Source organism: Amphiura filiformis, unplaced genomic scaffold (assembly GCF_039555335.1).
Source record: "Amphiura filiformis unplaced genomic scaffold, Afil_fr2py scaffold_22, whole genome shotgun sequence".
Classification (NCBI taxonomy): Eukaryota; Metazoa; Echinodermata; class Ophiuroidea; order Amphilepidida; family Amphiuridae; genus Amphiura; species Amphiura filiformis.
In genome coordinates this window covers 1,665,591-1,737,679 of record NW_027305486.1, presented here as the reverse complement: position 1 = coordinate 1,737,679, position 72,089 = coordinate 1,665,591, and the positions used below count along the sequence as shown (strand labels likewise).

Below are 72,089 nucleotides of genomic sequence, written 5' to 3'. Positions count from 1 at the left end.
ATTAATATTCATATTGTGACATTATGAATATTCATATATGCAAATTAGTCACGCCCACTTCATGAATATTCATATATGCTAATTAGCCACGCCCATCATGAATATTCATATCGTGACGTCACATCCGGATCAAAGGTCACGTGACGTCACATCCGGGTCAAAGGTCACGTGACGTCACTTCCGGGTCAAATGTCACGTGACGTCACTTCTGGGTCAAAGGTCACGTGACGTCACTTCCGGGTCAAAGGTCACGTGACGTCACTTCCGAGTCACTTCCTGCACCCCCTCCCCGAGGGGGACGTCTTATACTACTTATGTAATCAGGTAAATATTCTGACCATGTTAGTTAGTTGTGTTTTTCCAGTTGTATAATTTGTGTCTCAAATAAGAATTGATAATGTACCTGCTTATAGCGAGTAAGATGGCAATACTTGTTTAAAGTATAGAAGTGACACTTGCCATACTTGTTAAAGACTTGTAAAGTTAGTCTTAATTATAATAATAATTATTATTATTATATCCCAGCAAACACAGGCATGTTTTTTAAAACGTTATAAGCGTATTATAAACACGTTTGAGTAAAAGTATTATAAACACGTTTGAGCAAAATCTTTAAATACCATTTAAATATCGGGTTGTCATGAAAACATCTTTAAAACCTTTTATATGAAAAACACTTTAAAAATAAACACATTTAAAAATATAGATATTTTAAATTGATACGTTTTGTTGTTGTTGTTTTTTTGCTGGCTGAGTAACTGGTAAATTGTTGGTGTACTGTGTAACAAAGTATACATATGTAGAATGGCAAACACTTGAGAAATTAATATGTGGTGTCAAATGTTAATATGTATACTTTTAAATACTTAAGACCAAACATTTAGCAGTTATGAGGCTCAAAAGTTTTCACAATTCCAGGGTTAATACATAATGTACTTTCATGTACTATGACTTTTTTATTGAACACCTGTGATAAACAGCTGTATAAGTTCGAGTTCAAGTGAATGCGTTCAACTTGATAAGTAACCCATTTTTTACTTCTAAAAAATCGACTATGGTATTGTCTAATGATACAGTGGAATTGTTGTCAACATTGACCTTTTCGGTATAATCTCATAAGCCTTTGTGGTATAGCGCGGGCTCCCATTGAACACGTGTTTAGTCGCGGCACCCATTAGGTTCCGTTTACAATGCCTACAATGCCTTAGCTATAGCTATAGTTAGGTGAAAAAGTTCAATTTGGTAACCACTCTCTGGCTAGTAAGGTTTGACGATTGATTCGACTTCTATGGACCATTTAGAAAAAAATTGCCACCATGTCCCTCGCGAAAATCCCGGCATTTTTCGCTAGAGGCCAAAATCCAAAATGGCCGCCGCCACCATTTTGAAAATTTAAGTTTTGAACCAGAGCACCTATAATCATGCACAAAGACACTTTTTCGGATATGTCGAGTACAAGGTTTCCGATCCTGACATTAGTTTGACATTACGGCATCATTTTCACCAGAAATCCAAGATGGTGGCCGGCACCATCTTGAAAAATTTAGTTTTGAACAAGAGGACCTAAAATCGTGTACAAAGACACTTTTTGGATAAGTCGACCACAAGGATTTCAAATTTGACATTACTTTGACATTACGAACTCATATTTACCCAGAATTCCAAGATGGTGGCCGCCGGCGCCATCTTGAAAAAAATAAGTTTAGAACCAGATTACCTAAAATCGTGTACAAAGACTCTTTTTCCGGTAAGTCGACCCCAAGAAATCCAAATCTGACATTAATTTGACGTTATAACATATTTTTTGCCCAGAAATCCAAGATGACCCCCATTTGGTAGAGCGTAAATGTGATTTTTGAATGAGAGCAGAAGCATAAGTGTGTCATTTCCGCCTTATCTGGGGTTCATGTCTCTTATATGGGGTTTAAACTGCCTTATCTTGGGTTTACCTTATCTAGGGATAAGGCGCCTTATCTGTGGTTTAGACGGCCTTATCCTGGGTTTACGTTCCTTACCTGTGGCTAAGATGCCTTAACCTTAGCATATCGCAGTCTAAACCCAGATAAGGCATCTAAACCCCAGATAATGTGCCGTAACCCCAGATAAGCGACGTAGACCCCCGATAAAGCAGTCCAAACCCCAAATAAGGCGCCTTAACCCTAAATAAGGAACATAAACCCCAGAAAAGGCATCTAAACCCCACATAAGGTACCTTAATTCTAGATAAGGGTTGTTAACCCCAGATAAGGGTCGTAAACCTCAGATAAGGCATCTAAACCCAAGATAAGGCGCCTTAACCCCAGATAAGAGACGTAAACTCAGATATGGCAGTCTAAACCCCAGATAAGGCGCCGTCTGGGGTTTACTTCTCTTACCTTAGGTTTATGTTCCTTATTTAAGTTTAAGGCGCCTTATTTGGGGTTGGGACTGGTTTATCTGAGGTGTACGTCCCTTATCTGGGGTTACGGCGTTTTCAGTGTTTTATATTTATAATTAAATATAATTATTATTATTGTTGTTGTTGTTGTTGTTGTTGTTGTTGTTGTTGTTGTTGTTGGTGGTGGTGGTGGTGGTGGTGGTGGGGCTATTATACTTATTATTATTATTATTAATTCGGGAGAAAAAAATCATTTAATTTTACCAAAAGAAATAATGTTCTAAACATTGCAAAGAGAGCAAACAGTTAATACCAGTATACACGTTTTGCCAAATGACGAATTTGGCTTTCTATACTCTGCAAATTGGGCTATAGGCTTTTTTTAATGTTGATAGAATGTTGGCGGGAGTTAGAGAGCAGAGAAAATATATTCTCCTGTCCTGAAGCAAATTGCGTGAAAATGCATGCGTCATTAAAACGTGTGGAAGCTCATTTAAAAACAGAGTTTTATCACTTAATTGAGTACAAAGGATGGATCTACGACTAGCTTAGGTCGTTTGGGCGCATGCACATGCGTTTCTTATGACGGATAAAAAATGTTAGGAGAGGGGGTTGTTTTTCGTAGTTCTAGGGTTAAAGCGGTTTTTAGTAGATAAACGGTCAAAAACTAAAGATAGAGAATTGGTATTTAATGCAAATCTAAATAAATGGTCAAAATGTTGAAAATGTGCACATTTTCAGAATTCACCATTTAAATTTAATAGGGCATTTCTCTTGATGTTAATGTCACAGAGCACTCAAACCTTGATTGTTTTACTCAAAACATTTTATATTTCAGGAAAATTATAACAAAATTTGATTTTATGAACATTCGGTAGCCTATCCTTTAAGGGAGCACACCACTATCAATGCGCCATTTGTGTAACCCTAATGAGTTCCGGTAAAATACAAACACTTTTTGAGGTATTTGGGCTGCCCTTTAGACTAATAATCAGAGGGAGTAGTGAATTATAGCTCAAATAAAGTGTAATGCCTATGCATGAATTTTAGTCGCCAAAAAAGTCGCATTTTTATAATTATCGAGAAAATAGGTCCGCGAAAATAAAAACTAGGCAGAAACAGGTTTGAAGTCTTGAGAGCATATCAAAAACAGTGAAGGCGCTGTTTAATGCCTCGTACCTGATAAGCGAGGTGGAACTTCAGGCTACCCATACATTGAAACATATGTAAACTTTCATCGATTTGCAATCGACTGGTTGTCATAAAATATCTCAAAAGGTGCCCAAAAGGCCTGAAAACGAGCAAAGAAGACCAGAATTTGTACACATATTTCAAGGGGAATTAAGCCTATGAGAATCTGAATATAGAACTTTCAACTGTAGATATTGTAAATACAAATTTACAATCCAAATATTATTGTAATAATGTCAATTTTAGTTATATGCAGCTATTCATGACAAGTCAATATCAAAGTACGGACACCATCAGCGTTGCAAGCATGCGTTGAACTTTTACAGATGTAGTACATTTTTTGCCAAAAAATGGCAACACTTACATGCGGAATGGCAACTCTGCTATTTTTTTTATGTTAATACATTATACAAACTACACTAACCTATTGTACACGATAATAGTACAATTTTATACGAGTATTCTATGTGAGAACCAGCTTTATTATGCACCTAAATCCATTTACAAAATTCAAAGTATGCAACATTTTCTGGCAACACCTCTTTTACCACATGCTTTTCCCCAAACTAATTTGTTCCATTTTCAATGTAACAATGTTCCATCAAGTCAACCCTAAAATGACAAATCAAATGAAGCGTTACCATACGGGTTATGAAGCCCAGAAGTTAGGCCTAAATGGGAATATTCAAAATGATCAAAAACACCCCTATTTAAAATAAATGGTATAGCCCAATTCTGAACCCATTCTAATTTGTTATGCAATGTATTTGCTACTAAGCCTTCCATCTATATTGGACAAATTCTAAGAAAATATTGAGAAATTTTATGTGTGAGGTAACTGTACCTCACACATAAAATTTCTCAATAAAAGGGTATTTTACTGCTCGAAAGTGTGATAATTGGTTAAAGATGCTAATAATGAAAAAAATGTCCGTTACTATGGCAACAAGATATAAATTGTCAAAATAAAACCACCAGTGTTTATATGAGACAAAGGCCTCTTACCACTCAACTTATAAGGAAAATCTATTTTTGGCCGTTGCTACCCAAAAGTCGAATTTCATGGACAAGGCCTCTTAAATTTTCAAAATGGTGGCGGCGGCCATTTTGGATTTTGGCCTCTAGCGAAAAATGCCGGGAATTTCGCGAGGGACATGGTGGCTATTTTTTTCTAAATGGTCCATAGAAGTCGAATCAATCGTCAAACCTTACTAGCCAGAGAGTGGTCACCAAATTGAACTTTTTCGCCTAACTACTAGTTACGATAATTCACTCAAGTGTATCTTTGCGAAGTGAAAGGTGTGTTAACAACATCTTAACATGAGCAATGGATGACGTAGGACCACAGTTTCAACTCAAATAAAGTTTATCATGATATATCAAAACGACAGTTTTGGCGTTTTCTCCGAGCTTGCCAATGCATCGCACACCACCCCACCCATACGATATACACCCCTCAACATATGACGCCATACACAGAGAATCACATATTGTTGGCACCGCAACACAACATGATTTTGATATATTTTTAGTTAATATTTAACCGGAAAATGGAAAGCATACGCGGCACATTTAATTGATTTAACAATTGATTATAGCAAACGACCCACTCTTCTGTCGATAATCCCGTCTGCAATATTTTATAGAGCATGCTGCATTTTTTAATTGTAGACATTACGTCGCGTCGTCGGTAGCACATCCACAACATTAACAACAACATCCATTTTAATCATAATGCGCATGATGGCAAAGTAGAATATATGCTGATATTGCCATGGCTCTGTCTATTGAACGTCATAAGATGACAAACGAGTAAATAGATGACTGTGTAATACTGAGATCCGTCTTCTCTCTGTGTTGAAAAACACTGTTAATACTACATCTTTGGCTCTTTGCTGCCTATATACTACGTACATACTCGTCAGGGTCGCAATTTGTATCTCTTACGTACATGATACTACATACTGTGCATGATTGATTACAATGCATCATTACTAGTGGTGGATTTTTAGATGCAGGGGTGTACATAATCGTCTACTCATTATCCAGAACGTGGAATATATACTACATTATACAAGTGTGAGTATAACCAGCACATGTAGATAATAATTAGATATACGTACATGCAAATAATTATTGGTAGGCATTTTATATTATTACATGGATATTATTGCTGGCGTCATTATTGTTGGTGGTGCTAGCACATGGTCCTATTTTGGTTTTAAAATATGACACTAAAATGCTGCCACAATGACGATTGAATGTAAACTGTATAGTTCGGCAAACTAGGAACATGTCAAAAAGCATACACGATTTTTATGATATAGATTTTTCATTGTCTTTAATTCACTGAGGGGATTAACAAAAGTGAATTGTCACTTATACATTCAAATATATTCCTCATTTTCTTACTTTTAAGTTTAAAACCAATTGTTGTGGTATGTTTCTAAAAGGGGCATTTCTTGATCCACTGCCTCATCCTCCAAACCTAATACAAAACAGTTTCTATTCTTATACCATCAAAAACCTATAATCAAGGAAAAAATATTTGGCACACGTTAGCAATATGGTGGAACTCTTAGTTGCCGCTCTGATAGTTCAGTGAAATTAGTATAACCATGTTTGATGAGAAGTACAAGCCTGGTCGAAAATGAGTTTTGCATTATGTTTCTAAAGACAGTCAGCCATCCGGACAACCGATTCTTTAGAAATGCTTAGTCGCGCTAAAAGGTCGATCGATACATGTTAAAATCAGCACAATTCAGAGATACACCTTTTTGCTATGAAATTAATTTTCTTGGTCAAATATAAAGCAATAATTTTTTTTCTTCAGTAATGTCAGTTAAAAACTTGGTGCTTGGATATACTTTTTTTTTAATCCTGGTGTTAAAATTAAGCATCAAATTTTGTCTTTTAGTGTGATATTTTTTATTTTTATAGGCCTTGAGTTCGCCCGCGAGTTTTTTACGGAATTCATGTTTTAGCGTCTCAAACTAATATAGTTTGCTAAAGAAAGATATTTCCCATCTCTGTAAGGCACATCGTGTGGGTCTATATGTTATAGTTTTGTCAGAATTTCCGTTTTTATTTTACCCTTTTTCCCTTCATGCTCCGAAAATGTCAAACTCAGTACTTTTATCTCGAGAGCAACCAGCAGAAATAGTCGATATTTCCTTTGTTGTTATCCAGGTCAATTTTCCATTGAAAGCAAATTGCCCGACCAGCGATTTGGTAGCCCAAATCCCCAAATGGGTGTTCTGGTTAAACATGATCAGTAGGAGCGCTATAGGCCTGGGAATTTCTTTGCTATGTTGAAGTTCTGGCAACACTGTAGCGATGCCGGTATTCCTATTAAACCCAGGGATATCGATCCACAATGCTAATATTAGCCTTAGATTTCACGCGTTGATTTTGAAAAATGTTCAGTCGACAGTAAAAGATGGTGATCAAAACGGAAATTCTGACAAAACTATGATATATCGCTCACGGTGATGTGCGTTAGAAAGTTGGGAAAATCCTTCATTAGCGAACTATCTTACTTTGAAAAGCTAAAAGGTTGATCCAAAAACGCCTATCAAAATCGAAAATCTTACACTAAATGACTAAATTTCACGCCTAAGTTCAACACTAGGATTTGAAAAAAATAAAGTATCAAGCACTACAATTTTTCCTGACATTTACTGAAAAAATGAAAATGCTTGCTTTTCATTTGCCCGAGAAAATTAATTTTACATTGAAAAGGTGTAACTCAAAATTTAGCTCATTTCAACACCAAATTCGATCGTTTGTATTGCCTCATTAAATGACTAAGTGAGCCTTGTATAACAAAATAATCGGTTGTCCAGGTTGCTGAGGGAAGAAGACATTTAGAGCTTTCAGAAACTGAAAACCTCATGTTGATAGGACTTTTCGTTGCGAAGTTACGTCAATTTATTAATTGCTGAAAACAATATAAAACAAAAGAATCTTAACACTTTCTTTGCCAATATCTCAAAATCGATATTAGCGACACCCGACTCATTTCCTTGATCGTGCCACATTTGTTGGGAGCTAATTTCGATTTACAAAATTCGTTGAGACTATCATGAATATTCATGACACTGACTTTGTTGGAAAAATCGGCAACCAGTCATGCATAATTGGAAAAACAAAGAGGCAATATCTGAATACCTCGGATCTGGCTGGGGTTGGATGCCAATATTTATAGTGAGCGTATGCATTGAATTTTGGAAGTCGTGAACGTATCGACAATGCATATAGTTGGGTTTTTTTTTAGCTCGGGGAGTTAACTGAGGAATCAGCATGACGTAAGATCAGGAATTAAAATTAATGTTGTGTATTCAAACTTTGATATTCGACAAGTTGCTTTTCTGCGTATTTATTATACGTATTCTAGTGTGATTTTTTAATCTAATATCTATAGAATGATTAAAGAGTTAAATTTCAACACTACACTATTTTTCGCTCACCTGGAACGTTTTCACTAGCTCGACTAACGTCTTCAGCAGATGGTGATGCTGTGATGATATCTTGTCTACGATCGGGATATCCTTCACTGATGACATCATATGATTGACAGAATGACGTCATAGGATATTACGATGTAGTATCCCCTGGGCATCAGCAGGTTGTCCCAAATAGTGTTTATTTCGATTCCTTTATCACGATTATGTCAATCATGTGATTTCTTTCCCTTTTCTTTCCTCTTTCTTTCTTTCTTTCTTTCTCTCTCTCTCTCTTTCTTTCTTTCTTTCTTTCTTTTTTCTGTCTTTCTTGCTTTCTTTGTTTCTTTCTTTCTATCTTTCTTTCTTTCTTTCTTTCTTTCTTTCTTTCTTTCTTTCTTTCTTTCTCTCTCTCTCTCTCTCTCTCTCTTTCTTTCTTTCTTTCTTTCTTTCTTTCTTTCTTTCTTTCTTTCTTCACGTAATTTTCCTTTCTTATTTCTCTTTCTTGTATTTGGTCTGTTTGTTTCCTTGTATACAGAGATTTTAGAACCAAATGGGTCAAGTCAAGAGTCGACGCAGTGGATTGTCGACATCTAAGGCGAATGCTGACGAGAAGTCGATTTATGACAGGACAGTGACCTCGACCAAAGATAACCCAGCGTGTATCATCGACATACTCGTAGATGATGTGCTACTTAAGATTTTTTCTTTCTTAACCGTGTTTGAGAAAGTTACAATATCCAGGTTTGTCATTTATTTTGTAAATTAATCACCTTCTGCGCCGAAGAACAGCAACAACACTTGCATTACATTATATCTTTAATTTTTGAGCTGTTTTTATGAACTTGGTGCTTGGCTTGCCAGTCGCTTTGTGCATTGAAGATGTTCTATGTTAGTTATTGTAACATTGTTTTCCCTGATTTCAAAGTTTAACGTAAAACATGGTGAAAGGCACATTGCACGCTGATATCATTCAGATGTAAAAGATTTCTGCCCAATATTTAACAGACGACTGGTCTTTTTAGAAACATTACAATCTTTGTATTTATTGTTTCCACTTTTGCCCGATTTTGCCGATAGGTAAGAATAAATATAATGAACTGACTTACTAACTTTTTTTTCCGTTTTTGTTTCGGCAGAACATGTAAACGGTGGCACAGTCTCATCAGAGAGCCACACTTGTGGCAAACTGTAGACTTTTGGAATGGTTACAACCTGCACTCACCACGGCAGAGTCAACAGGATGAAGCTAATTACACTAATAGGTTAGCAAACACAACCATGCGAATCCTTCAATCCTACACAGACGCCTCGCTGAGAGTGGTGTATCTCAGGGCTTCAAACTGGGCCATTATGCGATACTTGATCAATAAGTGCCCAAATCTAAAAACGCTTTCATTTCTTTCACCAGATCAACACACTCCTTATACTTGCAGTAAGGATATAATTAGATATTTTTCCAAGACCAGATATGCTTTTACCCTTACAACTTGAAAAGCTTCAGCTATCCTTCGTTGCTGACAGAAAATATGCATTTGTTCACCCTTCAGTCAAAGAATTTTGGAGAGTATCAATCAAACAATTCAGGAACACTGTCATACCAAGAATTCTACAATGTCAAAATTTACGCCACCTTACACTTTATAAGTGTGATGAAATATCACCAGAACACGTGGAAATATTGACGTCTGGATTACCAAAGCTTCAAGAAATATGTCTGCTTCATTTCATCAATGCAGCTCTAGAGGAGATCCTAAGAATAATTGTTAACAACCTTCCGGACCTGACAAGCCTTCATATTATAACGTCTCTATATATAAATCATACATTTGAGTACGGTATAAACAATATCTTACATGAATTAAGTAACCGAGGAAAATTTAAAGATCTTCACGTCACAGCTGCTTTATTTAACCCGGTATCTTTTGCTACTATGACCCAGGCATTACCTAACATGACAGAACTGGGCCTTTACGCTTGCAGCTGCGTAACTGATGGAATTATGGCAATAATAGTACGTGATCTATCAAATCTGAGAATTTTATTATTAAACGGGTCCGGACCGTACACTGACATAGGGTTAAAAGCGTTGCAGCACCATCCGTCTTTGCAATCATTGAACATTGTGAAGGAATGGAAAGAGAGACTGATACTGTCGACAGAAGCTATTTTTGAGACGCTTATGTCGTTACCAAAGCTCAAGGAAGCAAAACTTCTGAAGTGCAAAGACCAAGATATTATCTTCCAGCGATATTTGGATGAACTTCGCGCAATTAAGCCACATCTTAAAATCTGCATCCTGGAGGTGCCCTACGGCTGGGGGCAGGGTCCTGTGGCACTATGTATGTAGGGAAGGATATGAGAAAATGTATGTTTTTTGAGTAATCAATCACACGACTTGTCAGGAGTCTCTTTCTTGTGCTCTTTGCATGTATCGCGGTTACCATCACCACTTCTCCCGGAGGATGAACATTTCCTCCCTTCATTCTTAACTTCTTCTGCACTACTTATTACTGACTATTGCTACTATTAACATCCTCTGTGTCTCCTGCAATACGTCGTACCTTACCGAAGACTCGTTCTTCCTTCCTTTTCCATGGAATTTGTGCTCCCTGCACAACCGCTCTTGGAGGACACCTTTCTCCTCCCTTCACAACTAACAACATTTTCTAATTGTACATCAACTTCGTTGGTGTCCTTTGCACTCGTCTTATTATTTCCTTCGCTTTCTTTGACGTGTGTACCTCCTGCACAATCTCTCTTGGAGGACACCTTACTGTTTCCTTCATTAGTAACATCTACATCTACTTGGCTAGTGCCTTTTACACTTGTATTACATGAGGGTTTCTCTGACCTCATAAACAATGTTTTATCAGGGGAATTAACTTCTTTCCCTTTCTTATTGTAATTTCTTCTATCCTTACTTGCTGATTTATTCAACACTGCGCTCACTGCACATTGGGTTTTTGAGGGTGAACGTGCTCTCATGTAGGTCCACTTTAATTTTTTTCATTACAATGATTTATTTACTTTGCTCTTTTGCTATCTGACAGATATGATATGACTTGTCCCTGATCAAACATATCCAGTCTAGTCTTGTCCTGTCCTGCATTGTTCTGTGATGTTTTGTTCTCTCCTATCATCTCTCCCGATATCCCTCATTATGTAAAGGTGGGACAGCCTTAAGGTTATACGATGTATTGTTGGTCGAAGCAGCAGAAAAAAGTAGTTCACAGCATCTTGCGAATGGTAGTGAGCTTTAGCAAAAATTGCATTGCTCAATTCATAGCGAGCATGTAGAAGAATTCAAATATCACAGATACACTTTTGTAGGTCCTGTGGTTCTTGAGTTATGTTGTAAAGGGGCTGAAACAACAAGACTTTTGTAAAACGTTCATAACTCATTAACATAAATTAAGCAAGTTTTCAAGTTTTCAAAGTATATGATTTGTAGAATGAACTTTTGCAAAACACCAAAGTGTTATTTTTCAATGATATATTGATTCAGATAATAAAATCGATGTTTTTTGGCTGCTTCGACCAACAATACCTCGTATACCCTTAAAGCCTTTATGGTCTTATTTTATTCATGGCAACTGTCACTTGGTGGTTAGGTCATATTTTTTTATTCCATTTGCCTTCTCATAATATATATATGCGTATGATAGTTTTTGTGTTTCTATGCTATCACGTACTCTTTGTATTTATTTTTCACTTATATTCAACTCATTACCCCACGACCGAGAAGCTTAAGAAAGACCAAGACACAAAGATTTTGCATATCATGGATGGCAATCCAACAAGTTGCCTTTTATTTTGCGTTTAAATTTGTTTCAAATTTTTTACACCAATTACCTAGATCTCAGCCGACATAAATTTAACAAATTTATTCTCATAGAGCACATATAGAAGACATTTGGAGCGCGACAGCCGCCATCGTATTCCCCTTACCCCAGTGACGCTGACTGAAGCAAGTGTTACAATTTGTGCTATTGCAATCGACGAGGATCGGTTATTTGCACAGTGACATGGACTGTACAGATAGCTATTTCCAAATCAAATCAAAACCTATCCTAGGGTAGACCCATCCCCCTAGAATTTGGATTCCGAGTGGAACACTCTGAAACCGTTGATTACCAGAATTACCATGGCTGAGACCCCCACAAGGTATATATAGTACTGGTGCATACATTCAATATCTTCGAGGGTAACTGTTCCCTGGCTATCTCCGCAGGTGTGTACGTGACCTGGAAGTTACAATAGATAAAAGGTTTTATAGTGAATTACTTGTGTACATGTGCATATATATTGTTATAATTTACTAAAGGAATCTCAAAATCCCCATCTCCAGCAATTATGCATGTAGTCCTTGACGCAGAAACAATTTCTTTCCACACACACTACTTAACATTATATTCCTTAATCTTTTATCGATCTCCATTTTCTGAAACTAATCTAAATATATAAAAGGAACAATATTATATTGTGACCTTTCTCCTTCTTTTTGAAGATCTGACTGCCTTTCACTGGATTCCTTGTGATAAACACATTTGAAATTACATAGCTAGTTAAGCTTTAAAGAAACTAAAATTTGTAATATTTTACTTGTATTGCCAATATGTTGAGGCTTTCTGCAATCCAGTGTTTCTCTATTATTGTAATAACAACTTTATATAATATTTTATGATGCTGTCCTTCCTACTTTACTTTACTTGCAGATATTGTGAAGGATTTCCTCCTCATATGTGATGCAAAGCCTTGAATCACCTAAGGACAATTAAAAATTAACATACTACTGAAACATAATAGACAAGAATTTAATATTAACTGCTGTGGTGTAACCATAATGTAGACAAGTTTAATGCCTCAATGAACCATGAAAAAACATGTGAGGGAAATTACCCTCTGTTTGTGCGACATAGTAGAAAATTTGTCTCCATTATAACTACATTAGACATTTCATAATAATAACATTTCATAGGTAATATAAACTGCTGTGGTGTAAACATAATGTAGACAAGTTTTATGCCTGGATGAGCCATAGAAAAACCTGTGAGTGAAATTACCCTCTGCTTGTGCGACATAGTCGTAATTTTGTCTACATTATAACTACATTAGACATTTCATAATAAAAACACTTCATACGTATGGTAATATTAACTGCTGTGGTGTAACCTTAATGTAGACAAGTTTTATGCCTGGATGAGCCATGGAAAAACCTGAGGGAAATTACCCTCTGTTTGTGCGACATAATCTTAAATTTGTCTACATTTTAACTACATTATACATTTCATAATAATAACATTTCATACGTAATATAAACTGATGTGGTGTAACCATAATGTAGACTAGTTTTATGCCTGGATGAGCCATAGAAAACCTGTGATGGAAATTACCCTCTGCATGTGCGACATAGTCTTTGTCTACATTATATCTACAACGAAACATTTCATAATAATAACATTTTATATATACGGTAATATTAACTTCTGTGGTGTAAACATAATGAGACAAGTTTTATGCCTGGATGAGTCATGGTAAAACCAGTAAGGGAAATTACCCTTTGATTGTGCGGCATAGCCGTAAATTTGTCTGCATTATAACTACATTAGACATTTCATAATAAAAACACTTCATACGTATGGTAATATTAACTGCTGTGGTGTAACCTTAATGTAGACAAGTTTTATGCCTGGATGAGCCATGGAAAAACCTGAGGGAAATTACCCTCTGTTTGTGCGACATAATCTTAAATTTGTCTACATTTTAACTACATTATACATTTCATAATAATAACATTTCATACGTAATATAAACTGATGTGGTGTAACCATAATGTAGACTAGTTTTATGCCTGGATGAGCCATAGAAAACCTGTGAGGGAAATTACCCTCTGCATGTGCGACATAGTCTTTGTCTACATTATATCTACAACGAAACATTTCATAATAATAACATTTTATATATACGGTAATATTAACTTCTGTGGTGTAAACATAATGAGACAAGTTTTATGCCTGGATGAGTCATGGTAAAACCAGTAAGGGAAATTACCCTTTGATTGTGCGGCATAGCCGTAAATTTGTCTGCATTATAAATACATTAAACATTTCATAATACACTTCATTAATATCGGTTTGTTAGTGACATGATAGCTTCTCTATATTTCTCTTTACTTGAGAATGACATATCAATCTGAAATATATGCACACTACCCTTTCAATCACCCCATTCTGTTATTGGGAGTGGTGGGTGGGGAAATTTTTATACGATGCGAACTTGTTGGATAGTCATTCATCAATGATCAAAACAATCCATCGCGCACTCAGATTTTGCAAAATCCTCGAATCCCATTGGTTCCTTGGTCAGGCCAAAACCATAACAAGACACAATACATGGCTGGATATGACCCAAACCCGGAAGTGCAAGACCCCACTTCAAAAGGGAACGCCCACTTCTCGCCAGGGGTAAATTAGTTTTCCAGGCTTTTTTGCTGGCGCCCCCGAACTGCGGCCCCGACTGCGAGGCTGCGTTGAAATGTTTATTACGTTACCCTGGTCACCATTGTTTACAAGTTGTCGGATCGCATTTGCTTGTGATCGTGTTTGTCGTTCTGTTTGTAAGTTCGTAGACGTAGATGACGAATCTACATTCCTTAAATCATTCAAATATGTTCTACCTCTTCCTCTTGAGCCTCTTCCTCTTCCTCCTCTGCCTCTAGATCTATTACTGGAACTTCGACGTCCCATCCTTTTGACCTTGTTAAGTTGTGTATCAGATCAAAATTTTATAATTTGAGACTCTTTTTTCTCTGAATCGGATGATGACTCATAAATCGTACAACTGTCAGTACGGTAATTCGTCGGTACGTGTAGCGTATTTTTTCACGTATTTTAATTTTTACCGAGCTTCAAAGTCAGTTATATCATAAAAACTCGGCTAAGACTAGTAAGTTCAATATAAATACGTGATGTAACGTACCAAAATCCAAATTTAAAAGTTCCACCGCCAAACTGTATGGTATGTTGTATTGATTGTAGATGACTGATGAAATTTTTATACGATGCGAACTTGTTGGATAGTCATTCATCAATGATCAAAACAATCCATCGCGCACTCAGATTTTGCAAAATCCTCGAATCCCATTGGTTCTTTGGTCAGGCCAAAACCATAACAAGACACAATACATGGCTGGATATGACCCAAACCCGGAAGTGCAAGACCCCACTTCAAAAGGGAACGCCCACTTCTCGCCAGGGGTAAATTAGTTTTCCAGCTGTGCTAGTAAAACTTTAATTTGAGTGTACTTGTTTATAATTAATTTATTTTGCACTCTTTTATTTTTCACTATACTGATATACTAATATCATTTGGTATTAATGTTTGAATGTTTCCATGTTCCAGTGTATGATGCGTACGCCTCTTCCCTTGTCTGTATTAATCATAGTTTATTTAATATCCAACTCATATTGAGTGTACATGTTTAAAATGCAATCTTACAAAGTATATCGTGTTTTCATACATTGTACTGTATCTTATTCATGATTAATAATACTATTATATTGTTATCATGTGCAATATTACAAAGTGATTTATTATCTATAATAAATTACTGAGTTTGGCAAATTGGTAAGGCTAAAAACTTCTACGTTTTACATTATTTCGGAAAACGGATTTTTCGTTGTGTAGAGTAAGGTTGTCCGCACCCCAATAAAAATGCCAATTTTGTTTTTGTTTACGTTAATGGTGTCAAATAATGTTAATTAGTTAAAAAAGCACTGGCAGCGCACTGCGAGCTAAAACTTTTTACACCAACACAATACACTAATGTTGACATAACCTGAAATATGCCTTCTGTCCTGTCCTCGGTGTGAGGATATCATGCCTGTAGTCTCAACTATTACATCACACAGTAGAAGTATAAGCCTGTAGTCTCAACAATTGCATGACACAGTAGAAACTCAATTAACATCTATTGTTTATTCAACTAATTTGTCAACATTAGCATGTATTATGTGTTCAACAGTGTCTGTTTTTAGGGAACAGTAGAGTGTTTGTTTATTGAATTAGTTTGTAAGTGAAGGACAAAATTAATCAGACAAATTAATTAACAAATTTCACTGAGACTTCCCATAGGAACCGATCATGGTAGAAAAATATTGGGTGACTTTTCAGCAATGCAGGTGCAAAAGAATTTGGATGTCTTGAAGGCCTACATTTATTCAACTAGGGGACTGGGTCAGAGAGGGTTTGTCCATAGGCCTATGGTTTGTCTGATACAGTAGCAGCTGACAGGTAATTTGTGTTTGTTCAAAATATTGAGGCCCATGTGGATTTTGATTCTTCTGAGACGGCACTTCAAACTGCAATGCATCAGGTGAAATTGCACCACAACTTTGAAAATGGGGTGCACCCCAAGGTGACAAAATTAACTCAAACATTAAAATTGCATCTGACCAATAAATGACAAGTCTCACCTCACTAATCACATTAAATAGAACATTAAAAAAAATCTAAAAAATCAGAACCGCAAAAGACAGTGACCGCGAAAGACGGTGACCGCGAAAGACGGGTAACTGCTAGTAGTAATAAATAGACAGGATTCGCATAAGCCATAATCAGCTATTTAATTCGGCCTACTGAAGAATTTGCTCATTGTTGAATCGTGAGCAGACTTCAGACCAAGGATGCATGAGAAACACTATAGCTCACCTGTATTGGGTTTGAGCACTCTAAATTCCAAAGTTAGGCACTTGTAAAGTAAACTTGTTATATAATACGCCCCCACTATTTTAGTGGTTGAGCACTCTCGACTACTGTTCTGGTTGGCTTGGTTTGTCATGTTTTCGACACCACAGAATGTATATACTTGTATAAACATTTCTGTAAATTTGAAATCATGACAAATTATCCGTCTGATGATCGGTATACCCAATGATCGTAAGTGAGGGTATTCCGTGAAACTTTAAGTAACGGTTGCCTTGCCAGAGGTCTATACTTTGAATTTGTTTGTATATTTCGGGCACATGGTCTACCAGCATGCCCAGTCAATCCGGTCCTAACGACAAAGAAACCGAACTTTTGTTTAACGTCACACTTTCCTCCAGTTTTGATTTTCTTCATTCAACAAAATTGGGTCAATAGTACTAGTAGCTGGGCGAAGGTGCCAAGAACTTCTACGTGTAGACTAAATAAAAGGTGTTTTGTAACTGTATTTTATTGCCCTAACCAAACACAACTAAATATATAACTGATGCGGTTGAGGAATAACACGGCTATCACATACTTTATACATGCAAATATAAAAATTCAAATATCAATCAACGACACTTACATAGACGCTTCATACCTAGTAATTCGTACTCCAGAGACAGATCATTGGTTGATATTTGAATCGTTGGAACGGTTTGAAAATAAGGTGTGTGTTTTATTGTCTTTTTTTTTTAATTCATTACATTTCAAGCACGGGGCATTAAATTTTCAAAATTCAAAATGTACAGGGTGAGTAAAAAAAGTGCAATAGAGCAAAAAATCGATATGTATGTAAACAAAAGTTGAACTTTCCCATTATTGAAAGTTTCTATAAATGCCACACTCAATTTTTGTCCACGAGGTACCATGTCTTTTGAATGAGAGCATACAATGCACGATAAAGGCACCAGCTCTAAAACTGACTTTCACCTAAATAAGGTTGATTTTTGCGTTATTTTTTTTCTGTTCAAACAAATTTTCTAACATTACTTTTTCTAACATCCAACTCCAGTTTTTTGATCCCAATATGTCCAACTTTTATTTTATTTTATCACGTACATATAATTGGGCCATTATTTCAGGGAGTAACAAAATCAAATCGTCTCGGTTGGCGAGAGCAGCTATATGTAAAATAAGTAACTCTTGGCCAAGTTGGAACACTCGGAACGCTAGTGATTCCGCCATAAACGCACGCGCACATAGCGCGGTATAGTCGAAAGCATGCACGCGCCTTACATTGCGTACACGCTTAGTACTCTACATGTACGCAACAGGTATGTTCGAGCTTGGCCAAGAATTATTTATTTTACCTTTCGTGGTCAATAAAACGAATGGATCTGTACAATATGCAGTGTTGTGTGGGGATCGGTAGCATTGATTTATGGAGTCATGAAGGGGCAGGAGTTTTAGCTTGTGTATGTATTGCTACACTATTCAGAGATGTCCTAAACGCAAATCTGCATATGGCCAAGAAAAAGGGTAAACATAGCATGTTGACCTATTTAGAGGAAAAAGTAAGAGTCGCCTCGTCTGGGACATAATGAGCGAAAGTAATCAGCAAGACTATCTGATAAATAGTGCATCAACATCCCCTACTACATAACCCAACCTCCACACTACCAGACAAACAGCCCACGCACTCCGCCACCACGCGTGCGACTCACCCCATCAAGGGGTACATGTGTCTAACCCTTTCTTAATTAAACTATAACTATAATTATTACTCAGATTAGCCATTTTTTAAAACTCTTTTACTCAGATTAGCCTTTTTCGTCGTTACTGTGTATAAACCGGGAAATGGAAAGCTTTCGTGTTCTTATTCAATTATTTTATCATGTATCAAAAGCTAAAACACCAAAAAACACGCTCAATACTACACACAGAGTCACATATTGATGCCATAGCATATGTACAGGACAGGTACTGCAACACAACTAGATTTTGATATATTCATGTCATTAAAAGTTTAATAGAAAAATGGAAAAATTACGTTTCACATTGAAGCTTATGAAAAGCTTACGTTTCACATTGAATTAATTTAACAATTGATTTATAGCAAACGACCCAGTAAACAATGCAACACACAAACATACACACATCACGTACCGCGATCCACCTCTCCCAAAACATTAATTTACGGGGGTGAGTTGGTGTGTGTGGGGGTGTGTGTGTGTGTATTTTTTTTCTATCGCTAATTCCACAACATTTTATAGAACATGCTACATGCAGATTTGTTTTTTATTTAATTGTAGACAGCACATTGAGAACGGAAGAATCACTTGAATCATTGCTAGACGAACTGAAAGACTTCAAATGGGACATAATTGGTCTATGTGAAACAAAACGAGAAGGAGAGGGCATTGAAGAACGCAAGGGAGGTGCTTGGCTCTATATCCAAGGAAAAACAAAAAAAAAAAAAAATGCCAAGGGAATTGGATTCCTTGTCCACCCAAAATTCAAAGACTATGTAAAGGGCATGAAATATTACTCAGATATAGTGATCTCTCTCTCATAGTACAGTTGACATGAAACAAACAGCTTTGCGGAATTCAAGTGTATGCACCAACATCGGACTATGATGATGAAAAAGTTGAAGAACTCTACGAGGAGGTAAATAAGGCGATAGAAGACAGCAAAGCTGGGTACACCATAGGGTGACTTCAACGCCAAGATAGGAGAATGTCAACCTGGAGAAGAAGCCATCATGGGAAAGTTTGGAGTTGGAGAAAGAAACAAAAGAGGGGACATGCTACTTGAGTTTGCTGCGCAACAAGGACTTATCATTGCTAACACTTACTTCAAGAAACATAAAAACAGTTATTGGACCTGGGAAAGTCCAAACGGAATTACAAAGAACCAATAGACTTTATCCTAAGTAGCCAGCGTGGAATTGTTGAGGATTATTCTGTCATCACGAGTGTAGACTATGGTAGTGACCACAGGATGGTCAGAGCAAAGATACACATAGACAGGAAATTGGCAAGACTCAAAATCACCAGAAATCAAAAGAAAAGCAAGTTGAACATACTGAAACTGAAAGAATTGAAGAATGATTTTCAACTGGAGTTGAAAAACCGATTTGCATGTCTGGACATAGAAAATGCAGATATAGATACCAAATATGAGCTTATATCCAATACAATAGTGGAGGCAGCTGAAGAAATAGCGCCAAGAGAGAGAAAGACCAAACAGACCACAGAGGAGGACAAAGCAATCGAAGAGTTAGATAAGAATAGGAAAGAACTTAGAGAAATAGAGGACAAATCACCAAAACCCAAAACAGAAGATAGAATACTCGGAACTAGTTAAAACAGGGAGAAAGAAAAGACGAGAAAGAAGTAGAAAGAGAAAAAAACAGCAAATTGAATCCATCCTAGAAAGTGGCAAGGGACCAAAACAGATTACAAAAAAAGAACAGCAAGAAAACAAGAATTAGCCAAATGAGACAATAGAATGGGAGCATCACCACAGACAGAGAAGAAATTCTAAACGTAAGTGCAGAATTCTACCAAGACCTGTACAGCAGAAAAGCAGATGAAAACAGCGGAACCAGAGTACCCACAAAATCAACCGATGACACTGAAGTACCAAATATAACAGTTAGAGAAGTGGAAAGGGCAGTAACATAAATGAAAGACAATAAAGCACCTCGACCAGATGAGGTATCAAGTGACATTTTTAAGATAGGAGGGGAGGAGATCAACAAACAGCTGGTGAAACTCTATAATCATATCCTGAAAGACAAGAAGATTCCTGAGAAATGGAAACAGGCAAAGATCATTCTACTTCATAAAAAGGGGGATAAAGCAGACATCAAGAATTACCGGCCGATAAGTTTGCTTTCTATTGCATATAAGATATTTACCAGAATAATCCAACTGATTGAAAAGGCGAATGAATACCTTTTTGCAGCCCTAAGAAGAATAGGAGTCAATGAAACCTATGTGCTCATCATAGAGGATATCTACACAGATGCAGTAGCCACGATCCATTTGGACAATGATGTGTCAAATCATATTCACATAAAGTGGAGAGTGAGGCAAGGGGATACAATATCACCAAAAATCTTCACAGCTGCCATGGAAGAGATTTTCAAGAAGTTAGACTTGGAGAAACAAGGAATAAATATAGATGGACAATGGCTGACAGACCTGAGATTCGCAGATGATGTTGCTTTAACAACAACATCAGTCAAGGACATGGAGACTCAACTAAATGGTTTGAACAGTGAAAGCAAGAAGATCGGTGTAAAAATACACAAAGGGAAAACAAAATTCATGACAAATTTTGAAACAAATGAGTCCATTGTTGTTGAAACTGGTGAGATAGAAAAAGTAGAAAGCTACACATATCTTGGCCAGACTGTGAAGCTGGAAGACAACACGAGAGAGGAAGTACTAATCAGAATTAAGGCTGGCTGGAGCTGCTTTGGCAGATATAAAGACATTATGTGTGATAGAAAATTATCAATGATATTAAGGAAGAGGGTCTTCAATCAATGTGTGCTGCCAATAATGGCACACCGTACGGCTGCGGAACGTGGACAACAACTAAATACTTAGAACAAAAACTGATAACAGCACAGCGTGCAATGGAAAGAAGAATGCTGAATATCACAATACGGGACAAAATTAGGAACTCGCATATAAGAAATAAAACCAAAGTCAAGGACATTCTGGAGAAAATAAAAGAGGCAAAATGGAGATGGGCAGGACATCTAGCAAGATTAAATGATAACAGGTGGACAAAACGACTAACAAAGTGGCAACCAAGAACAGGCAGAAGGAGAAGGGGAAAACAAAAACGCAGATGGCGGGACGACATCACATCTTACATTGGCACAACCTGGGCTAGGATAGCACAAGACAGATGACAGTGGAACCTTCATGAGGAGGGCTACAGCCGACATGGGCTGACGTAGCCAGCAAGGCAAGGCAAGGCAAGATATAGCACGTCGCGTCATTGGTAACCAGCCCAAATATTTTTCTTGCCCGCCGCCCACCACCCCCCCCACACACTTTTGAGCCAAAAACCCCAAATTTACGTTTTTGCGGCAATTTTGCGAAAACTTTGTCGATTTCGCCCCCTCCTGAAATTCACTATGCCCCCCCGAAAAAATATTCCTGGTGCCACCACTGTTGGTAGCACTCACACAACGACTTCCAATTTAATCATATGCTGTGCATGGGAAGTGAAGCAGATGTTGTCCTGGGTTGTGTCCATGAACGTCATCAGACTTCAAGGTACAAGGTACAAGGTCCAACGAATGCTGCATGCAGCGTTGGGTTTTATTTAATTGTAGACAGCACGTCGAGTCGCTGGTATAAGCACTCACACAACGACATCCATTTTAATCATACACTGCGCATGGACAGTGAAGCCGATGTTGTCCTGGGTTGTGTCCATGAACGTCATCAGACTTCAAGGTACAAGGTCCAAAGCATGTTGCATGCAGCTTTGGGTTTTATTTAAAGCAATAATGTGTGATTTGCATAAAGAATAGATTCTTATTTAAATGTTTGTTTTCACTGATCACATTATAACCTTTTAATTTCAAGCCAAACAAATGAGGTATAACGAAGAAAATTGCGATTCATTTCAACGCCTACAATACGTGTACTATGCTCGCCGATCGTATTACATGTAACTGCACGGAGCATCGCGCTCGACGTGTGTACATATAAGCTGACATCCACGGTACATGTTAGCAAGTACTCGATCGCTGAACTCTGAATAAAACCCGGTTTTAATACAAAAAGTTAAATTTTACTGTTATTAAAGCACTTCAAGCTTAGTCTTTTACGTGGTAATTTAGTATACAACTGGGCATTATAATTATGCAAAAAGTAGACATCCGAGTAAAATTGAGGGCGTCGCTGTGAAGCAAATCACACATTATGGCTTTAATTGTAGACAGCACGTCGCGTCGCTGGTAGCACTCACACAACGACATCCATTTTTATACACTGCGCATGGGAGGTGAAGCAGATGTTGTCCAGGGTTGTGTCCATGAACGTCATCAGATAACGAATAGAGCAAATATATGACTGTGTAAAGTACGGATCCACCTTCTCTCTCGCTCTCTCTGTTGAAAAACACTGCTAATACTGCATCTTTGCAGCCTATTCAACGTGTATTCGACATAGGCCCTACTGTACATGGAATGGTTGGTTGTGGTATAACATACATAGTAAGGACAAGGCCTCAGGTGGATTTCTATATTATTTATCCAGAACGTGTTGCTATATACATTTATAGTGTGAGTATTATAAATTGCACATAATTTCTTATGGGCAGCCCTATGGGCAAATATTATACGATACATATTGTATATTATATACTAATTATATACTAAAAATGTATAACATGTGAAAATGTCACACAACGACGAAATCAACCTTATTCGACGATGTCTCCTTCCCAGGCAGTTTCTGTCGTTCGCGAGTGAGCCACATGCAGTACGGGCCAGAGACTAAAACTACGACGACGACGAAAAATATGACGACAACGACGACGACACGAACTGCAACACCAAACCACCAATCCTGATCAATTAACCTTTCGGTAAACCTTTCCCATACACTTGAGAATTCGTCATTTGACGTCACGCCGACTTGAATTTAGAGTGCACACCAGTATTAAAATACAAGTCTCCTACACCATGACCATGGGAGGAAAAAATCAGTGTTTCAAACAAGGAAAAGTGCAATATGACTTAATTTAATAAATTAGAAAAGGCTTAAACCCCAATTATTAGGCCCTGATTTATATTTAGGCCTGGGAATTAGATTGTCTTTGAAAAATGAGTAGGATCCGACTTTTTATGATGATTTGGCTGAACTTTCTAAATGTGTTACATTTCAAAAACATCAAGCTTTTTGTCAGGTGGCGTAAGCTGTATGGGGTATAGGGTGATCTATTTGGCATTTTTCTGGAAACAAATGCTGGACTCCATATAATTTCTACAATGGATGTCTTCATCTGACCTTCGACTTGCAGAAAGGGTAAGTTTTGAAGAACGGAGTCGCTCTGGAGTCAAGAAAATGACGTTTTCCGGGACCCTATTTGTACAGAAAGTCAATGGGGCTATTTACTGGTGTGCACCCATAAGCAGTGACGATGTTCAATAAACGATGTGCCCATCGGCGCACTACGAACTTACACACTATACTGCTGTATCTAAATACTCGACAGCTTTGTAAGGTCAAACTTTTCACTGTGAGGTTACCACGCTTGCGCGGAAGCTGTTTTGTGTGACCTTTATGCTAATTCAGTGACCCGTGTTCACTCATGCTGCCCTGCACTTCCCGCCGTGAATCAAATCATCCTCCAGACACGCTCCATAAGATATGCTAATGCATGGAGTACAAAAAATTACTTTGATCAATACCAGTTAAACAGGTGATTGGTATTGTACTCCATGCATTTGCATATTATCTGGAGCAACGCACTGAAGGGTCTATTGTTCTATTGTTTCCGATTTGAGCGCTGACATATTGGAAAATGTTGCCAATCAATATTCATGAAGTCGTGCGATCAACACCTGCAGCTGTTCAATTGGGCGACTTTATTGTCAGGTGCTTTTATTAATACATTGGGCGTATCGAGCTGCATCGGTTGATCCGCAATTATATCTAATATAGTATTATAGGCCTACAAGTATGATTTGCTTTGCTTTATTGATTGATTCAGAAATAGTATGGCCAGGGCTACGACACTCAGCTCATTTGCATGGCAAAATTACCCGTCTCCTCCGCAGCCAATTTGGTTTCGCTCCATCGAAATCAAGCTGGCCACGGAGGAGACTACCCTCCTTTGTGTTTGTTCATTTGTGTATGGAGAGCCATTATTGGAGTCTATAATGACTTAGGCTACGCTCTCAGCTAGAGTCCGTTGCTGCATTGTACTAGAAATACCTTTTCTGTGAAATCGCTATAGAGCCAACCGGGAACACGTATTCGTTTTGAAAATATAGCATTAAAATTAGTATCACCCTTGTGGCCCCCCGTGCAGTGGAAAATCTTAATTCTTTCATTAAAAAGAAATTAAAATTAAAAACAACACGGATCTACCTGTGCACCTTTAAAATGGGCACAGCAATTTGTCTCAAATATGAGTGAATTTTAAGAAACATACGGGATATGATGAACATTGACCTGACGCCATGATAGCAGGATCTATTAGTCGTTTTATATACAATGTATATACCGTACCGTATTGTCATAATACCAATATTTGTCATAATATATAATGAGTAATATTTAGCAACGTAAACGTGCAGTTCATATGCACAAACGAATGCTGATCTTTATGATATTCAGGTTTTGTACATCTCATATAACATGTCACATAGGAGGTCATACGTGTTGACCTTCATCTATTGTATTTGTTCAACTGTGTATGGAGAGGATTAACGCCATTAAAACTCTATCAGTATTAGGGCGTAGTTCAGTGAACTCACCGGATTGCTATTCCAAGTACTTTGATAATACAGATAATATGCATTAATGGGTCGAGGCGATTGCATTGAAAAACCTTATAAATTATTCATAACAGTTACGTAATCAATCGATAGTGCGGACACTTTTCATTTGCAAACCACCAAAATTCGTGATCTTTTAGCGTTGGAAAAGAAACCACGTGAATAGAGTGCCCTCTCAAGAATAGGTTCTCTGTGGTATGGCTATATGCTTCAGCAAATATATCACATTTGAGGTCCAGGGTAGACTCCTATATACGCGATGCTCATGTAAAATACTATGTTAGGCCTATACATAATAAAACACGATGTGGACCGCGGCTAATGTCTTGAAAAAATACTACAGTAGGAGTGATATCATAATTACTTCAAATCCTTATATGTGATGCGATCAAGCAAAATCAGTCGGAACTCGGAAATATTGAATATTCAGTTTCTTATGGGATAGTAACAAGCATTTACAAAGCTGCATTTTGCAGAAAACCCCATTGAAATTGAACAACCAGTTCCAAAGATATGAGCAATTAAGGAGTTTCCAAAACAAGAGGAAACAAAAGGAAATATTACCTTTGTTTGGCTTTATCTCAAAATCAATATTTCCGAGTTCCGACTGATTTTGCTTGATCGCCTCACATATGTAGACCTATTGGCAAACAATGTAGACAACTTACTTGTGTAGATTCTTATATCCGCCATACAGAGCGCACACTTTGCCTATGCTGCTGAACTGTCCGTAGCGAAATGGTAGAGCAAAGCGTGTTCACTGAGTATAATCAAATGAGCGCCCAAACCAATTTGGGCGCTGCAATAGGTTTTTATTGTAGGTGAACCTCTGTTTTGTGTGCATGCGACAACTCACGCACACTCTTGGGATGGACTAGTACAAAAGGTACCTCTCGTACGTATAGGCGCTTTTACGTGACTTTCGTTTCATCACTTATTGACAGTAGGCTGCCTATTATAGCGTTAATACGCTGGTCAGGTCAGTTACCGATTTAATGGCGGAAGCCTTTTATCTCGAACAAAAGGTACCTCTCGATGAATAGCGTGTCGGGAACTCCAATTGGCACAAAGGAACAATAAGCGTTACATAATCTATTTCTTCTCCTTCCTATATAAACTCCTTGATCTGGAGCGTGTCTGGAGGTCCGGCAAGGTCCGTAGAGCTGGCAACGTAATTGCTCGCGGGCAACTCAACCCAAACCTCCACGTGGTGTCGGATGGATAACGCTAACTTGGGCTCTGGGGAACAGGCTTGGATGCGAGGAAGTCAAGCTAGCGTAGGATCATGCAAAGTAATTTGACCACGTTTTAGCCCTTCCTCGGCTGACTCAGCCTGGTGTGGCTCTGAAGAGACACCGTTTGGTTTTTACCACGCAGACAGAGGAAAAATCTACATTTTTTGTACGAGCATATACAGCAGGGGAAATACAACGAGCGTGGCATAAAGAAGATAGAAATAACTTGGATGCAGTGAAGCAGAAAAATACGTATTGTGACTGAATGGAGTTATACAGGTGCAACTTGACAAAGGAGTGAGTACTGGCGCAAATAACCTCAGTAGTTGAAAGCGCCAAACAAATCAACCAAAAACTAAAACAAAACAAAGCGTGTCTGGAGGATGATTTGGCCGAGTAAAAATAAAAACATGTTTCTCGTCCGGGTTTAAAAAAGGAGGAAGAGGGGCTTGAAGCCCCTTTTTTATTTTATTGTTCTGGTAGGTACGCCCCCGCTAGTGATCACAGAACCATCCAGAATTGTTTCTTGCATATTAGCAAGGCTATAGAAAACATCTCAACTTCCAAGACATCTTTCTTCAAAAGTTTTGACTGAATTTTAAAAAACTGAAAATAAATTTGAAGCGGCCTCAAAAAAGGAAGCGGAAGGGACGAGAAACATGTTTTATTTTTATTCGGCCTTATGATCTTCCGTGCAGTAGAAACGGGAAAATCCGAAATATTACTCAAATTTGGTCCAACTTTGGCCTAAATGTAACACAAAAATCGAAAATGTAACACGTTAAAACTAGCACAGTGTTATACTGTGTAGTTTTCCGATGATGCAAAAAATCAAAGTATTCATCGAAAAAATCCAAGAAATTGTGAATCTTGCGATGAAATTTATACATCAAAATGTTTCAGAATTGTCAACTTGCCGAAAAATTCCGTTGATCAAAAACATGTGCCCTGAAAAATGTCATTATTTTCCTTATCTCTTCACCGATTTTCAAGGTTTAAAAAACTTCGTGTAGATTGCCATTTTGTCTAAATGGGAGTAGAAAGTTGTCAGATTCAAAACATTATTCAACCCTCAAAGACCTTTCTAAAATCCCCGTGCCGAACACACGAAGATTAAAAGTTCGGCTGGTCATTCGGCAAACATCGGCAGAAACTCGCTGAGTCGACTGTGATTGGTCAAGCGGCTGGAGCATGCGAGAGTAATTTAACAAGCATTTGGATACAGTAATATTTGTAGTGCGGCGCAGATCGGTGTGACGTCAAATGACGAGTTCTCATGTGTACTGGCAAAGGCTTATGGGATTTACCGAAAAGGTCAATCCCAACCACGCTGAATGGACATCATCAGTGTCATTGGACGACAGGCTTTAAATAAGACTTTTAAATCCATGACTAAGCAAGCCAAAAATAATTCCCGGTCTGCAACATGATGGTCATGCATGCATGGATAACACCAGGCATGGATAAAACCCGGGAATAAAACAAACTCATGCAAATAGTCATACATGTATACATTACAAGTCATGTCGTCGGTCGCAACACATAGTGGCGTACGTGAAGGACAAAATACGTTTCTGATCAAAACGAAAATTTTGAAAATCACTCTACGCCACTATGTGTTGCGACCGACGATGTATATTATTTCTGGTTGGTGATATAAACACATGGTCCTTAAACTGTGTCGCTAAAATACTACCACGATGACGGTTGACTTTTGTTTCAATAAAATGTTAACTTTAATGTGTGCCACTATTCCACAAACCTAGGAAAACGTTAAGAAGCATACTTTTTGAGACAAAATACAAATGTTTCAAATTTTCTCATCACTGAATGGGGATTAAGAAAGGCCAAATGTCAATTATATATTTAAATAATCCTATGTAATTAAATACTTTTAAGTTTAAATGTTTGCGGTATATATTTCCTTCGTGATTGACAACCTCAAAGTTTATATTTTTATACCAACAGAAACCTAGGACTACATAAGGTCCGCTAAAGTACACCTGAACATGCACAGATAAAATCGTAAACATAACCAGTGGCGTAGATTTCTTTTTGACATTGGTGGGATGGGGTGGGAACAAATTGCTAGAGGTATAGTGAATGTAGCACATTTTGGCGACATAATTAATTAATGGTACAAATGCGCGCGTAGCGAGCGAAAAATGCTGGCATATTGAAGCTAAACTGATTAAATGTGGTGCAAAAGTGGAATAAAATCGTGCGAACCGCGCAAAAATGTGCATTTTTGCGGCCAAAATGGCCAAATATGAGGTTGATTTGGTCAGAAACCCACATACAGGCGTCAACATTGGGGATGATTGTATGGACCACCCCTGACAAAAACGGCACCCTACCCCCCACCCCGATCTACGCCTATGCACAATTCCAATTTAATTCTCAAATTCCCGTTTTTCTTCTCAAATTGAAAACTGAACTTTGTTCATTCTTTTCTTCCATCCATACTTTCTTATCTTTTATTCTGTCCTCCTTTCTTTCCATCTTTCTTTCTTTTTTCTTTCTTTCTTTCTTTCTTTAGCAAAATGGGTCAAGTCAAGAGTCGGCGAAGTGGATTGACGAAATCAACGACTATAGATGAGCCAGTGTGTATCATCAACCTACTACTCGTAGATGATGTACTACTTAAGATATTTTCTCTCTTGACCATCTCTGAGAAGCTTGCAGCATCAAGGTTTGCAATTTATTTCGAAATTATATTAATACAGGGTGTCCCAGAAAAAATTACCGGGCAAACTAATTTGGCCATAACTTGAGAATTAAGCAACCAAATCGTAAAATTTAAAAAGCAGCGTGTAGCCCATTTTATTATGCATCTTATATGTCAATTTTACTTGAATCGGTTGACCAGTTGCAAAGAAATGAGCGATTACATAACACATGCACAAATTCACTTCATTCCAAGTTTGCAAGAAAGTTCACTCCACACAATGCACTAGTGGTAAACATGCTTTATATTTTGTTTGGTGAAATCCTTCTTGTTCTTCTTAAGCAATCTGTTTCTTACAAACAAACTTTACAATATTAAAATGAAACCTTGCATGATACTCAGTACTTGTAAATATCTTCGTTTAGAAAATGTTAACATATTGGACAACATTAAGAATGAATTCGAGCTGGTTAAAAGTATCGGGTTTCTTTCTTATTTTTGGAATATTTCCAAGAAATGGTAATACAAACTTCTTAAATCTTGTATGGATGGAAGGAAATGTCCAGACGAGTAACCCTGTTAAATGAGGATTTGGACATTATGTTGTTCCGCCTTGCACTCATTCTGGGATTGCGTAGGAGGGCTTGTCTGATAGCGGCTATGTTGTGCAAAGTATGTACAGTTCTTGGTCTCCCTGACCTGCCCTTATTCAGGTTGACGCTCGTACCTTTCTCCTGATACTTTTTGAAATTGTTCCTAGCTACTTCTATATGCTGGTTGTCCAGTTATTATCATGTTAATTAAAAACCCATTGTTAAACCATCATTTATAAAATAATGTCCACTCCAACCAACCTGTCGGAATATCAAAAACCATTGTTGAAGACGGGATGAGTTGTTGGGCTTGTTGTTAGTTTTTGAGATGTAATGTCTTCATTCATCAGCTTTACCCTTATTCATTGACTGAATTCAGGTCGTCCACCTTCAAAGGTGAAAGCATGAATAACAAAACATTATCGATTATAAAATAGATACGAGGACTAGATTTAATGAGATACACAGGCCTAGGAAGAGGTGAGCGAATATGAAAAAGGGCTTGTTGATCAAACTTGGAATGAACTGCATTGGCGCATGCATTATGTAATCACTCATTTCTTCGTAATTGGTCAACCGATTCAAATAAAATTGACATGTAAGATGCAAAATAAGATGGGCTACACGCTGCTTTTTAAAATTTTTGATTTGGTTGCTTAATTTTCAACTTACGACCAAATTAGTTTGCCCGGTAATTTTTTCTGGGACACCCTGTATAGCTGCACGCAGAAGATATCGCGAAAATAAACTCCTCAACAAAAGTTTGGAAAGTTTTTTCAAGCATCTGTATCTCCAATTATTTGTGACATATTCATATCGTGTTGCATATCACTGGATAGCTACAATACTCCCCTTTACAATGACACCCCATTTGAAACAACAACATTTTGTACGGCTGAGTACACGTCTTGTGAATGTAGTGGGTCTCAAAATTAATTTGCCAAATTGACCATTATTCTGTGCTCAAACAAAGCTAGCCACTAACCTCAATAGCGGGTGGAAAAACCACAGGCAGCCACAACAGTCAGGCACCTTCTAATCATGCTGCTCACCGACCTGGTTAAACGTTACTGTGGGATGGAATTCCATTCTTCCACAAGGATTCGTTGCAGGTCATACAATGTGGTTGCCTATGGGCTTCTTTGGCACGCACAGCACAATCAAGCTGGTCCCACAAATGTTCAATCGGGTTGAGGTCTGGCCCCCGGGTCTGGCCTGATGGCAGGCCATTTTGACTCGACTCCCATATTCTGTAGGTAGTCGTTGACTACCGTGGCTATGTGGGACGAGCGGTGTCATCTTGGAGGATTGCATTAGGTCCCAGATAGTGAAGCTATGGGATAGCAGCTTGCTGCACAGAATAATGGTCAATTTGGCAAATTCATTTTGAGACCCCACTACATTCACAAGGCATGTACTCAGCCGTGAAAAATGTTATGGTTTCAAATGGGGTATCATTGTAAAGGGGAGTATTGTAGCTATCCAGTGATATGCAACACGATATGAATATGTCACAAATAATTGGAGATACAGATGCTTGAAAAAACTTTCCAAATTTTTGTTGAGGAGTTTATCAGATGTGAACACAATGCTTTATTTTGATGCAGTGGATAAAAAGAGGGAAACCTTAGAAAAAAGATTCTAAGTCGAACACACATGTAAAAAGGTTCTTGATCAGACCTGTATGTATGTAGAACCTTAAACGCATTTACCATTTTAGATTCTTCCGTTGTGTTTGACAGGTTGTATATCCTATGAAAGCACACGACTGATGAACGGACACGTACAGAGCGACTTCTTCAAACTTGGGAGTGTGAAACAAAATGTGACGTTCTTCTGAGAAAACACTATTATTGTACAGATAACTATGCCTTTGTCTAGGTTATGTCAATAAAATACACCAATAGCGAATAGTGAACACCACAGTCAAATACAATACACCAATTGGTATACCCCCAATATCATTTCATGAAGCACTGTGGCTTTTTTAAAAATATAAAATGCTAGAGTGAACAATAGCCCATGAGGAGTGACACAAGTCAAGGCACTATAAAAGACAACCACATGGGCCAATCAGTGGTTCACAGCAGCTTAGGAACAACAAGAATGAAAGGATACAGTAAAGCATCAGACACATGGAAGGAGATGCTTATGAACGGGGGGGTACTCAGTACAAATGACCATACGGGGACGTTCCGCAAACATGGGTAGCATTTTCGGCCTTTTGGTATATCAATGACCCCTTTTTCAAAGCCTATTTTGGTATATGAATGGGTCCTTTTTTCAAAATTTTTCCTTAATCTAGCGAAAATTTTCAAAATTTTCCCAAACTTTTGGGAAAATTTGTAAAAACTAAGACAATTTGGGTTAAATTTGGCCGAAAATTTTGACTTTCGGTATATCAATGGGTCCAAATTTCTTGAAAAATTGGTATATTTATGGGTCCACTTTCAAATTCTCAGCGGCACGTCCCTATCAAAACCAAACTTGAGTACCCCCCCCCCCCGGTGTCAGTTACGTCTCCGACTACACCATCTGGTAGCCTATTCAAACGTGAACTGCAGTGTGGATGATGGTCCTGCCAGTAGATATGGTTCTAGACACTGGTACTGTGAGAGCATGGCGAGAAAATGGCTTTGGTAGCAGTGCCTTCAAATCAGGTGGGCACAAGCTGGTGTGCATTTTGTAGAGGACTGTTGCTGCAGCAACTTGACGTCTTTGATGTACAGATTGGATGTTCAGCTCTGTAATCGCATCCTCTTCGCTCACACTTATGATTCGAAAGGCCTTCCTCTGGATAGTGTCTAATAATCATAGAGTGATGGCGCTGGCACTCATCCAAGACAGTGAGGCGTATGCCATCAGACTGCGAACTTGGGCCTTGTAAACGGTTGCTCTGCCTCTCACATCAAGTTTGTTTTGCAACTCTCCTCAGAACGCCCAGCTTCGGTCCTGCTCTGGATGAGGCGTTGGAGATGTGCTTTGTCCTGGTCAGCTTGCTGTCAACTGTGACTCCCAGGATCTCCATCTTCTCCTTCTAAGCCAGGTTGGTGGTATCAAACTGAAGATCTAGCTTGGTTGGATTCCTCTTTCTTGATATTGTCATTTGCCTTACATTTTAATGGCTCGAAGGTCACCTTCCATCTCTCTGCCTAGATACTTGTTTTCTCCAGGTCTCTGTTTAGGCTAACAGTAAATGCTTCAGGGTTGTCTCTAGATGTCTCAAGGTGGAATCATCTGCGTAGTGGTATAGCTGGTTTTCACACTCATCACCCAGGTCATCAATGAAGACAGAGAATAAAAGTGGGCCCAATATTGACCCCTGCGAACTGATGCATTGATGGAGGAAGAACTTGATGACTGGCCAGATAGGACAACTTTGATGGAACTATCTGTCAAGTAGCTCCTAATCGAACCTTAGGTATAGCGAACCTTTTTCGTAATTAGTGATAACGAACCTTAGAGATAGCGAACCTTAGAGATAGCGAACCGTAACCCTCTCTTCTCTCTCTATCTTCTCATTTCTTCCACCAAAAATAACTCAGTTGAATAAAAGTCTACCTAATCTATAGGCCTGCTGGAAGTAATATAAAGTCTGCACAAAAAGTAACGCAGCTGTTATAAATACGTCTATAGCTTCAGAACTAATAATTGTTTTAACAATATTTCAACATAGATAGAAGGATGGTTTATTTACGCGCATTTCGATACCCCATATTTTGTCAAATATCGTTCAATATTAACAACACAGTTTGACTGTCACCGCTTGGAGAGGGCGCAGAATCAATCTAGGAGGATGCGCTGAATACAAAATAAACAACCTCCTCTACGTGTCAAAATTGTTTACCCCCCCTATTGAGACACCCTCTTTTTTAACCTTCATATTCAAAACTCCAAACATTTTATGTCCCTCCTACATATTTTCCAGCCCCCACCAATGTATTTCTAAACATTCCCTAAAAAGGAGAGCATATGTGACAAATTTGGGATATTTCTTCCTTCGGGGAGTTCCAACTTCCTTTATAACGGAGTCATTCCAGCGTGACAGAACACTTAGCCTACTCGCTATGCTTATAGTTAGCGATATACATGTAAGATGGGAAAATTAAATCGCTCGCACCGTATCGAATTGGGTATCAAAATACGAAGAACAAAATCCTTCATTTATTGTAATTTTATTTCGTAATTTAGGTTTAGTGTGTTTTGGATATTGCTCTTTTTAATTGTACATGATCCTGTGCCATATACTGGGGTGCACAAAAAGGTGGCTTTGTTACATTTTGATGTGCAGTTTGGATTTCAAAACACTGTTTCTTGAGTATTCCTTCACTTAGAAGATTCAATTAGGTCTTAAATTGAGGCTAATTTATTCTATATTGCTCATGTTTTTATCCTGTTTTAAAATATTTTTCAATTATTTTCTTATGACGTTTGGCATGAAATGTGCCAAGGGTGGCTGAGGATTAGGGGGAGGAGGATTAGGGGGAGGGATTCATATTGTAAATTTGATCTAAAACCCCTTTAAAAATTTGAATCTAGTAAAAAAAATGTCTAAATGAACTCCCAGACATCTAAACCAAGTGAATAAATAGAAAAGTTCATTTAAAAGACCAATACTTGCTCAGAATGATTGTAAATGTGGAAAAAAGAGGTGGGGTTACATCCTCCCTACTTTGTGATTGTTTTTGCCCGCACTCTCTCATTTTTAAACCGATTCCCATAAAAAAGGTGTCAAAATGCTCAGAAGGATGAACCACTTCAAATGAGATGTGTAGGTAAAATGTTTGAACCATTTCATTTTTTTACTATGTAACACAAAGGTACCCCAGGTTGTGACACAGGACCACATATATTTTTTGTGCGCAGTATATATAATAAACTGACTTTGAAAGATTTTTTTCCACCTTTTAATTCGACAGAACATGTAAACGGTGGCACAGTCTCATCAAAGAGCCATACTTGTGGCAAACTGTAGACTTTTGGAATGGTCACAACCCGGATTCACCACGTCAGAGTAAACATGATGAAGCGAAGTACATTAAAAAGTTAGCAAACACGACCATGCGAATCCTTCAATCCTACACAGGCTCTTCGCTAAGAGTCGTGTATCTCAGAGCTTCAAACTGGGCCGTTATGCGATATTTGACCAACAAGTGTCCAAATCTACAAACGCTTTCATTTCTTTCACCAGATCTACACACACCGTATTCTTGCAATAAGGACATGATTAAGTATTTTTCCAAGACCAACTTTGCTTTACCTTTACAACTTGAAAAGCTTCAGCTATCCTTCGTTGTTAACAGAAACAGAGACATTGTCATACCAAGCATAATACAATGTCAAAATCTACGCCACCTAACACTTTATAAGTGTAATGAAATATCACCAGAAGACGTGCAAATGTTAACGTCTGGATTACCAAAACTTCAAGAAATACGTCTGCTCCATCTCACCACACGCGGCCGTGCCCAGGCTGCAGTTGTAAAGAAGATTCTACGAATAATTGTTAATAACCTTCCAGATCTTACAAGCCTTCATATGATAACGGAGCCTAAATATCATTACCGTACCCATATGTATGTTGCCGATAAAGCCGGTATAGACAACATCTTACATGAATTTAAAAGTAATCGACAAAAGTTTAAAGATTTTTACATCTCAGAGAATTTATTTAGCCTGGAATCTTTCGCTGATTTGATCAACCCCCGAGCACTACCTATGATGACAGAACTGGGCCAGTTTGGGCTTTACGCTTGCAGCTGCGTAACTGATGAAATTATGAAAATAATAGCTTGTGATGTATCAAATCTAAAGGAATTGCCATGGTGGTTACCGTTCCGTTTAATAACCATTTCGTCTACACCCATTTCGTCTAAACCCACTAGGTCTATACCCACTACGTCCAATAATCATTTTATCATATAACTATTCAGGGGCGTAGCAAGAGCATCAGGAGCCATGGACAAGGAGCAGTACCGGGGCCCTTGTAACCAGGGCCAGGCCAAAGTCAGGAGGCCCCAAACTCACGTGCCGAGGAAGGCATGTGGCCAAGTTTTGGTTTAGGCCTACATATAATATAGAGGGGGAATAACATATTTTTGTTACGATGTTAATAGGACATTTGCGCGCAAAGCACGCGAAAAAATTCAACTTCAGACTATTTTAGCTAAGATCAACATTAACTTAACCCGTTGAATAGCTTTGAATGCGCGCGAAGCGCGGAAAATTTTACTATTTTGGCCAAAAAACATGATGTTATTGGGGTTAAAAGAAAGATGCATAGGGCAATTTTTGGGGGGCCCTGGACACAGAACCATCTGGCCCAATGGTAAATCCGGCCCTGCTCTCCATTATCAGCCCTTATTTAATTTTTGCTTTTGTGCTCGGGGCCCCTGAACCCTCGGGGCCCATGGACTTCGTCCACCCTGTCCCCCCGCTTGCTACGCGCCTGTTAAACTATTTGGTCCGATAACAAGTTGGTCCGATAACCATTTGGTCTAATACCTAATAAATCTAATAACCAATTGGTCTAATAACCATTTTGGTCTTATAACCATTTTGGTGTAATACCCATTTGGTCTACAAACCATTTGGTACGACAGGCATTTAGTCTACTAACAGATTGGTCTTCTAACCGATCGGCCTAATAGCACATGAGGCTCTATAGGCGCAATAACACTTCAGTACACGCTTACTGTGCGGAGGTCAAATTCCGGGGTCACAGTGGTCCTGAGGAGGGCGCCGGTCGGGATTTCATGCTTGGTCTGCTTCATTACTACGCTTCATCTGTTGCAACTCTAGAGGAGATCCTGCAAATAATTGTTAATAGGGCCTAACCTTCCAGATCTTACAAGCCTTCCTATAATAAACGCTAAATATTATAATCCCTTTGATGATGTAGATGAGTACAGTATAGACAGTATCTTACAAGAATTAAGTGATCGATACAAGTTTACGGATCTTCACGTCACAGAGGCTCTATTTAACCCAGTATCTTTCGCTACTATGACACAAGCACTACCTAACATGACAGAACTGGGGCTTTACGATTGTATATAGCTGCGTAACTGATGAAATTATGACAATAATAGCACGTGATCTATCAAATTTAAAGATGCTATTATTAAACGATTCCGGACCATACACAGACATGGGGTTAAAAGCATTGCAGTATCATCCGTCTTTGCAGTCATTGACTATTTCCAAGGAACCGCGACGTATTGATAGACCGATATCGTCGACAGAAGCTATTTTTAAGACTCTTATGGCGCTAGCAAAGCTCAAGCAAGCAAAACTGCTGAACTGGGGTTGTCGCTCTGACCAAGATATTATCTTCCAGCGATATTTGGATGAACTTCGCGCAATTAAGCCAGATGTTAGAATCTGCACCCAGCAGTATCGTGAACGTAGGCATGTGTATTGCGGGCTTCTTTGTCGTTGAAATCAGCATACCGTAAAACCCCGTCTACAAGGATATACCTAAGAAACGCCCTCAATAAAATTGGTTGCTTGTTGTATTTGGAGTTTGAGCAAATTATACTGGCACTGGGTGGCTATGCATTCCATCTAAGTATGTTGTAACACCAATCAATTGTATTGACATAATAACGACTGTTTCGTATATCAGGATCGTATAGCTCAATTGATAGAGCGTCAGACTTTGGAACTGAAGACATGATGAAGAGAGCATGGTCCGGGCACCGGTTCCGTTTTTTCATTCTCGTTTAATTTTAACTTTTGACATGTTCTTTTTATCTTTCTTCAAATCTACCTTTCTACTTTTAATTTTAGGTGTTTTTTTTTTTTTTTTTTTTTTAGTTTTTTATAGTTTTTTTAGTAATTTTGTGGTTTTATAGAAACTAGTAAAAGCATTTATTCTAAATAATAGCGAAACCCACGGTTAGACAGATGTGTTGTAACTACTTGTCTGTCCTCGTCTTTGCAATAAAAACCTATGTTGCACCTTTGTGCCATCCCAATTCTTGAGGAATGGTAGGTAGGGTGCGTTTTTGGCTTAAGCACGATTTTGTTTCTACTTGAAATGAAATCAAAATAAATATTGTTCTGTTGCCACAATTGCAGTTTTTCAATAAAAAAAATAGATGAGGAATAATAATTACTCCATATTTGAATCTATTGTCCCATCAAGAATAGAGTGTCTTCAAAAACTTCAATCAATTCATCTGACAAAGGAAACTATTCTGGTCATTCAATTTTGTTTCGCTTGCACCTGTTATATCACAGGCGTTGGTAGAGAAGGCACACTTCTCTTGTCTTCACCGAAGTAGTGATGTAAACACTAACATGATTAATTACCATAGCTAGCAATGGACATACACTATTTTTTGTTCCACTTGAACCCATACTATAGGCTATTCGCTGTCGATGTGACGTAATTAATCGGATTAACTACCATAGCAATTGATGAATACAATTTCGAATATATAGCCCTGCACTTCATCGTTCACGTGGCACCTATGCATTAAACCATAGTTGTCAAAGAAATGCTAATCACTCGCCATGTAAGATTAGTATTTATGAAAAGAGTGGTATTCAATCTATGTTTGGTGACATACGCGGGTGATTAGTGCAATCTGCTTGATGGTAGTTATTGCGATTATTACGTCACTTCGACAGCGAATTGTAGTATAGACGAATCCAACAAGCCAAGTGATGGTCAGAATTTATTCGGCCATTATACGCTGGTGAAGTTGCGTAATTAATCGGATTAATTACCATAGCAATAGGTGAAAACAATTTTGAACATATCGCGCTGCGCTACAAGCAGGTTACACTCATCACCTGTACTGTGTATGTCTGCAATCATAGATTGAATACAATACTGGTCTTTTCAAAGATCTTACAGGTGCAGCATGATATGGTTCAATGAAGAGGTACCGCCTGAACGTATCAGTGTATAACGCGGTATAATTATTCAAAAATTGTTTTCACCTATTGCTATGGTAGTTAATCCGATTATTACGTAACTTCGCCAGCGTATTGGAATAAAACAGGAGGATGTGAGTTCATAAGGGCAATGTCGGGGATTATATGTCACAATCGATGTGGAGAGATGAGAGGTCCGACCAACAGCCATAGCGAATGGTTCATGTTCAACTAATTCCAGCGGACGGTCTGTGGCTAGTAAGGAATCGTCTTTGACCACATGCGCAGATCTGTCTCGTCAGGAAGATATTTAATATCCCGAATTTATAATAGGCCTATGCCTACCAGTTCCATCGTATAACCGATCTGCTAGAGAATATTTGTTACCATGTTTAATAAATTCGTATTTATCGTATAATAAAATGTAGCCAAATATATATTATGTGTCACACGGTTTTCTGCTGAACCACTAGCAGGCTATGTTACCACATCTATGACAATGACAAAGGTGAATTTTGATGATTTTTACGATCGTCCGGATGAGCAAATCACTGAATGGGTCTTTAGTTCAATCCTATCCAAAACCAGCCAATATTATAAGAATCAAAGAAAAATAAAGAAAAAATAAAATTAAACAAGAAAAAAAGACAAAGAAAAGAAACAATAAAAGAAAAACAATAGAATAAATTAAACTAAAAAAAAAAAAAAAAATGATCAAGAAAGGAGTCTTTAGAAAATGCAAGAAAATATAAATGAAAAGTTTGAACAATATTTTGTTTATAAAAGTTTGTGTGACCGTGATGAGGCTCGAACTCACCATCTTCCGATCTAAAGAACCAAAGTCTTATGCCTTGCCAAGTGAGCTATGCTCGTGAGATGCGAATTAAAGATAAAATAATACATTGTATACCTGCTTGTGTCGGTAAATGATTTGCTCAAATTCCATAATGATATAATATTGTGGAGGGCGCTAGCGTGAAATATGCTATCATCACAGTCGCTTCTATTCCTTATAGACGGGTTTCTACGGTAGTTCAGAAAAACACCTTTTTGCTTTGAAATTAATTTTCGCGGTCAAATATAAAGCAATATTTTTTTTCCTCCAGTAATGTCAGTTTTAAAAAAACCTGGCGTTAAAATTAGGCATGAAATTGTGTCTTTTAGTGTAAGATTTTTGATTTTTATAGGCCTTAATTTCGCCCTTGAGCTTTTTTCGGAATTCATGTTTTAGCGTTTCAGACTAATATAATTCTCAAAAGAAAGATATTTCCAACCTCTGTAAGGCACTTCGTGTGGGTCTATATGTATAGTTTTGTCAGAATATCTGTTTTGATTTCACCGTTTTCCACTTGTGACTCCCAAATCGATATTTCTATTGTGGCTTGCAAAATCATCCATCCATGGGTACATTCGCGAGTTGATTTTGACAAAATTGGTAGTCGGAATTGAAAAATGGTGCAATCAAAACCGAAAGTCTGACAAAACTATGACATATAGCCCTATATGATGTGCTTTAGAAAGTTGGGAAATATCTTTCGTCAGCGAATTATGTTACTTTGAAAAGCAAAAACGTTGACATCGGAAAAATCTCGCGGGGCAAAATAAAGCCTGTGAAAATCTTACACTAAAAGCCTAAATTCACACCTAAGTTAAAACCAGGGTTTGAAAAAGCTTTATGGTTTTTCTCTGACATTTACCGAAGAACTGAAAATTATTACTTTTCATTTGACCGAGAAAATTAATTATGAAGTGAAAAGGTGTAACTAAAATGTTTGCTTATTTTAACACCGAATTCGATCGTTTCAAGCGCCTAATCAAGTGACTGAGTGGGTCTTGTGTAACAATAGGCATCGACTGACTAGCGTTCTATCCTGATACTAGTTATGGTCTTATTATAATAACTTTTGAGCCTCGAATTACAGCAATCACATTTTAACGTTAATTTAAACGTTATAACACATTTTGGTTTGGTCAAAATAACATTTAAACGCGGGGTTATCTAAAGGTCAAGAAGACATATTTGAAACGTTTTAGATGAAAACACATTACAACATTATAAAAATGTTGTCAAACGTTATTGCAAAATATTATTTGTACACATTTTTGCGAAATATGTTTGTCAACACTTTGAAGTGTTGAAAAAAGTTTTATACCCTTTATATTAGCCGACATTTTGTTTGCTGGGTAACTGCTAAATTATTGGTCTAACGTATATAAAAGTATGCATATTTAGAATGGCAAACACTTGACGAATCCATCTGTAGGTTAAAATTTTGATAAAATGGCAAACAAATGTACCCAAATGTTGTGGGGCAACATAACAACAACAAAAATCGTTTTGTTAATTTTCAAAAACTAGATATAAATATCTAGGAATTAATAATGAAATAAGATTGTCTATTATGTTTTCCAAATTATTTGCGTCAAGAAATTATTTGGGGGATTTCTTCAAAATTGAGGAATTTTTATCAAGAATTGACATCACAGATGGATTTGCCAAGAGTTTGCCATTCTTGCTGTATACTTTTCCTCATCTAAAGATTCCCGCCATCTGATTGGTTAAAAGATTTGACTATGCCCGCAAAAGTAACTATTCACCGGGCATAGTTCTGCGTGTGCTTTGTTCCCAGCGTAAAATGATATTATGCACGCGTTAATGTTTTTGCGCGCCATAATTACACTGAAATCGCATATTGTAATCTGTGCCGTTCGCATGGAAACTATTAATTTCCCAAAATCGATGCTTTTAACCAAACAGATGACAAGAATCTTAAGATTTGGTATATAAAACAAATATTGACTGCTTTTTATTCGGGGCATTGTTAACATTATAGACCCGCGGTGATCTCAAAACCATGACTATGCCCCTCGGCTACGCCTCGGGGTATAGTCATGCTTTTGAGATCACCTTTGGCCTATAATTTAATCATGACCCTCATAGCAGTCAATATTTATAATATTACGTCAGACCAACAATTTAGCAGTTATGGGGCTATAAGTTTTTATAATTCCATGGTCAATACATAATGTACTTTCATTGTGACTATACCTTATAATGACTGTTTATTGAACATTTCTGCATGAACATCTGTATCAGTTCGAGGTAAATTCGAGCCAATTTGACTTTTAAGCCTTCCAAATTCGGCACATTTGCAGTACATGCAATCATGAGAAAATGGTCAACTTTGGGCTTGTTGTTTTATATGAAGTCAACCTATACAATTACTGGGACTTAGCAAAGTTGTAATTTAAGATTAGTAGTTATATAAAAGTGATGTTTTATAAATTTTGAAGGTGGACCACATCGACTTCGGGCCCCCCTGAAAATGTTGAATTTGCAATAAATTTCATCTTCGTGAGGGCGCTGTTCCAAATGTAAATGAGATGTGACCTCAATTTTTTGGATATGCATTGTATTTATCCTATATATAGCATCAGTGATAACAAAAAATAATTAATCTGACAAAAAATGTGAATTAAGGGAGGCTAAACTTGCCAGTTTACAAAACATTACATTTTTTCTTGCATATTTAATGACCCCGTGACACAACGCGCAATTACAAATGCAGTTAGTGTGTATACAAAGTTTCAGACCTCTCTTTTTTTATATAAAGAAGGCACAGACTCCCAAAGATGAAATTTATTTAAAGGGCAACTTTTGGGTCCAAATTTAGCCCCCCTACGCCAACTTTAAATGGCTGGGTGAAAATGAGGTCGTAATGTCAAAGTAATGTCAGATTCAAAATCCTTGTGGTCGACTAATGCAAAAAAGTGTCTTTGTACACGATTTTAGGTCCTCTGGTTCAAAACTAAATTTTTCAAGATGGTGCCGGCCACCATCTTGGATTTCTGAGTGAAAATGATGCCGTAATGTCAAACTAATGTCAGAATCGGAATCCGTGTACTCGACATATCCGAAAAAGTGTCTTTGTGCATGATTATAGGTTCTCTGGTTCAAAACTTACATTTTCAAAATGGTGGCGGTGGCCATTTTGGATTTTGGCCTCTAGCGAAAAATGCCGGGATTTTCGCGAGGGACATGGAGGCTATTTTGTTTCTAAATGGTCCATAGAAGTCGAATCAATCGTCAAACCTTACTAGCCAGAGAGTGGTCACCAAAGTGAGTTTTTCCACTTAACTTCCACTTATATTCATTTTTTTTTTAAAAGTTTAACCGGGAAACGGAAAGCTTACATTTCACAATATGTGTTTGTGTGTGGGGTGTGTGTACGGGGTGTGTATGTTTCTTCATTTTTCTATAGCTATATTCTACAATATTTCATAGAGCATGCTCATTCCAGCATTTGGGTTGCGTCGTTGGTAGCGTTCACACATCGATATCCATTTCAATTATATGCTGCGTATGAGCAGTGAAGCGGCTCTTGTGCTGGGTTGTGTGCAGCAACGTCATCAGATGACGAACGAGAGTAAATATATGACTGGGTAAATAAACTGAGATCCGCTATCTCTCTCTGTTGAAAGAGCTTATACAACGTAGTACGTATACTCGACAAGTTCGCAATTTTTATCTCTTAACGATGGTACATACTGTGCATGGATTGATTGGTTGTGACATGGTGGATTTCTATACATGTACATACGTCCGTTAAATATCGGGAACGTAATTGCTATATACATCTAAAGTGTGAGTATTATAACCAGTACATGTAAACAATAATTATATAGTCGTACACATGGAGCTATTATAAGATGGAGAGGAAATAGTTTACGTAACGCATTGAAACCGTGTGCCGATTTGAAATCTGACAAGCTATTCATCGAAAGGTACCTTTTGTTTGGGACAAAGGGCTTCCGCCATTAAATCAATAAGCTGACCCGACAGTGTATTAACGCTTTACCTAGCAGGCTACTGTCAATAAGTGATCAAATGAAAGTCGCGTGAAAGCACTTAATGGAACGAAAAGTACCTATTGTTATACATACACCCAAGGGTGTGATTGAGTAGCCGTAAGCACAAAAGGCACACATTAGCCGCTAATGCATATTTCGTTGTCACCCCACTGACATTAGGTGCTTCATTTAAATAAATTGAATGCGCTTGCTGAATGATTACGCATCAAGGCTGCTATGTGTCTGCATGTCAATAGTACAATAATGGTATTAAATAGCTACGTCCCGGGAGCTACGTATACATGTAACATATAATAAGTATACCGCACAGTGTCGACTTCCTATTCGATAAATATAAATTTAATACTCCGTTGGTGAGCGACGGGCGACTGGTATTTCACCGAACGCAAGAAAAGGAGTTCTATCTGATTGGCTAGCAATCGATCGCTTAGGTCGCTTAGTAGTCAACTACAAACTCAAAACTGAGCATCGTATTCAATTCGATTAAAATCGATATTCTATTATTGCCGTAGATAAAGAGGGTGATAGTGTGTCAATAATGTACATTGTATTGCAGCTGGATTTTACATGCATTCTTTTATATAAATTTTTTCTCAAAGAGTTGAATATGATCAAAATTTTTACTCAGGATTTCAAATTTTTTACCCGCAAATTGCAGTTAAACATATCCACAGCAAAATACCGGTCCTCACTAATTAGTGTATTTAATTTCCAGTTAGTGTATTTAAGATAAAACCTGACAACAAATAAAATTTTCTTGCAATAGAAATATCATATGGGATACTGATATGGTAGGCCGCAACCGCCACAACGTGGAGCTGGATATACGCGTAGCTGACTTTTTGCTCCGTGGAGCCAAATTGACCAATCATGATCATGTTAGAGTTTTTCATTACTCGGAGGTAAAACTGACTAATTAAGTACCGGTACGACTTACTCATTACGTGAAGCGAATTTATTCATTAAGAATTTGCCAGACGAGCGTCACGTAGTTGCAAGATATCCTCGGTCACGAAAGTTATGATTCAAAAAGTAGTTTATGAAAAGTACGAACTGACTTATTATTAAGATGGACATGCACTCATAAGAAACTCATACAGTATTGTACATAACTATATAGCTAGACAGAGTGGTGGTAAACTATGCACACAGTTCTGCGATCTGCAGTGTATCGCCGGGAGCTAATTTGTATAACTTGCGCGGTGTCCCTGCGGAATTCGACCTTCAGCAAACTGCAAACCAGTTCGGATTTACTTTATATACTAGTAGTAGGCCATACATACTGTAGTTACTGTCCGTTTTCCTATACACAATACTCAGTGCGCTCACCATTGACGCGTGACCTCTACAAATAGTGTATGTTAGAAGTATAGGCCATTGCCTAGTTGACGTCACTACTGTGTAAAAAAATAACCGACCAATATTTAAAGTATTCTCTGAAATTCTAGAAAATATAGTTTTGTAACATGTCCTAAATTTTTAGCTAATTTAGGTGTTTGGAAATATTGGTACTTTTGTACCAAAAAATATGAAGAAATTATTTCTAAACCGTGTTAAGTCATTAAGCTTCTCATTTTCAAGAACGCTGGTTAACAATAAGCAGACTATTGTCTCATTTCGTAAACAAAAGCCCACAGTATTGTTACCTTGCGTTCGCTTTATAATCGTTCACCCAACTGAAACTATAATACCAGCTCATTGCTCATTGCACAGGTAAAACAGACACAAGTGCAGTGTGTATTTAACCAGAGAAGATCTGATGTAACATAGTTGAGCCGTTTTCATTGAGTGTTATCTTGGTTTAATAGCTTTTAATAGGGTTTAAGTCCTTCAAAGGTCGTGGTGAGTTCTACTGTAGACATGACTGCATCATGATTATTTTTAAGTCAACAACATTCAACAATATGATCACTGACCGTGATAGTATGAGAGTATCAGTACCGTGGGTGTCAGTGATCCTGGCCTGACACAGTAGACAAACAAACAAACAAACACGCCACACACATGACACATGCATGCAAGGTAACATTGACTATACACTAATCAAACAATGGTATTGATCCTGTACAACTGGTCGTGGTTTATTTACAATCGATTCATTTAAAATCCCCATAGTAAACATTAATTTTGGCAAGAGTTTTTTCTCTCTGGAACGAGGATGCATCCACTGGCTCCGCGTAATGAAAAGATCTAACATGATTGGTCAATTTAGCTCCGCGAAGCGAAAAGTAAGCTACGCGTAGCAGCTCCACGTTGTGGCGGTTACGGCCAGCCATATATTGATCATGCGAAAATCGTAAAACATAGAATAGAAACAGTGTGGCAGGCGCTCAAAATCTCAAATTGTATGCTTAGCCTGAGTTGCACGGCCTATCTCGAATAAAATCACCATGCGTAGTTGTTGAAAAACGTGAGGATTCATCGTACTATCACGGCAATTTTTAACACGAAGATATAGGGATGATGACGGTGTGTACCGGTATAGGCCTATATAAAAGTTGTTTTACAAATTGAGATTTTATTTTATTTTATTTTAAGAAGGGGAATATCATAATCAGTGGCGTACTGAAGGGGGCAGCTCTTCTGTGAGAGGTCTTGGGAGGGGATGAGGGTGGAGGAGGGGATATGAAAAATGAGAAGGGACTGGAGGAAGAGACAAAGAGGAAGAAATAAAGAGAAATAAATAAATAGACGTAAATAAATAGAAAGGTAAGGAAAATGATAGGAATGAGAGGGGACAAAACGTAAGAGGGGATGGAGAAGTAAAGGGAGATAAGAAGAGGGAGTGATACTTTAGCAAGTACAGAGAAAGGAAAAGAAATGAATGACAAATAAATGTAGGCCTTTTATAATAATTATTATAGAAACTAAACACAGCCCCCCCCCACACACACACACATAGGCCTAACACTAACAGCACTATAGGCAGCCATTCGATGATGGCAATGCCTTTATGCGTTACGTATTTAAAACGCCCAGTCAGATGTATTTTACACCTGCAAAGCACAAGTCACCCAATTTCGAAAATTGGACGTTGAATGTACACTCTCATGAATATTGATTGGCAACATTTTCCAATATGTCAGCGCTCAAATCGGACACAATAGAACAATAGACCATTCAGTGCGTTGGTCGTACATGCAATGGTCATATTGGTAGACATTTTATAGTCATGTATATTTAGACTAGGAGCCCAGAAGATTTATTCAGCTGAGAAGACACAAAAGGTTTGATGGCCTGGTTATGTTAGTATAGGGCCAAGATGCAATATTCCATATTGCTGCCGGGTCACAGCCTGTACGTTCAGCCTGGGGGTTACAAAATAGGGGACCAAAAAAAGCATTTATTCAGCTCAAGAAACACATGGACAAAACTTGTTGGATATCACTCCCAGGAGGATACTTTTCATGCCTATAGCAATGACAGCAATTTGGGCCTGTACGGGGACCCAGACAGTAGCCCCAAAGGGCTACTATGGTGATATGGGGTTACTATGGTGTTAGCCCATATGGTGTTATTCAGCTGAAGAGACACACGGATGAATCTTTTTGCATTGGAACTATTATACATTGGGGTGCACAAAAATACCAATGACAGCAACTTTTTCCTGTACGGGGGTCCAGACAGTAGCCTCAAAGGGCCCGATGTCCCATAACTGATTTATTCAGCTAAAGAGACCCGATGTCCCATAACTGGTTATTCAGCTGAAGAGACACATGGATGAATATTTTTGCATTGTAACTATTACCCATTGGGGTTTACAAAAATACCAATGACAGCAACTTTTTCCTGTACGGGGGCCCAGACAGTAACCTCAAAGGGCCCGATGTCCCATAACTGGTTATTCAGCTGAAGAGACATATGGATGAATCTTTTTGCATTGTAACTATTACCCATTGGGGTTTACAAAAATACCAATGACAGCAACTTTTTCCTGTACGTGGAACCAGACAGTAGCCTCAAAGGGTCCGATGTCCCATAACTGGTTATTCAGCCAGCTGTAGCGAGCCGTTTAAAATGCAGTGGGAGGCCCTGAAGGAAAAAAAATATCCCAAATGTGTCAATTTTGAAATGCTCTCTTTTCCCATTCAAATTGGTATAAGATGCGGGAATAAAGTCACAGTGTGCGTGAGGCGTTAAAATACGCTACGAAGGAGATATCTACGCGTATTTTGATATTGGTATTGATGAAGTAACTAGGTACTGCTGGTATTGGTATTGATGAAGCACTATCTATACTACTGCTGATATTGGTATTGGTGAAGTAGTTACCTACTTCTGATATTGTTATTGATGAAGTAGCTATCTACTGCTGATATTGGTATTGATGAAGTAGCTGTACGTCTACTGTGGACATTGGTATTTAAGAAGGTCTATTTCCTTTGCTCTTTTACGCCATGCTTATAAAAAGCAAACAATAGAGAGTAGCGGGCCCGTAAAAAAACAAAGAAAAGATACATGTATGTGACTTAACGCGTTTGCAACACCTTCGGAATAGGACCGCCAGTTTGATTATGCTTGTTGGCCGAGACCCTCCCAGTGCTTCTTTACTACGTCTCCTTCATTGGCTGCCAATTCGCGAACGTATCAAGTTAAAACTACTGGTCTACGTGTTCAAATGCCTCCATTTACAATCTCCAGCATATCGTCAAGATCTGATTTCGGTTAAAACATCTGTGTATGCCACCAACTCGTTAATTCGTCAAAGGACAAAACACTTCTATCTCAAGCAAAACCAATCCACGTACTGGTGATCATTCATTTGCATCATGTGCACCCCGGATATGGAATTCTCTACCTCCTGACATCAGGGAAGCTGGGGTACTCCATCAAAGCAAATCTGACAACATACCTGTTCAAGTAGTTTTTTCATGCCCCTATCAAAATTGTCTTGACATGTATTATGCTTTGTATTGTTTGTATTTATAGTTTATATCTCTGGTCCATGTACCATATATTCTATTGTAAATAAAAGCACTTCGTTCTTTGTGCGCGCTCCATAAATGCCTATTATGTATAATGTTATGTTATGTTATGTTGTCTCTAGATGTAATCTCACAAAACAAGGTGGACTCATCTGCGTAGAGGTAGAGTTGGTTTTTACTCTCATCACACAGGTCATCAATGAAGACAGGAAACAGAAGTGGACCCAGTATTAACCCCTGGGACACTGATGCATTGATGGAGGAAGTACTTGATGACTGGTACGACAACTTTGATGAAACGATCTGCCAGGTAGCTCGTATCCAGCTGAGCAGCTTGCCGGATACTCCTTTTGCTATGAGTTTCGAGCAAAGGCCATAATGGCCAGACATTGTCGAATGCTCCTTTGATATCCAGGGCAACCAGACGCAGCTTGTTGCCTCGGGCCAGGGAGTTGGACCACACTTGGGTCAGAATGTGTGCTGTGCTGTGGTCTAAATCGAAACTCTCTATCTGATATCAGTTGATTTCCAAGGAGATACTTCTGAAGTGGATTTTGTACAACAGCCTCCACGATCTTGCTGATGATGCAGAACAGAGATGGGCGGTACATAGGTGGATTAGACTTCAAACCTCTCTTGTGAATAGGGATGACAGATGCAGTCTTCCATTGGCTTGGGAAAACTCCCTTGAAGAAGCAAAGCTCAAACAGCAGGCTGAGTGGTCTTGCAAGTTCTGCAAGATAATGGGCGCTTGCAAAAAATATGCGTGTGTATCTGGTTGCAGATTCCTAAAGAAGCTTCCTAAAATCTTTGACCTTTTGATGTAGTGTACTCTCTTAATGTAAAAGAGTGAAATTTCACTCTTTTAGGGTGAATTTTCACTCTTACAAAAAGTAACTCTAAGGACCAGTCCTTGAAGAGTGAAAATCACTCTTTGTAAAGAGTGAAAATATTTTACTCTCAAAAGAGTGCTTTCTCACTCTTAAAAAGACTGAAATGAAATGACTCTCACTCCAAAAAAGTGGTAATTCACTCTTAATTGAGTGAAAACTAATCAATCTTTTTAGAGTGAATTATATTACTCTCTTGTCACTCGAACAGGATCCAATTTTACTCGATAAGAGTGAAAATCAGTTCACTCTTGACAGGGAGTGAAAATTTCACTCTTTTACATTTAGAGAGTAGACTTGACGCCGATCCTTCAGCACTGGTACTCTGTGCTGGTTAACTCTGGTGGACTTACCAAACAGGGTATTAACATGGGACCTTTTGGCCCTTTGAGGCTACTGTCTGGGCCCCTGTACAGGAAAAAGTTGCTGTCATTGGTATTTTTGTAAACCCCAATGGGTAATAGTCACAATGCAAAAAGATTCATCCATGTGTCTCTTTAGCTGAATAAATCAGTTCTGGAACATCGGGCCCTTTGAGGCTACTGTCTGGGCCCCCGTACAGGAAAACGTTGCTGTCATTGGTATTTTTGTAAACTACTTACAATGCAAAAGGATTCATCCATGTGTCTCTTCAGCTGAATAACCAGTTTTGGGACATCGGGCCCTTTGAGGCTACTGTCTGGGCCCCCGTACAGGAAAAAGTTGCTGTCATTGGTATTTTTGTGCACCCCAATGTATAATAGTTCCAATGCAAAAAGATTCATCCATGTGTCTCTTCAGCTGAATAACACCATATGGGCGGGCCCTTTGGGGCTACTGTCTGGGCCCCCGTACAAGCCCAAATTGCTGTCATTGCTATAGACATGAAAAGTATCCTCCTGGGAGTGATATCCAACAAGTTTTGTCCATGTGTCTCTTGAGCTGAATAAATGCTTTTTGGCCCCCTATTTTGTAACCACCAGGCTGAACGTACAGGCTGTGACCCGGCAGCAATATAGAATATTGCATCTTGGCCCTATACCAGGCCATCAAACCTTTTGTGTCTTCTCAGCTGAATAAATCTTCTGGGCTCCTAGTCTAATTATTTCTGGTTGGATATGCAAGCATATCCTTAAAGGTCCTTAAACTGTGTTGTTAATGCTACCACGCCATATGATTACGGTTAAAATTTGTTTATGTTAACGAATACAAACTAAGAACATGTGTCATAAAGCATACCTTTTGAGACATTGTAAAATGTAAAGTTTGTCATCACTCAATGGGGATTAACAAAAGTCAAATGCTAATTATATATTTAAATATAATTCTCATAATTGATAGGCCCTACTTTAAGTTCAAAACCATTGTTTGTGGTATGTTTCCTTTAAAGTGATTTCGTTTAGATTTTTATACCATACAGTAGAAACCTAGGAAAACGTAATTTCCGGTAAAATACACCTAACACTATTTTTACAGTGTAACCTGAACGTGCACAAATCGTCGCGCCCATATCACATACTGACGTATTTGCAAAATACGCATTTCGAGAAAATCGACAGAAGGCGTGGCGGCGGAGTTGCTATTTACGTGAGAGATGCGATAACTGCCAAAGAGATTGATGTTCGATTATTGTCGATTAAACCAGGTTAACAGTAATGTAAATATACCATATTTTCAATGTAATTCACTTATCACTATCAGAGCATAACTTATTCTGCAAAAAAATCAATAATAAATAAAATACGTCACTATGTGAAAAGGACTAATGTCAATTTCGCCATTCAAATGACAAATACGTCGCGCAAATACATCAGTATGTGATACAGTTGCGCAAATACGTCAGTATGTGAAAAGGACAAAACAGCAATTTTGCCGTGCAATGATAGAGTCGCGCAAATACGTAGCACAAATACGTCATTATGTGAAACGGCAAATTCTTCAAATTGCAGATACGATATACTGGGCTTGCGCAGTATATGTGATCGGCAAATACGTCGTTATGTGATGCAGACATTTCAAGGTTTTGTAAATACGACATAATTAAATTAATTAATATCTTACTAATTAAGCACCTTTGAGGCGTGGTTTTTGGTGAATATATAGAGTAGAACATAACAAACTAATATACCAATTTTCTCAAAAATGTTAAGAATGTCGAATACGTAAGTTTGTGATACGGCCGACGAAATATGGCCAAAATCATATTAAGCAAAAATTCAGTTAAATCAGCTTTTTATCTCAAAATGACAACATTATTCTGTTTTCATTATTTTCTTCCTTCCATACTTTCTTATTATTTATTCTGTATTCCTTTTTCCCATCTTTCCTTTTCTTTCGTTCTTTCTTGTTCATTCGTTTGTTTCTTTGTTATAGCGAATAACGAAATGGGCCAAGTCAAGAGTCGGCGAAGTGGATTGACGAAATCAACGCCAAATGATGACCCAGCGTGTATTATCAACATACTCATAGATGATGTACTATTTAAGATATTTTCTCTCTTAACTATATCTGAGAAGCTTACAGCATCAAGGTTTGTAATTTATTTCGTTATTATTATTAATGAGGCTGCGCGCAGCAGATATCGTGAAAATATCAGATGAGAACACATTGTTTTATTTTGATGGAGTGGATAAAAAGAGATCCTAGAAGAATTTTAAATGGAACCCACATGTTAAAAGGTTCTTGATCTGACCTGCTTGAAGAACCTTATCCTGCTGAGCTAGTGTTTATATAAAATATTTACGTTGCAGAATAACCCTAACTGAACACAAGATTTTTTTTTTGCTATCGGGAGGGAAAGAAGAAACGAATAAGGAGAGAAGACGAAGAAAGAAGTCACTTGGTTCCCCCGGGATTCGAACCTCGGGCCCCTCGCATGCCAAGCAGAAGATCACCGACCTGTAGCCACGGAGGTTACGCTGCCCCATGCAGCGATTACATGGGTATTATATGACTTGATTTCATTGCTTATTAGGTTTTCTACTAATATAGCAAACTGTGGCTAAATCACTATGTAGGTCCATAAATAAGCTGTCTATGTAATATAGCCATGATAGCAGGACACTTCCCAGATTTATAGCACATTGCAAAGGATAGACATACGACGTAGGCATATACAGGGTATTCTCATATTTATTCTGAGATGGCCAGCTATGATCAACTGACTTTGGTTTCATGCAGTGATACATACTGTAGATTGTCGTCGAAAGCATACTGTATGCAATGCCACTGTGAAAATAAATAGGCCTATATGGAGAAATGTGTAAGAAAGCTGGACTTTGACCAAAATAGAGGGCACACTTTTTTGTGAAATATCTCAACGTAATGAAATCTCTTTTAACGTAAACATGTGTATTCCACATACTTTTTGAGACATGTAATTAATTTGCCTAATTTTGTCATTACTGAATTTGGATTAAGAAAAGTCAAATGTCTATTATATTTAAATAATCCTAATAATTATTAGATACTTTTAATTTAAAACCATCGTTTGTGTATATGTTTCCTTCCCGGGGTTTCCTTTAAAGTGGCACTATGTGATTCACAGCCTCATCCCCCCAACTTACTCCAAAAAGGTTTAGATTTTTATACTAACAGAAACCTAGGACTAAGATTGTTTAAGAAGAAGAAAAAGGATTCCACCAAACAAATATAAAGGGCATTGACATGTAAAACCACTAGCGTGCATTGTGTTGAATGATCTTTCTTTCAAACTTGAAATGAAGTGAATTGACGCATGCGTTATGTAATCGCTCATTTCTTCGCAATCAGTCAACCGATTCAAGTCAAATTAGAGTATAGGATGCGAAATAAGATAGGCTATACGATAATTTTTTTAAATTTTTGGATTCTAATGCATATTTCTCAAATTATGTCTAAATTCATTCTACCGGTATTTTTTCTGGGACACCTTGTATTACAATCTTTGTCATTGTTTTCCACCTTTGTCTCATTTTGCCGCCAGGTAAGACTATTATAATTATGATAAAATAACTTTCTATGATTCTTTCTTTTTTTCGACAGAACATGTAAACGGTGGCACAGTCTTATCAAAGATCCTCACGTTTGGCAAACTGTAGACTTTTGGAATGGTTACAACCTGGACTCACCATATCAGAGTGAACAGGATGAAGCTAAATACATTAAACAGTTAACAAACACGACCATGCGAATCCTTCAATCTTACACAGACTCTTCGCTAAGAGTGGTGTATCTCAGGGCTTCAAACCGGGCCGTTATGCGATACTTGACCAAGAAGTGCCCAAATCTACAAACGCTTTCATTTCTTTCACCAGATCAACACACTCCGTATTCTTGCAATAAGGACATAATTAAGTATTTTCCGAAGATCGACTTTGCCTTACCTTTACAACTTGAAAAGCTTCAGCTATCCTTCGTTGCCAACAGAAATTGTACGTATGATGATGATTATCCCACAAGAGAACTTCGAATGGTATCAATCAGACAATTCAGAGACACTGTCATACCAAGAATTCTACAATGTCAAAATTTACGCCACCTAACACTTTATAAGTGTAATGAAATATCACCAGAAGACGTGGAAATATTGACGTCTGGATTACCAAAGCTTCAAGAACTCTGTCTGCTTTATTTCACCACTTCATCTTTTGCCACTCGCGACCATGCCCAGCCTGCAGTTTTAGAAGAGATCCTGCGAATAATTGTTGATAACCTTCCAGATCTTACAAGCCTTCATATAATAACGGCTAAATATTATATGTTAAATGAGCTCACGTATGTTGCAGGTGCGTACAGTATAGACAACATCTTACAAGAATTGTGTAACCGACACAAGTTTACAGATCTTCACGTCACAGAGGCTTTATTTAACCCGGTATCCTTCGCTACGATGACTCAAGCACTACCTAACATGACAGAACTGGGGCTTTATGATTGCAACTGCGTAACTGACGAAATTATGAAAATAATAGCACGTGATCTATCAAATCTAGAGATTTTATTATTAAACGATTCCGGTCCATACACTGACATAGGGTTGAAAGCATTGCAGTATCATCCGTCTTTGCAATCATTGACTATTTTCAAGGAGCGGCGACAGCCGAGACATAGTGATAGGCAGATACTGTCGACAGAAGTTATTTTTGAGACGCTTATGTCGTTACCAAAGCTCAAGGAAGCAAAACTTTTGAAATGGGGTTGTCGCGTCACCCATGATATTATCTTCCAGCGATATTTGAATGAACTTCGCGCCATAAAGCCACATGTTAGAATCTGCACTCAGCAGTATCGCTACCATGGGCCCGTGTCCTGCGGCAACAGCTTGCATGGAGAGGATATGAGAAAACAAACATTCTTTCCTTACTAATCAATCACACGTATCCTTTAATAAATATGTTGTATGTAATCAGGTAAATATCCTGACGGGGTATCTGACCATGTGAGTTTGTTGTGTTTTTAAAGGAATATCTCTGGTTTTTTCCAGTTGTATAATCCGGGATATGTGTCTCAAATCAATGCAGGGTTAGTGCCAGAATTACTAATTTACTAATTTGCTTATAACGAGTAAGATAATATCAATACTTGTTATAGAAATGACACTTGCCATACTAGTTAAGGTTAGTTATAATAACTTTTGAGCCTCGAATCCCAGCAAACACAGATTTTTTTTTTCGGTCAAAACGTTTAAATGACATTTAAATGTCGGGTTATATAAAGGTAATGAAAACATCTTTAAAACGTTTTTTTAAATGAAAACACACTACAACTTTTTAAAAATGTTGTCAAAATGTTATTGCAAAATGTTTTTTGCAAACATTTTTGCGAAATATTTTTGTCAACACTTAATAAGATATAACACTACGAGGGCCGGTCAAAAAGTTCGTAGAACTCGGTATGCTACTTTGTCGCACGGTATTAAATTTGGTCTCATTTGAAAACATTACTGCAAAGATATTACATTTTTGCATCACTGTATATGGGCAGGACACTCTTCAGAGGAAGCACCTCCATGAATTCACAGGTACTACCAGAAGTGAATACAGGGTCATCATGGAAATTTCTCCCGACAGTGGTGAATGAAACTCCAATAAACTTAAACAGTTTACAGTTGTTGTAAATGGTAATGAAGTCCTTGGTATTCAACAGCAACGAAATGGTTCTTAGAGTTCAAGAATGAAATGAGCGTACTAGAAGATCATCCAAGGTCCAAAAGACTTGCTGACGTCACCACTAATGATATACGCGCTGGTACAGTGATAATAAACAAAGAGCCAAATAAGAAAGATGAGCCACAAAATATGACAACTCTGATGAATGTGTTTTCAATGTTAATCCATTAACATTTGGGTATTCCAGGGTGTCTTCTAGATGGGTTCCCGCAAAATCTTCATGTACAAAATTGATACCAGTTGACATATTCAGGTCCACACCTTCTATACACTTAGGATGAGGACCAAGGCAAGTTTAATCTATATGTGGCTAAAGGTGATAAGGCATACATTAATCACTGGAATTATGAGTGAATTTAGTAGAAACACCTGGATCTCACGCCCCTAAGAAGATCATTATTCGGTCACCGTAGTGCAAGGTCTTCATCGCTGTTTCTGAGATCCAGGGATAGATTTGATGACAGATCATTTGCCAAATGAAAGTGCAATGATAGGCATATATCATACAATTTTGATAGCAAAATTGAGGCAAGCCATCACGTGAAGAAGGTTGATGGTATGAATGTGGCTGTTCTCGGATTTTGTCCTGTACGATATTATTAGTTTGTCAAGCTACCATTCACGACAGAGGGGTCAGTTAATTAAAGTAACCATATTGTGGTTCAGGCATGGCCTCCAGGTAGTGAAACCTATTTTAGAATTTTAAGTCCTACCTTCATAATATCAGGTTTGCTGGTGATCAATGCTGGTGAGCCTTCACTGAAGAGTGGCTCAAGGAGCTATCGGAAGACTTCCATTTTGTTGACATAGAAGGTTTCAAGAAAAATTGCGACGGGTACATTAAGGTATGTAGTGGCCATGCTAAAGAGAGAGATAGAAAGCATTTGGCTAGTACTCTTTCAAGTACTTTGTTCTACGAACTTATTGACCACCCCTCGTATATTAGAATATTTTGCATTGAATTTTCAAAAATATTTTCTGAATGTTATTAAAAACGTTCTATACCCTTTATATAACCCGACATTTAAACGGTTTTTTTAAACTTTGTGTTTGCTGGGTAACTGCTAACTTGTTGGTCTAAATTTATAAAAGTATACATATTTGGAATGGTAAACACTTGACAAATCCACCTGTGGCATCAATTTTTGGTAAAATGCTCAGGTTTGGAGAAAATGCCAGAAAACACAACTTTTTTTAACAACATAGCAGCAACACAAATTCAGTGTTTTCTTTTTCTTACACATAATCATGTATAACTCGCAAACGCAAACTCGAAATCAATTGTAATTTTGGGAATAATCTTTTTTTCGTGGATATCTACTGAAAAATGTCATAAAAATACGATAGGATCACGAAATACTCCTTTAACAATAAAAGAAATTTTAGTGATGAATTTTTTGTTATATTGCCTAAAGAAATTTGGGTCGAAAAAAATATATAAAAATGGTAATGGTGAATCCAACGGCCAAGGACTCAAAACACATCAACACTACCACGAGTAGTGAACTTGTTTACATTGAGTAAAGACACTGCTTACTTTTTGCTCTGAACGTGTTGTCTTGTTTGCTACTGAGTTCTATTTGATCTTTCCTTCAGTTTTTTCGTCGGTTTATGCTTATGAGCACAGTGATTTTTATCACTCCAATGTACTTTTGTATTGTTTTCCTGACACTTCTGTGGGCTCTATAATTGGTAGTTCTTGTACCTGCATTGTGTCTGCTTATGTGCACAATGCTGTTCATCACTTGTTCTATAGTGCACTTTGGTATTCCCATTGATCCCTGCTATTAAGTTGCAGGTTTAACACTTATGTGGTCCTTGGAATTGGTAAATTTGGGTTATCGAACAAATTAGATGAGCCCACACTAATTGCAAAAGAACTGTGTGTACTGCTATGCATTTCAGAGACCTTCTGTGTTTGGACTTTAAGCCCGTCACTCATCCTGAATATTTGCTTTTGCCATGTGTAAGAAATGGTAAGTGTGAAAAAATGTACTGGTATTTTGTTACTTTCGTATTTTACCAAGTAATTCAAATAAATATTATAAAATAATTATGAACTTTGGAGCTATACGCATTACATAAACATGCGTGAAGATGTCGAACAGAATGGCCAATGGCTTGGGAAAATATTTAACACGCCTAATTATTACCGTTAATAAAAACTCCCCTTAAAGGGAAAGCCAGCTTCAATGCAGAAGATGCCTTGTAATTAGTTTGGGTGGTGGCATTTTTAGGATCACTCTTTTTTATGATCCATCATGTTTCATGACAGTCCACCAAACCATCAATGATGAGAACATGCACACAGAAACAGCAAACCATGCAACTCCTATAACTTCCTGTCAATTAATTACTCCAAATTGTTCTGTCTTTTTGTCTTTTCTGCCTTTTAGGCTACCCTTAGCTCATTATTAATATAAAGAAATGCAGTTTTTAGTTAATTGGCTAAAAACTGCCATCCTACTTGCCTTATACATGCACATTAATTTTATATTAATTCGCAATTTATACTTAATATAGCACATTATAAAATGTATAAAGACTGATATTGTTCAATTATAACAGGCCTACATGTATATAAATTATACCCATATCAAAAATAGGCCCTGAAATTGCATCGAATTTTTCCCGTTGAAAAGACAAAACTGATGTTTAAGATATAAATTATTTCATAAATGACATTTTGAGTCATTTTTATCCATAAAACGATACAGGATATAGGATATTTTTACTTTGACTTTTACGTCCATAAAGGTTTTAATCATGTTATCAATACACTCACATCTCATGCTGTGCTGATCTCCAGGAGGTCTGCAAATGTAAATCTAAGAACGCCTGATAACAAGGATTCTATAATTTTCTTTCGTTGATATGCTGTGGAAACTATTATAGGCCTGGCATGAACTTTTAATGTCATATTTCCTTCAAACCATAACTTTTGAAATTCTCACTCGTTTTCATTCGTTGAAACGGCAAAACATACTTTCTTTTTCTTACAAATCCAATAACATGTCTATTGTATATTTTCACCATAAAAAGTTCCGCAAAGTAATTCAAACCAATGCTAGTACCCCGTAATCTCTTTAGCAAACAGAGACGATCTCCGAATTAGATAGCCAGCTAACGCTGGCGAAAAGATTCAGCTTATACTTCATGTACTTTAATAAATAAAATAAATTAATATATGTGAAATATTAACAATATCATAATATTAACATGATAAAAGGTCGCAAAATTTACGCTTACGGAACACCACATATGAGGTCATATCATATATATTTGAGTTGCAATTCACATGTTGTTTTCTATTAAGCTTGAAAACCAGTCATGAACTAAGAAATTCATGCTTGTCCATTTTATACAGCAGATTATTATCATACTTATGTATGGTCTGTTGTGTCAAAGGCTTTCAATAAATCTGGAAAATATTACAGTAGTAAAATTATAGCCCTGGCCACGTTATTCTAAACCACAACAAGCAAATGTAATATCCATACAAGTAGACCGATTTGTTCGAAAAACAAAGTGTTGTTTATTCAGATAATATTCAGTCAGGGGCGTAGCCAGCTTTCTTGGTCGGGGGGGGGGCAAATAAAATTTTTGGGGCACAGACGAAAAAAATTGCAGTTGCATCATACAATACATAGAGACTGTATGTCGTTGAGCTTCCCGAAAAGGGTCTTATTGGGATGATGTGCGCGCGTATCGCGAAAAAAATGGTATTTTACACTATTTTCGCCCATTATCCGGCTAAAAAAGGGCTTTATTGTTACAATGTGCGCGCGTAGCGCGGACAAATTTTGTATTTACACTATTTTGGCCTTGAATTTTGCTAGAAAAGGGGCTCCTTGCCCTTTTTCTTTTCCTTTGCCCTCCTGATTTTCTCTTTCATTTTTTGTCAGAGGGGCACTTTTTCTTTCATTTTTTGTCAGGGGGCGAGTGCCCCCCGCTGGCTACGCTACTGCATTCAGTCAATATTTATTATATCTGTTGAGTACCAATCGCTCGAGAATTTTTGAAAAGCGGAAGATCTGACATTGACTTGGCATTTAAATTTAAATGAAAGATGTTCAGCATTTACTTTTTATAATTTATGAATATGATAAGTTGACTATCATGGTAATATTGAAAAATTGCACTAACATACACGTGCAATAAACTCATGCTATATACATGCGGATCGAAGTGTAACCCCTCACCCCGCCAGAATAATGGTTTTTTTTATTTTATTGCCACCATAATGAACCGCAATACGCTAACCCTAACCCTAAACTCAAACCCTAACCCTAAGGGTTATGTGGTACATACTGCAGTTACTGTCCGTTTTCCTATACATAATACACAGTGCTCTTTCCCATTGACGCGTGACCTCTACAAATAGCCTACGTAAAAAGTATGGGGATATGCCTAGTTAACGTCGCTGTGTGAAAAATAACCGGCCAATATTAAAAGTACTCTTCTAAAGTTCTAGAAAATATAGTTTTGTAACATGTCCTAAATTTTTAGCTAATTTAGATGTTTGGAAATATTCGCACTTTGGTGTTTTAGTTAATGTTATAGGTAATAGTACATTGCCTAGTTAACGTCGCTGTGTGAAAAATAACCGGCCAATATTAAAAGTACTCTTCTAAAATTCCAGACAATATAGTTTTGTAACATGTCCTAAATTTTTAGCTAATATAGATGTTTGGAAATATTCGCACTTTGGTGTTTTAGGAAGGATATGTAAACGACAGATAACACCAAAAAATATGAAGAAATTATTTCCAAACCGTGTTAAGTCTGCAAACCACCATGTTTCTCATTTTCAAGAACGCTGGTTAACAATAAGCACGTATTGTCTCATTTCGTAAACAAAGACCACACACAATTGTTCTCTAGCGCTCGCTTTATAATCGTTCACCCAACTGAAAGGATAATCCCAGCGCATTGCTCCATTGTACGTGTAAAAGCAGAAACATATGATATGTGTATTTAACCAGAGAAGATATGATTTAATCAGTTGAGCTGTTTTCAATGAGTGTTATCTTGGTTTAATAGCTTTTGATGGGGTTTAAGTCCTGCAAAGGTCGAATTGAATTCTACTGTAGACATGACTGCATCATGAGGCCCATTATGGTTGCAAAATGAAATACAGCACCGGGTCCACTTGCCCCGTGGTAATCCGGACCTGGATGCACAATGTAATATTTTAGAAGTATAATGTGTGTGGGTGATTTTGCATGACAACAAATAAGTCCCACAAGCACACAACTTAAGCCTCCAGAGGATGATTTAAGCACTACCCAACACCCCACTGGTTAACTGTGCAGCAGGTGAGCAGTGTGAGTAGCATGACACCACTGCTCTGCTATGCTGCATATAAGTGCATGGTTAAATTTGAATTTGTACAGTTATATTTGCATGAAAACCCCTGTGAACATGCTGGTCGATTTCACATTTTATGTTATCTACAGAAGGTGTGAATTATCCTTTAAACACACATCACTTTAGTTCTGAAATCGACCAAGTAATAATGACACACACACAATTCACAATATCTTTTGCACAGAATTCAATGGGATTTGAAAAGTAAAGTGGCAATTGAAACTCTAGTGATAACACTTTTGCAGTGCATGATGGGGCTTCCTTAAATCATCTCCTCTGTTAAACCTCTAAACGTATTTAAAATGTTATGTCCTACAAAATGTACATACACAAACGAGATAAGTCAACTTATTCGGTCGCTCTTTACTTCTTGGCAATTGGCAATACACACATAAAACTGTTGCACATCCACGGTCAAGTTTGATTTCAATTTTTGACGGCGTCAAACTCTTCCCTCGATGCAATATAGGATGCTGATAAATTTCAACCTCAACTTGCTTTACTTAAAGTAAAGACGGTAAAGTCACAACCGTTCTCAATACTTTGACAGTAATGTAACTTGACATTTTGCACTACCGGGTGATGTAACATCGATTTCATTCCGGCATCTGAAATCTTACTACACAGTAATAATCCTATTGTTTGCAAGTTCGTGCCATTTTTCAAAATGGTGTCAGGAACATCGTGGCCAAATACCATTCAAAGTTTGGACGCCATTAAGAACACATACAAGCCAGAAGGTTTTCAAAGTGCAGACTCAATACCGTATTCAGCAAGACCGCAGCAGTTTTCGATATGGAGATGTTTGAGTGTTAAACAAGAACTTAGTTGTTGAAACAGTTCTGGGGAAAATACCATAATATGCGTAACTGGTGTGTATGGTCCCCACTTGATACATAACACTGGTTTTTTTGGCGTTCACATCCTGCACTTCGAGGCCCCAGGTCACATGGGGGAAAATGGTAAATCACACATATTTAGCAGCATTTCTACTAATTTTTCACAATTTTGCAGAATTCAGCAGCCTGTTTTAACAGATTTTGTCGTCTGGCTGTTTTTGTGTGATCTCCCATTTCCCCCGTGCGACATGGGGCCTTGTTTCAGATCATGATTTTACATTTGAAATCGCTCACCTTAAAAAAATCCGCAGGGAGGGGTGGGTGTATGTGGGTGGTTGGAGTTTGGGAGGGGGGGTGAAAATTGAAACGTTCGAAATCGCTAATATGTTCAACCACTGGAATCTCAAGGCAGCAAATGTGTAGGATATTGCTCAATTTTGGCTACAACTTGTATATTTTGCATAGGGTTCAATGTAAAATTAAAACTTCACATGCATTTTTCTGGAATTCCAAGTGCTTTTTTTCCTCTGGCGTCAAAAAAATTGAATTGATCCTGGATTAAAGTTTCTTAACGAGAACGCGCACATTACTTGCGGACTTCGAGATAAAAAAAAAAAGCTGGAAATTTAAATCAAATTTGCCACACAGCTCCAAAGTACACAATGTGCTTACACTGTGATTCACCAGCCCAACTTGTATGTCCGATGTGTGAAATGCAGCCAATGGGCTGTTCCAGTTAAAATCCTTACACCCTCTAGATGGAGGTCATGACGTCAATCTTGCACACAGGAGTGTAGATATCAAATGTAGTCACACATTCAGGCAAATCCATTTGATATTCACACTCCCTGTGTGGAAGATGTCTTGCCGGGTGGGGAGTATGGAATTCAAATGGAATAGCCAAATAGTTTTTCTTTTGTAGGATTTGAAGGATTTCAATTTTTAGGCCCCAGGTCACATGGGGAAAATGGTAAATCACACATATTTAGCAGCATTTCTCCTCATTTTTCACAATTTTGCAGAATTCAGCAGCCTGTTTTAACAGATTTTGCCGTTATTTTAGAAAATCTGACTGTTTTTGTGTGATCTCCCATTTTCCCCCATGCGACATGGGGCCTAGTTCGTCTGTGAGTGGCCATGCCACATTAAGTTCCTTCAAAGACGTTGGCAACCCGACCAAATCAACATCTTCGGTGACGTCAGTGCGGAGAGTTGTTAGTCGCATACAATGTCTTTTGAGGTACCTCAGTATGTCATCATCGACGTTCGGTAGAATAAGCGTTTGCAAGGAGTTGGTTGCGTATGTTTCTAAGAAGCACAGGACGGTGTTGGAATTAGGCGGGAACTTTTGTCATAAAGCCATATTGTAACATTTCCATTAACAAAATTAGGATTTCTTTTGAGCCGACGTCGAACAACCGCGGTATTAAGCAAAGTTCGTATAATGGTGATCTACATAACATTTTGTAACTTAACTATCGGCAATTAATTTCCATTAAAATGCAATATCACTTTGGGAAAGGGACTGAAGAGGTACGGTATGCACTCACTTGAACATTGGTCCCCCGTTTCCTAATTACCACTACAACCATAAGGCCAAAAAAAGTGATATAAAAATAAAGAAATGCTGTTTTTTCCTATAAAAATGCCAAATGACACTTGAAAGTCTATATATTCCTGGCAATCAGAGCTTTTATTTTTCCCATTTAGCCCTTTACCATCAATCAACATCAATTGACCTCTTCGGTAAATCCCATAAGCCTTTGCGACTACACCTGAAAACTCGTCATACCGATAAGCGCCGATGCGTACATCGTTTATCAAATATCGTTTCTGCGCATTGTAAGTCGGTGTGACGTCAAATGACGAGTTCTCAGGTGTATTCGCAAAGGCTTATGGGACTTAAAGATAACATCCCAGCAAACACAAAACGTTTTCGACATCATTCGCAAAAAGTTATAAAAGGTTGTCAGAAAACGTTTAAATGTCGGGTTATATAAAGGGTACATTAATGGTATAAAACGTTTTTATAACATTAAATAACATTTTTTGATAATCTACTGCTCAGCAAACAAAAATGTTTTGCAGAAAACGTTTAAATGTTTAAATGTGTTATATAAAGGGTATAAAAACGTTTTAATAACATTCCAAAAACATTCTTGAAAACTTGACACAAAACATTCTAAACAGAATGTTATTTTGGAGTTGAAAAAATATTTTGCGAATAATGTTTGGCCAAAATATTTTCAATAACGTTTTAAAAACGTTTTCATGACCTTTATATAACCCGACATTTAAATGTTATTAAACAAAAAACGTTTTCGACATCATTCGCAAAAGGTTATAAAAGGTTGTCAGAAAACGTTTAAATGTCGGGTTATATAAAGGGTATATTAAGAGTATAAAACGTTTTTATAACCTTAAAAAACATTTTTGATAATCTACTGCTCAGCAAACAAAAATATTTTACAGAAAACGTTTAAATGTCGGGTTATATAAAGGGTATAAAAATGTTTTAATAACATTCCAAAAAGATTCTTGAAAACTTGATACAAAACATTCTAAACAGAATGTTATTTTAGTTGAAAAATATTTTGCGAAAAATGTTTGCCAAAATATTTTCAATAACGTTTTAAAAACGTTTTCATGACCTTTATATAACCCGACATTTAAATGTTATTAAAAGGTTTTGAAAAAAACATTTTAAGAACATTTCTGTGTTTGCTGGGTTTAAACATTTTTACATAATGTTATTTCAGTATTGACACAATATTTGGCAAAAATGTTTGCAAAAATAGTTCACTGTAACGTTTTTTGAAAACATTTAAAAATATTGTTGTAGTGTGTTTTCATACAAAACTTTTTAAAACGTTATCATGACCTTTATATAACCCGACATTTTAATGTTATTAAAACGTTTTTACCTAAACCAAAAGCCAAAATATAACTTATTTAAAACATTTTTAAAATGTTTTTGTGTTTGCTGGGATGGCATGTCTTTTATCTCATTACAAGATATAGTGAATTTCCGTGGTACTGAATTCATTTCTTTAAGATCTTCTGACTCACCTACAATTATCCCAAATAAGTGCAATACCAATATTTTCAAGCAGACATTTTTAACCGTGTGTACAACTCCTGGAACAACCTCCCTGCTGACGTTTATAGGAACGTTCAAATTTTCAAAAATTTGAGCTCCTTAATTACTTCATTTCAAATTCACCTGTCAGTATCCATAAATAATTTCATCGGGATTGTTCATAATTCACAATTTGCAAATGTTTCTTCTGTACATGTCCAGAAATGCTTCGGTATGGAGGTCTTAGGCATGCCTCAGTGGCGTTTCGTACTGCACTGTGGTACTTTCTCAAATTGATGCTACCAACGTCAAGTTCCAGCATGAATCAGACGAGGAGTGTGAGAGTTGATCAGTCAATTTGACATGGTGCTACGGTGTGGTGCGGAGCGTCATTGGGGTGTTGGGGGATCTTTGTGCCGAGGTGTTCTTGGATTTGTGCGGGGGAACATTTGCAGATTGTGAACTTATCAGTTTGCCTACCTTGTGCAATTTCACTAATGTTTATTGAATTATGCGATGTCTTTTGGCAACTCAATTTTAGTATTATATTGTATTTTTAATGTTTTTTATAGTGTTTTTTAAACATGTTTATAATTATGTACTGTGTTATTTTAGTTCTTTTATTTTGGTGTGTGTATACGGGCCCCCATCCAGTGGTCCTGCGTGCCTGTTCGGGGTTGCCCTTTTGCACCACACACCGCATTTTGATATTTTGTGCAATAAAGGTATTAAACTTAAACTTATCGATATCATAAGGTCAACAGAACCAAGCATGACGAATATGGTCTACTACAGGCTTCTAGCTGGCACCCTTGCAACAAGCATGCATTGATTTACACTGAATTTATACTAAATCTTTATCAAGATAAATCTTTATCAAGATTTTGTTGCCAAAGAGATTAAACTTTATATGGTAAGGTTGAAATACATTAAAGTTTGACACAAGTACAAAATGTAAAGCTTAAAAGTCGTATATTTTCTCTTACCACACTTGCTGCAACACGTGTACAGATCAAAGACCAAAAATAAAAAGAAAAAAGGATATCGACCTACCGACCCACTCCTTTCTACCCCATGTCTGGGCAAACAAACACTTTTTTTTGGCCTAACATAAATGCTTACGCGCAATAACGAAAACGGAGAATTTCTCGGGCACAATCAATCCGGTCTTAATGATAGAAAAATCTATCCTTTGCTTAACGTCACATTTTTCTCCAGTTTGGATTTCCTTTTTTGCAACAAAATTGGGTCAATAAAACTTTCCAAACGATCTTTAGAAGTTTAAAATGATAGGTAGGGGTGGTAGCTGGACGAGGATGCCAATAAATGCTACATTTAGAATACGCGGGTGTTTCTTAAAGAACTGTATCATGGGACACTTGAATTTTCGGGTATTGTAATTCTCGAACCAAACACAATGTGGATAACAGTTAATATTCCACAATTTGCTTTATCAAATGCCAAAACACCACAAACACGCTAATTACTAACACATCGCCCCATCCATACGACACACACCTAAGCAAATTACTCTGACTTACACAGACGTTTTGAAACTTGGTTTATCAGAAATTGATTTGATTGCACTTGGTAAGTTGGCCCAATCCTGAATGGCATTATAATAAAAAGAGCCAGAAGTGATGGTAGTGGATTTTGGAACACGGAATTTTGAGCACTGTTTCTGGTAGGCCTACTGTATTGGTGCACGTTTGAAACTCTGGTAAAATTTGAAAGATAGTCTGGGCTAACTTCATTAAAAATATCAAAAACATGGCGCAACCTGAGTTGTTTTTCCATTTTGTATGTTAAGGAAATTAAGATCTTTAAAATCATCTTCTGTAATATGATACATGCAATTCTTATTTAAAATGAATCTGATAACTTTGTTTTGAGCAATTTGTAGTACGCTTTTACTCATCTGCTTATATGTGCCAGCGTGCCAAGAAGAAATAGAATAATCAAACAAACAAAGTACAAGAGCAGAGCATAAAATTTTCTTGATATTTTGATCAAGAAACTTTGCATGTCTGTAAAGAAATTTTAGTCTAGAATTTACTTTTTTTATGACACCAAGACCCATTTCTTCACCATTCAAGCACTGGTCAATAGTAAGACCTAAGTATTTAACTGAGGGAGTAGATGAATTGTTTGCCCTTCTCACTCAATGGTAAAATTGTTCCAATTCTTCAATTTACGTTTTGTTCCAAAAAGAATGAGTTCTGTTTTTGTTTTTCCCATGTGGAGAGACAATTTATTATCAATGAGCCATTTGTTACAGATTTTTGCTAAGCTGCTGCCCAATTTTTAACGGATCTTTATCGGAAACCAAAAGAGCGCTATCGTTTGCATACTGAAGGAGCATGTATATGCAATCAACACAGTTGGGCATGTCGTTCACGTAACAAAGGAACAAAATGGGACCCAAGATACTCCCCTGTGGAACTCCACATGTTAAAGCCATAGAGTTGGAGTCTGAGCCATTAACATTAACAATCTGAGATCTGCAATTCAGATATGACTCAAACCATTTAGTGGAGTTCATTCCCAGAGCAGTTAGCTTTTGACATAAAATAGAGTGATTAACACTGTCGAATGCTTTCTGGATGTCAAGAAGCACCATTCCAGTAAACAGACCAGCACTGATTTGGTTTCTGATATGATCTTGAAGATAGATAAGACATGTGTCTGTGGAATATTTGATCAAGAAACTTTGCCTGTCTATAAAGAAATTTGAGTCTAGAATTTACATCTAAAACCTGACTGAAATTTAAATAAGATGTTATTGTCCGTGAGATACCTGTTAAATTGTACAAACACTGCTTTCTCCAAAATTTTGGAGGCCACAGACAAAATACTAACAGGTCTGTAGTTGCCTACTTCCAACCTGCTCTTCTTTTTATATAATGGTTTTACCTTGGCAATTTTCATTTCACTTGGAAACACCTCAGTCCTGATAGAGAGATTAATAATAGATGTGATTGGAGTTTTAATGACCTCTGCAGCATCTTTCAGAAAACGAGCCGGCAAGCCATCTACGCCAATGCGTTTATCGATGTTAAGATTGGTTAGCTCATCATAGACAAAGGCCTCACTGACCTCATGGAGATCAAAGGATCCATTCCTAATATGACTGTAATACAGACTTGACATTTAATATGGAATACTTTTTCGCAAAATTCCAAGACTGGTCCGGTAGAGGTCTGCATAAACGGCACGGGCTAAATATTAATTGGGGTGTGTCGGGAGATGGTGTAAAATAATTGTTGGACAGAAAATGTGCTTTCCATTAGTTTACATTATGGCGCTCATAATGTAGAGAATTAGCCTAAAATGGCGGATATAAGGAGACTGAATTTGATCTTTGTTGGGGTAAAATTTCGGAATTTGAGCAACATTATTCTGATATTATCAAATTTATTGAGGTTTGAGGCGATTTTACTGAACCTAAATACCAATAAGTGTTCGTCAGAACTGAATTGCACCTGTCATTTACCAGTTTTGAAAGTGGGAGGAGCTTTACAAAATATGGCTCTTAAAAGTGGTACGCACTCAGAAAGTTTGAATGGTCCCCTGGGGCCAAGTGTTATAAACTTACTGTACACAAAGAAACAGTGTGAGTTCATTGAACAACCAGGAATCCGCACAGTTGTTTTTTTACCGTAAATTTATAACATTTGACCCCAGGGGGCCATTCAAACTTTCTGAGTACGTACAGCTTTTAAGAGCCCTATTTTTAAGCTCCTCCCCTGTTCAAAAACTTGGTACGCTGTAAGTGTATTTCAGCTGTGTTGAATGCCAGTTGCTGACGAAGTTTAAGAAATATCACCCCAAACTCCTCTAAATTTGATAATAACAGAACCATGTTACATAAAGTCCGAAATTGTGTCTCCCACAAAGCTCCAATTCAGACTCCCTAAATCCGCCATTTTATGCAAATTTGCTACACTATGAGCACCGTAATGTAAACATATGGAAAGTACACTTTCTATCAAACAATTATTTTACACCATCTCCCGACACAACCCAATTAATATTTAGCCCGTGCGGTCTATGCAGACTCCGTCCAGACCAGTCTTGGAATTTTGCAAAAAATATTCCATATTAAATGTCAAGTCTGTAGCTTTGGAACCTGTTGAAGTTAACATCATAAAGACCACTTGGCTCAGGTAGCTCACCAACAAGTTTGGCAGCAACCCCAGTAAAGAATTTGTTGAAATGATTTGCAACTTCTTTGTTCTCAAAACACTTTTTAACATCAATATCTAAAACCATATTGGTAGAGTCTTTTGTTTTGTTTTGGTACCCAAGCTCTTTGAGATTTTTCCAGAGCTTTTTAGAATCATTTTTATTTGCTTCAATCTTATGCAACATGTACTGTTGTTTAGCAGATCTTATCTTTCTTTGGATTTTATTACGTAACTTACAGTACTCTTTATAATACTCAGATATATGTTTGTTTTTATTAAATTTTGCAAGCAAACAGTCTCTTTCTCTGATGTCATCAATAATCTCACTTGTCATCCATGGTTCAGAGCGTTGTTTAATCCGAACTTCCCTTAGAGGAGCAACAGAGTCAAGAGTGTTCAAGAATACAGCCTGCCTCAAAAAAAATTGTGCAAGTGAAAAGCGCCCTCTGTGGCAATTAGAAAATACCGTTGTGACATAATGCTTACATCAACGTCAAGGGCATAATCTTAGCTCTCAAATGCCGTTTAGTCTGTTCAATTTGCTTGTTTTAATCTTGAGATATGCTTACTTAACAACGAAAGGGTAAAACCACAATCGTGCCACTTTTACTAAGGAAGAGGGTTGTACATGTACATGTAAATCAACGATAGCATCAAGTTTATCAAGAGTTCCTTCGTGAAATCAAAAGAATGCATCAATTACACAACAATACAAAATTGTTTTTAGTGTTTTATCATGATAAAGGTATAATGATTCTCTTTTTGCACTTACGACAAATTAAACGATAAATAAATATTTCACATTCTGTTGTAAAATTAAATACATGTGCATGTCAATGATTTTACCATGGTAAATACTGTTCTCTTTGTCATTCAAGACATGTTAAAAGACAAACAAATATTGCACACTTATAGGTTAATGAACTTTGACAAGTTCATGAAATTTGACAAATTAATGAAATTAGACACAATAATGCACGCACGCTGGTGTTGACGCGTCTAATGCACGAGCCCGAAGGAGGAGTGCATTAGACGCATGAACATCAGCTATCATTGATTTACATGTACAGCCCTATTCCCTAGTAAAAGTGGCACAATTGTGTTTTAACCTTTCGTTGTTAACTAAACATATCTCGAGATTAAAAAGAGCAAATTGAACAGAACAAACGGTATTTGAGAGCTAAGACTATGCAATTGACGTTGATGTAAGCATCATGTCACAACGGTATTTTCTAATTGCCAAAGAGGGCGCTTTTCACTTGCACAATTTTTTTGAGAGAGGCTGTATGTTATAAAACATGGACCAAGCTCTATCAACATCGTTACATAACTATATTTCAGACCAGTCCGTATCAGACAACTTATCAATGAAAGATACTTTGCTGTAATTCTTTAAAAATCTTACTTTAACCCTTTCATGCTCGTTAAATGTTGGTTTGTGTGACTTCCTTGTACAGTACGTGAAAAAGTGATCACTTAACCCAGTTGTTACCATACCATATTGACTGATTACATTGTCATAATTACATATAATGTGATCCAGAGCAGACTTTGTGGTAGGGGTGATTCTAGTTGGGGTATGAATAAGTTGTTCATGTCCAAACAAGTGAAGCATGTTAGCATATTTGGTGTATACTCTGTCTTTACGTAAAGCACACATGTTCATATCACCCAAAATAATCACTTCAGAATCAGCAGTCAATTTTGAAAGGACATTCTCAAGATTGTTGATAAACTGTGAATGCTTTTCAAGCCTGTAACAGGAACCAACAATAAAAGGTTTGCATCTTGGTAGCAAAATCACAGTCCAAATAGTTTCCATTTTGGGAATGTCTAAATCAGGCCTGGTATTAAATGCCAAATCAGAATGTAGATGCAGGTACCGCCGCCATTTCTGTTACGGTCCTTACGGATAACAGAGAAATTAGGAATGTTGATTTCATTATCGGTGACTGAGTCATCAAGCCATGTTTCACAGACAGTAATTATTTTGGTTCTAGTATTGGATGCAATTTATAACATTTGCAGAGGAGGACGCCCTCACTGATTTTTTCAAAGTCTTTTTTGACACAATTATATTGTACTTTATTAAACCAATATACCCTCCAAAAATCAAGACTCTAGGTGCTGTAGTTGTCAAAATCCGAGATTTTGAATAAAACGATGGAACCGTCGTTTTATTATTACGATGGAATTATTAGTCGAACATACGATGTTCATAACACACAGTACGTACACGGCGTGCGGGATGGTGATCTACACAACAAAGGGTCGTACCATAACATGGCCGAAGAATTGGTACGTATTGACGACATATGCGCTGGTAGTAAATTCCAATTTTCTTTGCTTTGCCGTAGTTGTTCGGCTCAAAAATAAAAGGGGATATATCTGACAGTAAATTTTTTTGTACAGATGTTAGTTTTTATTGTAAAATTTGGGCCCAAACTGACGAGGCAATGCAAAGAAAATCGCTATTTAATACCAGCGAATATGTCGCCAATGCGAGCGTCATTCGAACGTGAGTCGTGTCGGTTCTTTTGATGTCACGACTGTCCGTACTGCATGTACGTACTGTGTTATGTACATCGTGTACGTGTTCAACTAATATTTCCATCGTAATAATAAACCGCGTCTTATTAAGACGGTTTATTCAAAATCTCGAATTGGACAAAACTACAGCATCTCAAGTCTTAATTTTTGCAGGGTATGTTAGTTTAGTCAAGTACAACAATCGTGCCTAGCACTACTTTCGGGCTCTGTTGCTATTAGTATACTATCCAGAGAGGTTGCGCTCGATTGAACGTTTCCTCGCGCTACGCGCTCGCTAAGTCCGTGAGGGCCACAGACTGCGGCTAAATCCACACCACTCCACGCCATACATAAATTCTGCCAGTCACATTTCCCCAATATGAAATTTTTTTAAAGTAAAATTTTAATTTTAATTTTTCTTCACTATGATTATGAACCCAGCGCCTTAGACCACTCGCCCACTTGCCTTGTTGGAATTCATTTGAAACTTATTTGAAGATATAATCGCAACTTCAACATAGGCCTACCACGTGACAAGCAAAGGCAGAAAACGTACCATATTTTGGAATTTTATTTCAAATAAAAACATTTATGTGTATTATTAGCGCTCAATTGCTGTTAACTGCGTGTTTTATACAAACAAAT

At 37.5% G+C, this 72,089-nt stretch overlaps 2 protein-coding genes across 2 annotated transcripts; both read left to right on the top strand.

The window, feature by feature from the left end:
• Positions 1 to 29,021: 29,021 nt before the first annotated feature.
• LOC140143523 (F-box/LRR-repeat protein 12-like) lies at positions 29,022 to 36,798 on the top strand. Its single transcript, XM_072165353.1, has 3 exons — positions 29,022 to 29,170; positions 34,659 to 35,365; positions 36,641 to 36,798. Exons 1-3 carry the CDS (start codon positions 29,022 to 29,024, stop codon positions 36,796 to 36,798), a joined length of 1,014 nt encoding a protein of 337 aa, XP_072021454.1.
• A 6,352-nt stretch (positions 36,799 to 43,150) lies between these two features.
• Positions 43,151 to 54,663, top strand: LOC140143479 (F-box/LRR-repeat protein 12-like). The gene is made up of 3 exons (XM_072165313.1): positions 43,151 to 43,270; positions 51,665 to 51,821; positions 53,315 to 54,663. Exons 2-3 carry the CDS (start codon positions 51,676 to 51,678, stop codon positions 54,636 to 54,638), a joined length of 1,470 nt encoding a protein of 489 aa, XP_072021414.1. The 5' UTR covers positions 43,151 to 43,270; positions 51,665 to 51,675; the 3' UTR covers positions 54,639 to 54,663.
• The last annotated feature ends 17,426 nt before the right edge of the window (positions 54,664 to 72,089 follow it).

Excerpts from the sequence above, each read along its gene's own strand:
- LOC140143523 (XM_072165353.1), top strand. The coding sequence starts at position 29,022 with ATGGGTCAAGTCAAGAGTCGGCGAAGTGGATTGACGAAATCAACGACT. Across the intron at positions 29,171-34,658 it reads GAGAAGCTTGCAGCATCAAG|AACATGTAAACGGTGGCACA; the intron begins GTTTGCAATTTA and ends TTAATTCGACAG. Across the intron at positions 35,366-36,640 it reads CATCTTACATGAATTTAAAA|ATGAGTACAGTATAGACAGT; the intron begins GTAATCGACAAA and ends TTGATGATGTAG.
- LOC140143479 (XM_072165313.1), top strand. The coding sequence starts at position 51,676 with ATGGGCCAAGTCAAGAGTCGGCGAAGTGGATTGACGAAATCAACGCCA. Across the intron at positions 51,822-53,314 it reads GAGAAGCTTACAGCATCAAG|AACATGTAAACGGTGGCACA; the intron begins GTTTGTAATTTA and ends TTTTTTCGACAG.